The sequence below is a fragment of the Marmota monax genome, unplaced genomic scaffold (assembly GCF_021218885.2).
Source record: "Marmota monax isolate L192 unplaced genomic scaffold, Marmota_monax_Labrador192_F-V1.1 WCK01_AAM20220418_F8-fsc00147, whole genome shotgun sequence".
In the NCBI taxonomy this organism is placed as follows: Eukaryota; Metazoa; Chordata; class Mammalia; order Rodentia; family Sciuridae; genus Marmota; species Marmota monax.
The window spans coordinates 1,260,447-1,332,535 of NW_026693552.1; the positions used below are offsets into that span (position 1 = coordinate 1,260,447).

The 72,089-nt window shown below is 37.5% G+C and overlaps 1 protein-coding gene and 1 long non-coding RNA gene across 4 annotated transcripts; one reads left to right on the top strand and one right to left on the bottom strand.

Annotated features, from left to right (window-relative positions):
- The first annotated feature begins 10,879 nt into the window (after positions 1-10,879).
- Atp6v0d2 (ATPase H+ transporting V0 subunit d2) lies at positions 10,880-56,841 on the top strand. The gene is made up of 8 exons (XM_046458640.2): positions 10,880-11,205; positions 20,696-20,867; positions 44,854-45,032; positions 46,414-46,493; positions 47,845-47,922; positions 52,532-52,708; positions 54,479-54,553; positions 56,104-56,841. The coding sequence occupies exons 1-8, from the start codon at positions 11,076-11,078 to the stop codon at positions 56,263-56,265; spliced, it is 1,053 nt and encodes a 350-aa protein (XP_046314596.1). The 5' UTR covers positions 10,880-11,075; the 3' UTR covers positions 56,266-56,841.
- On the bottom strand, positions 35,166-51,977 carry LOC124102372 (uncharacterized). 3 transcript variants are annotated; one of them, XR_009228123.1, is made up of 4 exons: positions 50,849-51,977; positions 44,099-44,176; positions 42,814-42,943; positions 35,166-38,721 (listed from the first exon to the last, which is right to left on the bottom strand). It is a non-coding gene; the product is annotated as an uncharacterized LOC124102372 (long non-coding RNA). The 3 variants fall into 3 exon arrangements; XR_006854858.2 differs by having other exon boundaries at positions 35,166-37,295; positions 50,849-51,974; XR_006854859.2 differs by having other exon boundaries at positions 35,166-37,295; positions 50,954-51,971.
- Positions 56,842-72,089: the final 15,248 nt, after the last annotated feature.

Consider the following 72,089-nt stretch of genomic DNA (forward strand, 5'->3'; position numbering starts at 1 on the left):
TTTAAATGGCTAACCAGCATTCCATCATTCTATATTTAATTAAACATTCATTCATAGTAGCACAATTCACAATAGCCAAAATATGGATCCAGGATCCAGCCTAGGTGTCCATCAACAGATGAATGGATAAAGAAAATGTGAGATATATGTATCTCACACAATGTAGTTTCAAAGTTCACCCTCAAAGAAAAAGAAAATTATTTCATTTGCAGCAAAATGGATGGAACTTGAGACCATTATGTTAATGGAAATAAGCCAAGCTCAGAAGGTCAAGGGTTCTGTTTTCTCTCATATATGGAAGAAAAAGGAAAAGAAAGTGGGGGGGCGGTGTCTCATGAAAATCAAAGGGAGATCAGTAGAGGAAATGAATCAAGGGGTAGGAGGAAGTAAGGGAGGGTAGTGCTAGGGAATGATTTTGGTCAAATTATATTGTTACATTGTGTGCATGTATGAATACGTAACAACAAATCTCATCCTTATGTACAACTACAATGCACAAATTTTTAAAAGTTGAAAAAATTTTATTCATTATTGAATATTTAAGTCCATTTGTGATCAATGGACTGTGCCACTACCATTCCCATCAAGACCAAAGCACTTTTTCCTACCTCTGGAAGTTCTGCTGGAAGATACCCTATGTACAACCTTCAGCAGGGGTGCATCAGCTTTGGACCCCTGGAGTGATCATTGTTTTATTACCCCTTTCCCTCTTGACCATATATTTATTTTCCTTATAATCAATACAAGTAATAACAACTAGAAAATATACACAGACAACAAAAATTTTGTGGGATTTTGCTAATATAAAAAGGCCATTAATATAATAATACAAAAAAATGGAAAAGTAATGGATCAATACTTCTAAGTTACGCCTATATATTTTAAGAGAAGAAGAAGAAATTACTCCCATATGTTGGCCAGTTATAATACTAAATAACAACATTATAACTTCTAGTTATGAATATACTTCTGCCAATTTGTGACTGACTTCATCAAAATTGTTCTTCTTATATTAATTTTCAATAGTTTAAATAGCCAGATTTGTCAATCAATATTTCCTCATAGTTGACAAAACAACACTTTTTATTATCTTAATTTTGACTAGCTTCTTATACATGGAGCAACAGATATGTGAATAGTTAAGAAAAGTCTCAAATGTGAGGTTAAATTTTAAAGTCTTTTTATAGTAATTTTAAAGAGACTTTGGCCAACTAGATCTTTGAAAACAACCTATATCTTATAGGAATAGAACTAGTGGATTAGAATTCCAGAGAACATGTTATACTTTGCTAAGAAACAGATATTTCTAATACTTGGAAATAGCTGAAAATGTAATGATCTGACTCAGAAAGTCAAGCATTCCTTCCTATTTGCACAGTTGGTGTGACACTATATCAAATGACCTCTGAGGTTCTCTTCTACACTAAGATTTTAAGACTTTATTAGTATAAAACCTTTTCTGGTTACAAATCTTTCATCTGTGTCATTTTTCTAGCCTTATAATATAAAATAATGACCTTTCTACATATAATTCATTTTTCTTAGTTCATATTTTCTCCTAGAAATACTATTCTCAGCATAATAATGCTATTTATTATTCCCACTGGTGAATTTTCCATCATTAGTTTCATGTAATTACCATACAAGATACTACTCTAGCAAGACAGGTCCTGGGAACACTGCCATCAAAGTTTGAAAAGAAAAAAAATTTTTTTTTTAATGGAAACTACTTGGTGGGAAGAAAAAAACATTTTAGACTATTAAATTTTAAAATACATGTGAACTTTAAAATATAATTTCTCCAAGTGAAAATTAATTGAATATTTATAAAATAATAAGAGTCTTATGACACTTCTTAAAAAATTGATGTTATAAATCAGAACTCCCAAAGGATGTTCCAAAGAATACTACTTCTTTACATTTTAAAGGTGCTAATTACCTAAATAAAAAGACCTATTGCCCAATCAATTATTTGGAAATGCTGGGTTAGAATTAAGAGTTTTAATTACTGAAGGATTTCTCAAGAGACTTTACTATGTTAACATGCACATTAACTGTCTAAGATGGAATACACATTCAAATGCATTTCTCACACCAATTTATCCATGCAGCTCTCTTCCCCCACAGAAAATATCTCAGGGATCCTAAACAAGATATATCACTGTAACATAGAGAGTAAATGAAACTGGCTTGTGGAATAACCAATGAGAAGGTAGTTCCATGCCTCTTAGGAGGAAAGGGGGAGGACTTGGACCCAGTAATAGAGACATTGGTAGTCTGGGGCAAGGAGTAAAAGACAGAGGGAGCAGGATTCCTTGACACTTGTGAGATGCCTAGAGACTGTTTTAAGACAAACTGAAGGTCACTTTGTTAAAACTTCAGTGTAACACCTTTCAAATTAAAAATTTATTGGTTCCTGAGCCCAATGAAAAGACATGCTTGCTATAATGTTATGGTGACCTCTTGTGGCTCAAGACCAAAATGACCCTTGGAAAAATTAATTCTGGAACCCAGAGCAAAAACATTTTGATGATTCAGTGGCCTTTTTCAATGTCCACCCAAACTGTTTTGGGAGATTATCTTTTCAGAAAAATATTAGAGTGACTTTTATCTCATTTATTTCTGTAATGGCTCAATTTTTGCAAAACATAAATTGCTCTGGTGAGAAGAAAATAACAGAACAAAATAAGATAAAATATAGTGGAAAATGATTATCTTCCTCATTCATTTCTCTGAAAGCTAGCATATAGAGTTTGGATTAAAATACTAATAAATTCCCTTAAGAATTTGAAATTAACAGCTTATCCATAATTTTGAAGTTTTCAGCTTTGTTTTGTAGTTATACCTATGTAAATATTTTATTGCTGAGTGATGACTGATTTTTCTCTTATCAGATTAAAAATTCTTGCCACAGAACAGATTTTATAATAAGAAATGAAATAGGGTCACTGAAGAACAATGAGATATTATGAAAGAAAAGATGCACTAAAATAGGACCAGGTTTAATTAATATATAAAAGCAAAACATCATATTGTTAAAGTACAAAAGGTACAACCTTAGGGCACATACCACATTACAAATCATTGATAGGTAAGATTTAATGGCTGACCAACATCTGAAATTCTTTTAGTCTTTTCTTCAGGAGAAAGAAAATATTAAAACACCCTTAAAATTTCAAATTATTCCAAACCGATAGAGGACGAATGATTCTACTCCTAACCTCAGACATAAAGGATCTTTCTGTATGAAGTGACCCAGAAAGTCAGTGACTCTGATAAGAGTTCACAAATTTTCCTGTTTGTAAGAAGCAAGCTAAACCAGGAGTGTGCTCAGCCTTAGCAATGCCAGAGCTGTTCTGAATCGCTGTCAAGGGAGCAATCTGGATTTGCCTGCAGTGCTCCTGTAGTGAAGACAGTCACATGCTTTCTGGTTTTTGTCACTGTAATCCACTTTAATCAAGTCAGGATCCTGAAGAACATACACAGGAGTTAAGTTTATGGGGCTTTAAATTTTAATTTTCTTTTCAGCATGTTTTTCTTAAACTGACATGGGAATTTCTTTTTGTTTTGACATATTGTCATTAGAAAATCTTAGAGGATGGAAAATTAAGGAAAGGTAACCACACATGTATCTGCCCCTGGAAATCTGCCACCCTGGTGGTGACCTCAGCCTCCAGGGAGTAGCACCCTCCACTAAACTACAGGGACTTCGCCTTTTTCTGACCAAGAATTAAATGAATTAAGAGCTGCAGTGGTCTTCAGGTTTATCCATGTTGTTGCAACATAGATTTTCTTCTTTTTATGATTGAATGATATTTTACACTCACACAATTCTTTATTCTGTTCACCTATTGATACATAGTTGGGTTGGTCCATGTCTTGTGTATTGTGAATAATGGTGCAATGAATGTGGAAGTATAGAAACCTTTTTGGGATACTGATTTCATTTCCTGTGTGTGTGTGTGTTCACACACACACACACACACACACACACACACACACACATATATATATATATATATATATATATATATATATACACACATACACACACATATGTATACACATACAGTTGTGGGAATAGGAAGACAGACACCATTTGATTTCACTTAAGTGGATCTGAAGAGTTGACGTCTTAGAAACAGAATTAAAATGATAGCTGCCAGGGTAAGGTGGGGAATGGGGAGATGTTGGTCAAAAGGAACACACTTTCAGTTTGAAGATGAATCAGTTTTAGGACTCTAATGTTTAGCATGGTGACTATAGTTTATAAAAATATATACTTGAAATTAGTTGAGAGAGTTGATCTTAAATGTTCTCACCACACACATTTACATTGCTCTTAAAAGGTGATGGATTGATTAGTTAACTGATTTGTAGTAACATTTCACAATGCATACATATATCAAAATTCAAATTTTGTCAACTATATCTCAGTAGAACTGAGGGAGGGAGGAAGAACTGAAGTGTTCAAACAGAGCTTCTCAGAGAATTAGCTGGTTCTAGATCTAGGTTGTACAGAACAAGCAGGGAACATCCTGCTGTTCTAGATCAAGAAAGCTATCAAAGAATACTAGAGAGATATCAAAAGAACAGGTCAGCTGGGTGTAGTGGCATATGCCTTTAATCCCACCTACTCTAGAGGCCAAAGCAGGAAGATCATAAAACAGGTCAACTTCACAGGTCAACAAGACCCTGTCTCAGAATTAAAAATAAAAAGGACAGGGATGTAAGTCAGTGACAAAGTATACCTGGGTTTAATCCCCTGTACTGAAAATAAATACATAAATAAACAAGCAAATATGTAAAGTGTTTTTAAATATATAATTTAATATTTGTATTTATAAAAAACATATTAGTCTCTTTGGAGGATGGTAAGGAGCCCATTATATGAAAACTGGTAAATAAATGCAGAAGGTTACACATCTATTCTGCTTTTCCTACACACACTGGTAACAAAGGTAAACGCTAGTTGATGTTGAAATTTTTCTTTTTATAGAAGTACTGCAGCCAATAAAGGAAGGAGGAATAATAAAATATAATGATTTTGTTGTTCCTAATGAAATCATGGATCTAGGTGAGGATCAAAAATGGCTACTTTTACAAAAAAAAAAAAAAAAAGGTGAGAGACAGGTGTTCCTTGCATCTTGATGCAGTATTCAGTACTGCTGTGAGTGTTCTTGGAAAAAAAACTCTAACATAAAAGTGATCTATTCTCCACATCTAAGTATCAATATATAAGAATTACAGGGGACAGCCCAACAATTAAATGACACAAGATACAATCAGCTAATTTTAAACTGTGGAAAACTCTATAGGATATATGACCCAGTTTTTCAGAAGGCAGAGGTGGTGGGGGAGGAAGAGGGTACTTAAAAGAAAATGAGGAGTTATATAAACCATTTGTAGTGTCTCTTCATTCAAACAAACCAACTGCAAATAAATAAATAAACAAATATTATGGGGCAATCAAAAAAAAAGTTGAACATTGACTGGATTTTTATTATATTAGGGAAATTTTAAATATTCTTATAGAATTGTGATTACAATATAAAAGGATATTTGCCTTTTAGAGATACTGAAATATTTATAGACAAAATAATGTACTAAGGATTTACTTGAAAATAACCGAGACTGGGAGAAAATAAGCAAATTTATAGATCAGGGATTGACAAATTATGACCTTGAGGTCAAATCTGGCCACCCCGTTTTTGTAAATAAAGTTTTACTAGAAAACAATAATACCTATTCATTTATGTGTGGACTATAGCAGTTTCCCTATTACAATGCAGAGTTGAGTAGTTTTGACAAAACTATATGGTTCACAGTGCCTAAAATATTTACTATTTGATATCATACAGAAAAAAACTTGCTTATCCATAAATCAGTTCAATCAAGTTTGGCCATAAGTGATGTGGTATGTCCCCTGAAAAAGCTAATGTGTAAGCAATACAGCAACATTTAGAAATGAAAATATGGGATTATAAAAAGCTATAACCTCACCAATGGATTAATCCACTTGATGGACTAACAATTTGAATGGATCACAGGATTATACATGTAGGAAGGTGAGCATAGCTAGAAGAGGCAGATCACATGGCCTTGGACTATATCTTGTCCCTGGCTGTCACAAGCTGAGCAGCTTTTCTCTGCCACATCCTTCTACCTTAAGGTTCTGCCTTACCTCAGATCCAGAGCAACTGAGTCAGATGACCATGGATGAACTGAACCTCTGAAACTGCAAGCCCCAAATAAACTTTTCATCCTCTAAAGTTGTTTTTATAGGCATTCTGATCACAGCAACAAAATGCTGCCAACACAGTAAATAATTATTGAAGCTGAATATGGATACATGAAAGCTCATTATAGAAATGTTTCCTTTTCTATTTATCTAAAATTTTCTGTAATAAAAAAAAATTTAAATGGTGCTAATAGAGTTAGAAAAGGATTTTGACTTGGCTTTTGATTTTTTTTTTCATAATGGATTGCATTCTGGGTTGGCTCTGAGGGGTCCCTTCAAAACCTCGCTTCTAAGGATACTCTCAGGGACTATTTGAGTGTGGTCAAGTATAACTCCCTGATATCAGCTCAGAGTTCAGCCAGGCCTAGGCCTGCCTTAGCCGCATGGCAGACATCCAGAGGGTGGTGCACAGGCACCAGCCTTGATCTCCTTTGCTTCCTCACTGTGTTTTGAAAAGCTCACCACATCCAGAAAACTTTTATATCCAGAGTAACAGGCACCATACCTCTCCAAGGAACATCTTTATTCCTTAGAAGAATAATCGATCCTCTAAAACTATAAAGCTAATGACTCCTGGGAGGTCTTTAAATTGACAGAAAGTCACAATAAACACTACACAACCTTTAAGAATAGACACACAGCCACAGTTACATACTTAGGTATATTCTGCTACAAAAATCACAAAATACCCCTACCACCCAGATACAGTTACCAAGTGAAATGTTTCCTAGAGAAACATAAAATTAAAGGTTCTGTAGAAGCAATTTTCAGTCATCTTAGAAGTGTGACTCTGGTTAATAAAGCAAACAGGAATTGAATATTGCTTTCCCACAAGGCCTGCTGCTAAGCACTTGAGAGAGAAATGGACGAAGCTTTATAGAACTCAATTCAGTGTTAAGTGATTAAGATCCTGAAGGTTTGTCAGTAAATGGAGGAAGAGAAGCTGCTGCAGACGCTTCCTCTGTGAAGTACTTGGAACACATACTCACATGTGCTAAGCATTTTAAAGATTTATCTCCTTTGATCTTTACAGCTACCTAGGAGGTAAGTGGTATTCCCATTTTACTCAAAAACACCGGGCTCAGAGAGAAGTAACTTAAGCTGATGCCTGTCACACCATAACACCCACTTTCCTGAATCTCATTGGTAGTTTAAATCCTGAAATGAATGTCTTTATTTTGTGTCTATCCTAAAGACCAATGTATAAAAAATCTCCAGATCTTGTCAATGTTTGGGTTTCTTCTCATCTCTCATGAGCTTTATCCCATGTTTGACAAGTGCCTCTAGCAGGAATAAGACATTTTTGCTTCTGCCAGATTTGAATAAAAATGTAATAGGAAAGGGAAGCATTTTTCCTGCCTCATCCATCAATTTCATTAAAAGTGGATCACATAGGTGTCTTATTGTTTTAAAGAAACACTGGAACTTTTCTCTACATATAAATGTAAAATGTGACAATGAATACAAAATATAAAAGGACATTTAATCTATTAAACTTATGCTGCATTAAATAATATAGTTATATAAAATTGATATATGTGGTCGTTAATAAAAATATTAAGAGACTATTGCTAAGTTTCATGTTTCATAATGATGTTATGGTTGTGGTTTTTGAAAGAATCCTTATCTTTAGGAGACACATTGAATATTTACAGAGAGAAATATGAAGTGTGTCTGGGGCTGTGTTGTGACTCATGGGTAATGTGCTCGCCTAGTACATGAGAGGCCCTGGGGTTTGATCCCCATTGTCACATAAAAATGAATGAGTGGAGTAAATGTATTGTGTCCAACTACAACTAAAAAATAAATAATAAAAAAAGAAATATGCAGTGTCTGGTATATGCATCAAAACAATATATTACAGGAGAGGATAGAGAAGAAATAAGTTTAGTAAAAAATTCATCATTTTTGAAGGTGAATGATGGGTATTCCTCATACTAGTTTCTCTAATTATGTAAATAACAGATACTTTATATAAGATTTTTATAAGAAAAGCTTAGCCAGGTGCAGTGGCGCACAACTACCAGCTACTCAGGAGGCTAGGGCAGAAGGATCACAAGTTCAAGGCCAACCTGGGCAATTTAGCAAGATCCTGTCAAGAAAGAAAGAAAGACATGATAAAATTGAAAATGAGAGCTGATTACTATTAATTTTTCATAAATAAGTAAATAAATGAATTTTAAAATATGGAATGGGGGGGGGGCAGGGTAACCCAGAATTGAACTCAGGGGTACTCAACCACTGAGCCACATCCCCAGCCCTATTTTTGTATTTTATTTAGAGACAGGATCTCACTGAGTTGCTTAGGGCCTTGCTAAATTGCTAAGGTTGGCTTTGAACTAAGAATCATCCTGTCTCAGCCTCCTCAGCCTCCCCAGCTGCTAGGATTACAGGTATGCACCACTGCACCTGGCCTAAAAAATATGGAAAATTGAAAAGCTATTTTGCATACAAACAACAACATTCCATTGTTTTTTAAGAATGTTGACCTGTAGGACTATTTCTAGGCAAAACTGAAGGTCTATGTACTTCTTATATCTGTCTCAAAAAATATGTGTGCATGTTCATTTTAAATTTTACTGATTGATATCAAAGGATCTTTTATTACCAAATTCACAAATAACAATAAAATAATATTCTTTGTTGTAAATTCCATATAGTTGGTTTTCACAACACAATTTTACTGATTTTGTTGGTGCTGTTTAGCTCTTGAATCTGTAACCAACCAATGGCTGCAGTGGACAGATAAGTGTACTTATTATTTTTATATATGTTACAGGGTAGAATACAAAGGATATGTGAGAACTTCATTTGTTCCTCATAATGTGAGGGGCTTCTTTGATGATTCAGAGAAAAGTTTTTAAATACTGAAAGAATATTTCTTCAAATTTCTTGCAACTTACAACGTGATGGCTTATAGACATTACACATTTTTAAGTTTAATTTGCTTTATTAACATTTTCTCCATCATTCTCTTATGACTGAACAATCAATCAAACTAGAAATGAAGCCCTAGTTTTTAAAATTTGCCTATTTTCATGGTGTAAACACTCCTGCCATGATTGGCCAAGAAGAAATATACATGGTATATGGTAGCACACTGTTATATAGAATCTCAACCCAACTGGGTTGGAGTATAGTTCAGTAGTACTTTCCCAGCATATGTGAAGCCCTAGGTTCAATCCCTAGCACTACAAAAACTGCAACAGAAATATCTGCCAGCTGGGAGTGATGGCCAAACATCTATTATCCCAGAGGCTCCGGAGGCTGAGACAGGAAGATCATGAGTTCAAAGCCAGCCTCAGCAAAGGCAGGGTGCTAAGCAACTCAGTGAGACCCTGTCTCTAAATAAAATACAAAATAGGGCTGGGGATATGGCTAGGTGATTGAGTGCCCCTGAGTTCAATCTCTGGTACCTTCCCCTCCCTGCTCTGTCCCCCCCAAAATGTCTGCCATACATCTACAATAGACACAATAACCTCAAGTGCACAAATAATAGTAAAACATAATAAAAATTATTAGGAAAAGAGAAGTTTATTTCTATAATTTCATTGCAAGTTTGCCTTAATTTGAATTCTGAGAAATAGCTGATGTGTGACCATTTGCAGAACTATCAAAATAATAAACAAGCTCATATGATTCAACACAAAACATATTCAGGATGTTTGCGATGGTGGAACAGTTAAGGGAAGGAGGGATAATGATGACATATTAAGAGCCAATCCTATTTGGGGGGCACTTTCAAAGTCAGGCACTGTGGAAAGCTAAGTTTGATTCTCTGTGGTTTTCAGCAACTAAAACAGAATTACATTGGTTCTTTCCTACTTCTCCCACACAGTTTGGAAATATGGAGACAAAGTCCAGAGAATTTCTGGCACTTTAACTCCAATTAAGAATGTGAAACACTGTATATGCAAATAGTGCTTGAGTTATTTGACAAAATTTTCAATCTAAGTATACTGGGAGAATGAGTACTTCTTTTTGAAGCATTAAACACAACAATTAAGTCCCTGCTTCATTTAACACCTACTGCATTACCACCTGTGCATTTTGAGCTGCCTTCCAGCTTCTGAGAATTGATTCCTTGTTTGTGAGTTAAGTAGCAATAGTACCTGTGCAGATACTCATCTCAAAGTAATCATGCAGTTCAGATGGGAAAAAGAAAATGAAGAGTACTTTATAAACAGTCAAATTTTGCAAAGCAGTGGATTATTTATTACAGAATCAGCGGGCTCTGCCCCTAGACTGTAAGAAGCATTCATCCCTTGGCAATTTTAAACATTAGTAACATTTGTTTTACAAACCATGTTGTAGAATTAGCTTCACAAGAGTCTTCAAACAGCCTGCTCATATTTGATTGATCAATCTATGTAGTTCCTTTTTTTATTCTGAAAAAAGCCTTCTCTTGGTACATATTAATAGTTGTCAAAAAAAAAAAAGGAACAAGTGCAATTTATAATTGAAAGCTCATATGGTTATGGAAATATTTACAAAACATTCAGGTGTTTGAAGCCTTCCCGTTGCAGTCAGGGGCTGGTGCTCTGGACGGGAAGAGTGGAGCCCCTCCCCCTCCCCCATAGGTCCTAATTTCCTCCCAGTAGGATCTGCTCCCAGGGTTTACTTGGGTCATATGGCTCACTCACTGTTGCCATAAAAACAGGGCTGAGCATAGAGTATTGAAAGCCACTGAAACCGGAGGAAACTAGTCACAAACATCCCGACGACCAGCTGAGAGATTGTTTGTGCCACCAGCACTCTTTCCAGACTGGTGCAAGTGTACAGAGGCTGACCAGGCCTCGGAGCTGCTCAGCGTGATCCCCTGCGATCCTTCCCCATGCTTGAGAGCGCGGAGCTATACTTCAATGTGGACCATGGCTACCTGGAGGGCCTGGTCCGAGGATGCAAAGCCAGCCTCCTAACCCAGCAGGACTATATCAACCTGGTCCAGTGTGAGACCCTGGAAGGTACGTGTGCTCTTCTCACCCTTTAGAAAGGAAAGGTGGAAATGATGTCGCTCTCTGGAAGCAAGGAGAAGAGACCATGATCCCATTGGCCTGTGTCCTGAGGAGGTTCTTGTTTCTGGAGTCCAGATTTGGGGGTATTTATGAACTTGGAAGAGGAAAAAAAATTAGATCTCCAGTAAATCTAAGTGAAATTTAACACTTCCTTTCATCATGAACGTAGGGTACAAATCAGGGTGGTTGGTGTAAGCAGTACCTGTGGCTTTGTCACCAACAAAAATTAAATATTTTCATATCCATTTAACGTTCTTGTAGATATCTTGAAAAATCATTTTTTTTTCTCTTTGGAATCCAGAATAAAGATTACACTCATCCTTTAAGTTTGATTTTTAACATCTTATTAAAGAAGTACAATATTTATTTTTAAAAATTTGGATATCTGTATTTTAAAATATTAGTAATCCTATGTGTTTTCATTCTACATATTTATAAACAGTATTTGGAAAAGTGTTTCACCAAATTGTCAGAAGATCAATGGGGGAAAAAATGCAAAAAATCAGGTCGGTGGTGGGCACAGCCCTGGATTCAGAAGTCCTGGCTTTTACCTCTGCCATGTGTCCATGGGTGCCTCCAAGTCCCCATTTGTAACATGTGATGGCAAATGCCCATTTAGGTGAGTTACAGGGAGAAATAAACAAGATTTATGGAAATTACCTTTAAACCACATTTTTTTTTTCAAAACCTTACCAAAGATCCCATATTTGAAGTAGTATTTTCATTATTAAGAACAAGCTTCACTTGGTCATCTTGAAGCGTAATTGTAGAGTCAATAAAATGCTTTAAAACTTCCAGATTATTCTAAAGAAACCTGTAAGCACTAAGGATAAAGCCTCCCAGGAAAGGTAAAAACAAACTGAAAAGTCTTCTGAAGGTGACTTTGCAGGCTTTTCAGGTAGAGCAGAAGAGTGCTGAGGTCACTTGTTTATGGTTGTGACCAGTTAAAGCCAGAGTTAAACACCCAAAATGAGTTACACCCTGTCCTTTCCTCAGCAGTGGAAACAGCTAGAATCTTTCAGATGGTAACTAATTCTATTGGCTACAAGTAATTACAATACAATTCCAATCCTAAATCTCTTCAGCACATTAAATTAGGAGTCTGGTGACTGGAGAATGTTAATCATGTATAGAAAAATCTGCATAAATATGACAAACTTAAAGAACACCGAGCAGAATAAGTGCTTCTGAGAGAAGCCATTTAAATAAGTTCTGTTTCATTTTCACTCAAGCCTTTAAATGAGGTAAGAAATGCAAATTTAAATGTAACCAACACATAAAATATCTTTGCAATACCAAAAACAGTGTTTAGCCTGCTTACGAGAATTCAGAGAGAAACCATGGAAAATCCATATCTTAAGTCATGGAAAGAATTCTAGGAAACAAATAGGTTAAAAAAAAGATTAAAATTAGGAATTTAAAAGTCATTCCCAATGTTTTCTGCTATGGGCCCTTTTGACCAAAATATTCTGTTGAGATAGGGAGAGAATTAAGGAATGAGGTTAACAGATCTAGCATCTAAATAAGTACTCAGCTGAATTTGGAAGCTTCATTTGCAGTTTGGGAAAGAAAGAATACTTTCAGACCCTTTTGGAGACCTCAAGAATGAAGCTTCTTAGAAATAAATATATATGTGCACACATACAATTTTCCATACAATGTCAGGGGATCATGGACCCATCCTTGTACCCTGTTTAAGAAACACTGTCATATACACATTGCTTTGTCACTTTAACATCTCGTCGTTTCTACCTTCTCAGTAATATATATTTTTTCGTTTATTCATTTCGAGTCTGCATGCCAATCTACATTTGGAGGCTCCCAGAAATATTAAGTATGAATCATCAAACCACGTTTGGGTAATTATGGCTGCTGAAAAAAATAAATCTAGGGCTGGGGATGTAGCTCAGTGGCAAAGCACTTGCTTAACATGTGCGAGGCCCGGGGTTCAATCCCCAGTACTGCAAATAAACAAATAAATGAATCTAAATAAGGATTTCACACGTCCTCACTTAACAGTTGAGGACACTGAGACTTAGAATGGCTGTGATCAACCTACAAACTACAGAACTAATCTGTGTCTCTTTCCCCACCAAAATGCTACTACTCCCTGAGTATAAGTTGAAGATGCATGAATATTTGGATTGAATTGATATCAGCTCCATTTTGATAGTAGAAAATAATAAGGACTGCTTTAAATTCGATGATTTTCCAGGATGTTGGGAAATAACTGAAAAGCAGTGCATTTGTTGCATCCATAAATGTGCTTAGAGAGACCCAGCCACCTTTAGAGCTAGATTCAGAGTTGAGGATCAGTCAAGGGCATTTGGGGGGGATAGAAATTAAGGACTTAAGGATTTCTGTTGATGTTTGCAGAAAGTGTGTACTGTACAAATTATGGATAAAGAAGAGAAGGTAACTGTGTAATTACAGTACTACATGGTAAAGCAGGTGCTTTCTTTGAAAGAAAAGCTGACATGGCGAAGGTAGAATTTGCTTTTAGTCCTTTAAAGTCCTCTAATATTTAAAAGTATTCAGATAGCAACAAACTGTGTTAGCAGTACTTACAAGGAACACATAAATCTTCAGGTAAATTTAGAAGAGATAAAGATACCCCAGAAAAGCTGTGGAAAGCCTTAGTATTCATAATTGTGCTAGTTCACATGCATAAGGGAGCAAGTGTGATCAGAAATGCTCATCTATTCCAAGGCTTGTCCCTGACTAATAGGCACCTGACCCAGTCACTGGGACTCAGTCTTTCCAAAGTACAAAAAAAAAAAAAAAAGAAGTTATATTCTTTTGAAAATTAGCCTTACTATTTTTATCAGGATTTTAATTAAAAGTGTGGCTGTCATGTAAATATTCTTTCCTCTTGGAGAAAAACAAGATGGTGAAACTAGTAAAGTTTAGTAATATATGGGCTTTTTCTAAAACATATGGTAAACATGTTCACTGGCTCTCGGGATGTGGAGAGAACTGGATTGAGTTTTTATTTTGTTCCCATTTATGCATTTTTTGGAAAGGGAATGAAGAGAGCCTATTACCATCTCAATAACAATTACATTCCTTTTAAGAGATTTGACTTTTCTTCTGTCCTTCTCCAACTATGCTGTCAGGTACGAATTAATTCAGTAATCATGTATTTAGCATTTTCCAGCTAGGGCCAAGGAAGTAAAGATGAATAAGATACAGTCCTTGCCTTAAAAGTGGAGAATGAAAATATTAGAAAAATAAGAAATCCTTAAGGAGGATAGTTGGACAGTACCCACTGAAATTACAAATAAATGCACATTCGCCTCAGGAATCCCACGGCCCACAAACAGACATGCTCACGTGTGAGATGACAGCAATACCAGATCTCACTGTGGCATTGCTTGGAATAGCAGAAGATGGAAGCAAATCGAATGTCCCTCTGTAGGGAACTGATTAAAATAAGTTATGTAAGATTTATATAATGAATATTCTGCAGCAATAAAAATGGGGAAAGCATGAGGAAGCACTCTTAAGATGTTAGGAATGAAAACATTACTGGAGATATATTAAATGAGATAAGTGAGAGGAAGAACCTGGAGTGGAATGATACTCTTGAATAGAAAAGAGTGATAAATTGTAAAAATGTGTCCTATATGATTTTATAGATTCAGAGACAGTGTAAAAGTATCCAAGGGAAACAGGAAATAGTAGTTACCTGGGGCAGGCAATAAGCAGCAGCAGTGGTAGATGAGTGGATGACAAGTCTAGAACTTTCACTGTTTACCTGTGTGTTTGTGTGTGTATGCCTGCATGCATGCATGTGGTATATACCTACTACCTATTTTTAAATTAAACAATACATATAAGAAGAAGACTCTTATTTCAAAGAACCTTCTCCATGATTCCTAAGACATTATTTGTAATTATAGCACTTATTTTTTTCTGTTTTATATTAAAAATGTATATCCACAAATGGCTTCCATGAAGCAGAAGAAATGTCTCTCTTGGCTTAAAAGCCTCCAGTGGTCTGGCTGGTCTCAAGAACTTCCTCAGCACACTCTGCTTTTTCTAAAGCTATTCCTTCAATCACAAATTCCATTCTCCATGTGGTTTGCCTGAAGAACATTCACTCCCTTTAAAGTCCCCTTTCAATCCTGTTCCTCTATCAACCTTTTAATACTGCTATAACCTTGTGAGGGAGAATTGATAGTCTCTCATTTGTGCTCCAATGAAACTTGCAATGAATCTAATGCTATATAGCAATAGTGACATTTGCATAGGTGTATCACACTGGAGCAGGACACTTGTCTCTGTTGTCTTTGATGATGCAGAGACTATCCAAGTTAGACTCTTAGCTCATGAGTGAGTAAGTGCCTCTGTCTCCTACACTATAAGCCAGTTTTGTTGTCACTTTGTTTTGTTTTTTTTTTTTTTGTGGTGCTGGGGACAAGCGCTCTACCACTGAGCTACATCCCCAACCCTATCATAAGCTTTTTATGGGCAGAAAATACACCTGACACTTTTCTCTCTCCTGCCTCTTATAGCACAAGACTGTATTTTGCATAGGAAGAATCTCAAAATGAACATTAGAAATGTCTAAACATTCCCCCTCCTTCCTCTCTGTGTCTCTTCTTTCTCTCCTTACTCTCTCTCTCCCTCTTTCCTCTCCATCTCTTCTGTCTTTTCTTGCTCTCTCTCTCCTCTCCTCTCTCTATCTCTCCTATCCTAAAAAGAAAAAAAAAAGAGGAGAAGAAGAAATGTCTAAATGTTTGGTCTTATGTCAAGCTCTTCTAGCTCCTGGCTATGGGATAAGTGGGCTGTTCAACCTTTAGCATGGGTGCTTTCTTGTCTGATACTGAGATAGTATATCCCTGGCTTAACTCCCAGTTCAGGAGAGGATCAGAAATATTTGAAGATGGTTTTTAAACTGTCAATCTTAAGTATTTCTGGGAATTGGAGTGCATGTACAACAAGAATCCTTTCCTGCTAGACGCTGGAATTCCTGAAATGGTTATTTCCGTTGCATGGTCTTGGATAGTGGTATTTGGCATATGACTAGTTAATTCCATTCTCCTTCAAAGGGTACCACTTTGGAAATAGTCATTCTAGGAATAAGAATCAATTGAGTTGCAACACTGTTAATACTGAACTAATGAGGCGCTGTGTGACTGCTGGTCTACTGGTCCCAGTGTCACTGACTCAGTGAGTCCTTAAACTTGTGCAGGATAGAAATCTGATGAAGAAAGGGTTAGAAAGAATAATTTATGGCATTGATTAGTATAGCAAGGTGGCTACTTCATATACAGAGTAGCCGGGCAATAAAGTGACCACTCCACAGGCAGAGTGACAAGAAAGTCAGAGTGCAGAGCATTTATACAGTGGTGGATTAGGAATTTGGATATTTTTAGTTTGCATAGCAATAGTCATCATTATGCTGCAGTCTCTTGATGCACCTGCCTCATTTTGAATATTGTTAAAAATGTGTCTAAAATTGTGTTAGGTCCTCCCTTTGGGTGTATCTTGTAACACGGAAATGCATTTAAATGAGGGTCTCAGGTACTTTGGGTCAAGGAGTTATGGTCTGACCTGTTTGCATCCTTTGATGTTTTCTTGCTCTTTATCTTTGACAATGGAGTAATTGGAGGGGCCTTTATACCATTGATCTTAAGCATAAATCATGCAGTGCTTTTTCTTTTAATCATCTCTAATTTAAACTTTAACCCTGTATTTCTGTTCCTGCCATTTATCTGAAGCATGGAACATGTAGTCCCTATTGACTGTCACCAATTTCTCTGAACCCTATACACCTGCCTCACCAGGTTTTAATCACAAATTTTTTGAGGCACAGCTATGTGACAACAGTTTTATTAGGTGCCGTGGAGAGTGTAAAGAACAACAAGACACTATTTACTACCTAAATACTTACCAGGTTGAGAGGATGTCATCAATAATTTACCGAAAATTTTAAGAGGCTCTAAACTCCTTCTTAGACAATTAAAGGAGCAAAACAATTCTTAAGAAAGATTAAACTTGAGGCTGGAAACACGTGAGGGAAAACACGCCTAGAAAAACCTAAGAGGTAGACACAATAATCTAGGTCAGTCATTCTAAACCCGAAAATAAAGAGTAGAAGTCAGAGAAGAAATGCAAGGGATTTGGCATTTTAAAAAAAAAAAAAAAAAACACTAAAGAAGACTGAAGTTTCCACATCACATGAATGGCAATAGCTTCATAAAAGTGGAGGAACACATGTCTGGTTTTATAGATATTGATATATTTATTAAAACTCTAAGTAATTATTAGATCTGATGGTAGAATCCAATACATTGGTTGGCAAATTTCTGATTTAGAGAATAATAACCAAAGTTTTAAGCCAGTTGAATTAAAATATTTTGAAAGTGACCTCCCTATAGCAGTATTATTATTATTATTATTATTATTACTACTACTACTACTACTACTACTACTACTACTGCTACTATTATTATTATTTGGAGCTGGGGACTAAGAAAGGACTGTCTTCTTACTTATTCTAATCCGTGATATAGCCTGCAAGCATAGATTTGATACTCAGTATACTTTGTGTATATGTGGTGCTGGGGATCAAGTTGAGTATGTTAGGCAAGTATCCTACCACTGAGCTATGTCCCCAGCCCTCTATATACATTTTGTAGGTGAGGAAACAGAGTTCAGAAACATAGTGTGCAGTGGCATAGGCCTGTAATCCCAGTTACTTAGGAGCCTGAGGCAGGAGGGTGGCAAGTTCTAGGCCAATTTGTCCTATAACTTAGCAAGACCCTCTCTCATAGTAAAATATGAGATAGAGGGTCTTGGTTTGGGAGGAGGTGTTGGAGTTGTAGTTCAGTGGTAGAGCGCTTGCCTAGCACATGTGAGGCACTGGATTTGATCTCAGCACCATATAAAAATAAATAAATAAAATAAAAGTATCATGTCCACCTACAACTAAAAAAGAAAAATAAAAAAAGGCTGGGGGTACAGCTCAGTGATAGAAAAGAAAAGAAAAATGAAAGGTCAGATAAATTCCATAAGTTAAGCACCAGCAGGAGGCGAGAATGGACAGGGGGCCACTTGGTGACAACATCCTGGACAGGCACCTCTAATGTGCTTCTTTGACATAGCCTTCCTGGAGATTGGTAGGTCAAATACACACTTTTTTAGTCTCTATATGGAGTAGGACCCAGCAGGGCTCTACCACTGAGTTCTGTCACCAGCCCTTTTAAAATTTCTTTTTTTTTTTTTTTAAATTTAACTGGCTGAGTTACCCAGGCTGGTCTCAAATTTACAATTGTCCTGCCTTAGTATCCTGAATAACTGCCATTATAGGTGTTCACCACTTCCCCAGGCTGGACATTGATTTTTATACAGAGGCCCAAACAATAATATACTCTAAAAATGATCTGCCAACAAATTAATAGAAGGTGATCATGATCTCTCACTTCCCTGTCCTGACTCATTGACTAGTCAAGTGATCTCATATAGTTCCTTTAACTAGGCAACTGCAACTTTTGGAGGATACTTTTTAATATTTTACCCATGTACAAACATGCAGGCACATGTATATTTATAGTCTTTCAATTCCTGCAATAAAAAGCCTATTTATTCCAAACATAGTTGACCACAAAGTCTTATTACTGACATCCCTGCTTAGATAAGCATTTAAAGAAATGCAGGGGAAAAAATTAAGTGAACCAATTTTGAAAATTATAAATCTATGAGCACTGTTGTTTTTCTTAGTAGTAATCTACCATCATCGCAGAGCAAATATTTTACATTCTAGGGTTTCCTTAGAATCCACATGTGAGTTCCCTTGGATTACTTTGAAACTGGGAACAGGGTGTCTTGTAGTCTACCTGCCTCCCCGCTGACTCCTGATTCCACAGTTCCTACAGGGCCTGAAACACTGGAGACATTAAATTTCAGCATCTCTCTGGCAACTTCTAAGCTTAGCTTAGAAGAAACATATGTCACCGAGCAAAATATCATGGTTTTGAAAGAAATACCATTTGTGTCACTTCTGTTGGCAAATATTCCTTGGTGCTGAGAATGCAAACTGTCAAATTACTTAAAAATCTGAACTGCCAAAATAAAAGTGAAACAAGGCACATGCACACACAAAAAAAGCATAACTATTTTTAAGTGAATTCATTAATTATATAATCAAGCAAATAAAAGAGCCTTTCAATGCAGAATCTACTTGGAATGCCAAAGAAGAATGGCCCATACCCTGTATCTCAGCCACTCAAGAACTATATCTTGCCTAATGCCAGATCCACCCTCCCCCAAGGCTATCAATTCATAGACCACAGTGGCTCCCTCTTATTCCCAGGATACAGATACCAAGCCCTCCAGAATGCTCCAGTGTTTACTTCATCTTACCTCTCCTTTTCTACCACCTTTTATAAAATTTAACATTAAAAATTGTATATACTTATCTTGTATAGCATGGTTTCTTCTTTTTTATGTATAAGTATTTATTTTTAACTGATGCATCAAAATTACATATTAATGGAGATACCATTAGCCGTGGGTTCTAGCCCCAGCACTGGGTTTGAGGGGTGGAATTTTCTCAGAAGGAAATGACAACAAAAGAAGTTGGAATTTAGCTAGGTGCCATCACAGTTTGTAATCCCAGCTACTCAGGAAACTGAGGCAGGAGGATCTCTTCAAAGCCAGCCACAGCAAAAGCAAGGCACTAAGCAACTCAGTGAGACCCTGTCTTTAAATAAAATACAAAATGGGGCTGAGGATATGGCTCAGTGCTTGAGTGCCTCTGAGTTCAATCTCCAGTACCCGCTGCCCCCCCAAAAAGAAGAAGCTGGAATTTAATTCAATCATCTAATAACCCAAACCACTGACATTTAAAGAATGCATGGCATAGTCTGGTGGACATGATGTTGGATATGTTGGATTTTTAACAGAAGTATCTTCTCCTGTCCTATTTCAGCCATTATATAACTCCAGTATTTAGCCATACTGAGCTGTGGGTTCTTTATTTATAATGAAAGGAGTTGAAATGGGGCAGTGATGGCTGCCACTCCATGGGAGTGATTACTAATACATTTTTCTTTTCTGTCAATTTGGGACAGAGACTTAGTATCCACTCAACAGTTTCCCAAACAGCTACTTCAAAATGACTAAAACTGGCTCAGGTAAAACCATCTCTACTAGGTTTCTGTTGTTCATTCTTTCTAGCTCTGTGAAAAAATACCAGATTTCTGAGATAATTGGAAAATTTTTTGGTGTGCTATAATACGCATATTTACACTGAATTTTTCATGGCTTCAGAGATGAACACGCAAGTTTAAATAACATACAGACATTATATTGAAATCTAGTAAGACACTAAGTGTTTTACCTTAAAGTTACTACACGTTCAGTTAATATTGAAAAAGCTATTTATGCATGCTGAAAATTTAACTTGATTTGTGATCTCTTTTCATTTCAGATCTGAAAATTCATCTTCAAACCACTGATTATGGTAATTTCTTGGCTAATCAAACAAATCCTCTTACTGTTTCCAAAATTGACACCGAGATGAGGAAAAAGCTGTGTGGAGAATTTGACTATTTCCGGAATCATTCCTTGGAGCCTCTCAGCACGTTTTTCACCTACATGACGTAAGTGATGGCAGGAAGCTCTGATAGCCCCAGTGTGACTGTGCAGGTGCCCCTGATGGTCGCAATGGAGTGTTAGGGCTGAGGACTTAAGACTTTTCCCATTATTTGTAAATTTGAATATGTTCAAATTTTATCAGCTGATAAACTCACAGCCACATTTTCACATAAGGAAAAAAGATATCATCAATTATAAAGGTTATGTGATAGTGGCTCCATGTAAAGCAATGTTGTCATTTCAAAAATAATTAAGCGGTATCTGATGCTCAAGGTAAATTTTATGTGACCTTTTTACATCATTTGTGCAGGTAGGGTTGAGGTATCACAAAAAAAAATGGTTCTGAAGGTCAATTCTACCTCTCACAATTGCCCTTGGGACCGTGTAAGTGCCCCCTGTCAAGGTGACATGTTTGTTACCTTTATCTATTACTAGAGTTCCAATCTTTAATATAATAAACATATAATATAACATATAATATAGTAAACATCATAGTAAATTGTACTTTTATTAATCCAGTTAATAAATTATTTCCAGTTCCAAAATGAGCCTTTTCAAATGCCTCTGTACCTCTCTAGATTTCCTAGCTGATGAATGGGAACAAAGGTCTACAATAGACAAGTTGTTAATTATGTAGATAAAATTTAGATATAAGGTTAAAAAGTTAAAAACTTAGGCCCAAGTCCTACGTTGGTGCTGGGCATCCAGTCACTCAGTACATTTGTGGAAAGATATTAACAGTGAGTCAAATGCTGGATTGTATAAGCCAAATGTTGGTCAAAAGGAACAAAAGAACAATCAGGACTTTGTGTCAAACTCTGTGCTCAGAGGGAGAAAATTAGGGAAATGAATATGAATAAAAGAAACTGGGGATTGGTGTACATGCTGGGGGCTTCTCAGAGAAATTGTCCCTCAGGACAATCCAAGATGTTTAGAAGCAGGTTCCAAAAGAATAAGAGAAAGTCAGGATGAGTGAACAAGGGCAGCTTCAGCATCTGCCTGGTTGACTGGTAGCATATAAAATGAGGGTGCTGCCTTGAGGGGAAGGCAGGGGAAGAATCTGCTTATCTGACCAGGAAGACACTTCTTCTGTTCTCCTATCCCTCTTTCCATCCTTCCACTTCTTTATTATCCATTCTTCCATTTTACAAATATCAGCAGCTCTGCCCTTAAGTCCAGTGAACAAGAGAATGAAGCTAAGAATATCCTCATGTTTGTGCAGAGCTTACCCAAGCTAGATGGACTCTAATTGCTAAACGTGACTTTAGTTTGAGGGGGAAAATTAATATGCCAGTCAGCAAGATTTCTCACTGTAGCAGATACTTCTTGGAACCTAACTACAACAGCCAGAAAATACCCCATGGAAGAGAACTGCAGTCCCAGGGTTTTGACACAGAGGAAAATCAATGTAAACTTTCTATTATTCATACTGGGCAAGGCCTGTTTTTGATTGCATGTTACATTAGCTATTTGAGAATCAACTTTACTTCATGAATAGCATCTTCAAAAAACAAGGTTGGGGGGTGGTCTGGGGATGTAGCTCAGTGGTCGAGGGTCTGCCTAGCATGACAGAGGCCCCTGGTTCAATCCTGAGCCTTGCAAAAAAAAAAGCGGGGATGGGGGCGGGTGGAATCAAGGGACATAAGTATAACCTTCCAAGAGTTCAGAAAAACATAAAAATTGCTTTATTCTGTCTTTCTCCATCTAGGTCCTCCAAAACTAACCACTTGTTTCTTATATATGAAAAATACTTAAGGTTATGTGTGCCTGTGGATATACACCCCACCTCCTCACCCCACATTTCAAATGTATATAAATGACGTCATCTTCCTTATTTGCTCTTTCTCCTTTAATATTTCTAAGAAATGTCTTTGTGAATGTCATTCTTTTAAAATAACTGTAGAATTCTGTGTTTTGTATGTGTCATAACTTCATTCATCAGTCATCTATTGACAAGTAGATAACCTTTTTTTCCATTACATTTGCAGTTAGATTATTTCTGTGAAGGCCTATTTTTTTCTTTTCTCAGTACTGGGAATCAAACCAGGGCCTCATGCATGCTAGGCAAGCACTGTACCACTGAGTTACACCCCCTGCCATCTATGCAGATATTAAATTTATTTCGCAGCTCACTTTATAGCACTGGAAGTGGTGAGTCAAGGGAACATGCATATTTTATTTTGGTAAATGTTGCTAAATTTTTCTCAGCAAAAGTAGCACCAATTTACATCCCTAAAACAGTGCCTAAGAAGGCCTATGACTTTACACCATGACCACCACTGGGTACTCTCTAATTTTTACCAGTTGAATAAGTTTAAAAAATGGTATCTTTTTTCTTCAATTTATAGTGAAATTGATTTTTTTATGAATGAAATTGATTATTTCATATTTATGGTTTGTGTACTTGACTGAGTTACATTACCTAATTTTTATTGGAGTTTTCAGTACTTTTTAATTGACATGTAAGTCTTTTTATAAATTAAGGACATTAGACCTTCATAATACAAGTTTAATATGTATTATCTTGGTTTGATATAATTTAATTTTTTTCAGTATTTATTATTATCATTCTTGTGCTTGCTGTAGAAACATTGAACTTTGATGCTAGCGAACTGAACCCTTGCTCAGCAGGTGTTGTACCACTGAGTTACACTCAGGGAGCATTTTTAATTAGCTATAATGATCAATATTTTCATCTGTTGGTATCTGGTTATTTTGCCGTAAATTTCGAAAGCCCTCTTTAATTTTAAATTTGTAAATAAATTCACTTGTCTTTTTTCTTCCACTCATCTGTTGTTGATAGTTCATTTTTAACATTGATAACTTATCTTAGAATTTATTTGTTGTAAAGAATGAGCTCTCAATCTTGAATTATTTTTTCCCAGTAGCTCTCCAGTTGTTCCTACCCCATTTCTATGAATAAGCAAATAGAAGAAATGACCACAGTTTAAGGAAGGAAGTAATTGATACACTTGAGACAAGTGGTTAGTGCTAGTGGTCCTTGTTTGCCACAATCAGTCCTCCTATCAGCAGTGGGGGTAGAATTCTTTCTATTTTATTTAAAGAATCCACAAATATAGGGCTAATTAGAGATGAAGATGGGGTATGAATTTGGATCTGACTTGGTCCAGGTATTCTGGAAAGCTTTCCACAAGGTCTGACCTTGCCCCTAGAATGGGGCAAGATTTGGCAGTGTGGGAGAAAGCTCTGCATCTGGGGCTGAAGTATGCAGATGGGAAGGGTGTCACATGCATGAGTCACAGTCAAGGTGGCCAGCAGTGGAGTAAACCAAAAGAGAAGGGGAGAAATGAGGATGGGAGGCTGGAGAAGTGAACTGCAGCCAGATTTTGAAAGTCTTCAAAGCCAGGCTAAGAGAGTTGGACTTTATCACAGCAAAGTATTTTTTATGTGTGTGTTTGGGTGTATGTGTGTGCACGCGCATATGTGTTGTTTTGTTGGACCCTTCTGAAAAAAAATTTAAATCTTAAGGGAAATTTCAAAATGTAAAAGGGAAGAGGACGCCAGGTTTGCTCATAGAACACCTTTCCTCTCCTCATAATGGTTGTGTTGAGGTGGATAACACTTGGCTTTGGACTGAGTTCGATCTTGGTTCATATCTAATCTTCAGTGACTGCCTGTGAGATGTTTTGCAAGCAGCAGTGGCTCCTGCAGAAACACCTGGCACAGATGATTATAGAGACTTCAAGGATTCCCAAAACAACTAGGGACAAAAGGGCCCTAGTTGTGTGGATGTAGAAATGATAACTAAAATGCCAGCCAGCCTTTCTGAATAGCACTATGTACCAGGGGTTCTGAAAATGCTTTACAAACATCACCTCACCTAACCCTCCTGATAAGTCCTACACAATCTTATCACCATTCTAGGGATGTGGAAACTAAAATTTAAGTGCAATAACTGCAGGTCTAACAAGTGAAGGAGTCATGGTTTGAAATAAAGATCAGCAATAGGCCTCATAAAATTATTTAGCTCAGATTTTAGTAGAGTTCAGAAAATCTGACCACAATGATGCACCAGGGCAGCTCATTCAACTAGGTCAGAAAGCTGCCAGGTTTTGTAGTTTGGAATCGGAAAGCATTTCACATAAAGGAAATTTGCCCAAAATATATTAGGAAATGCTCTACTTCTAAGAATGATTGTGAGTCATTTGGTCAGTGTTCCTCTTATGTGATGAACCCAGTGAGTTATTGTTTCTTAGTCATAGAGTCTTGGTCCTGACGGTGCCTTAACATTTATTAAGCTAACATCCTCATTTCCCAACAAATGACCATGTTGAGCCTCACTTCCCCACAAACTACTATGTTAAAAATATATTATGTCCCTTAAAAACAAATTATTTGAAATTCCAAATATTTCTAGTCAATAACAGTGTTTAAAAATTGAATTTAAAAAATACAGGAGTCACAAAGTTATCTATAGAATGTGAACATAAAATTGGAATTGGAAAGATAGCTTTGGTAGTTTAATTTAGTGTCATTACCAATGGACATATTTTACTTTATGCACACTATTGGCTATATACTCTGAATTAGTTCTTTTGGTGTCTTTATCTAGAACTACTCGTATATAATGGCATTGAATATTTGTTAAATCAATATATAATCCTGTATTTAGCAGCACCTTAAACAAAACTAGAAAATTATTTCTTCAGAATTTAGCATTTTATATTTTATCTTACACTGAGGAATTGGTTATTCATTTGGTCAATACATTAGATAACAACTGGATGATATGGCTAAAGTTATGTTTTGTGATGTTAGTTCAGTGGTTTTTTTTTTTAAATTAATATATTAGGCATGAGAAAAAATGGAGGAACTTTGCGCAAGGTGGTGGGAGGTTGGGGAGGGTGCATGGGGGCAGGAAAGATGGTGGAATGAGATGCACATCATTACCCTAGATACGTGTAAGACTGCACATGAGGTGTAACACTACCTCATGTACAGCCAGAGAAATGAAAAGTTGTGCTGCAACTGTGTACAATGAATCAAAATGCATTTTGCTGTCATATATACCTAATTTAAATAAATAAATTTAGAAAAATAAAATAAAAAACACACAAAAGTGTTTGTACTCTCCCATTAGCTAATTCCTAACATTCCTTGTTATCTTTCAAGCTTCATGTTTTAGATTACTTATCAGACCCCTGAAGATATTTACTCAGACCTAGTTGTTTTTTTACCTGTCTCTTTATACAAGAACCGTGCAAAGAAAGGTTTGTATTGCCATTCTTTTAAAAACTGAGAGTCAATGAATTAGTGAATTTTCCAAAGTCACAAATTAAGGGACTTGAGACTTGAAAAGGATTCTGTTCCAGGTGCCATGGGTCTAAAAAGCCTATGTTCTTGCCGCTCTTAGAAGTTGATAACAAGGCATGCAAGTCATAAATGCATGGTCTTCAAAAAAAAAAAAAAAAATGTGCATATTCTCCTTTGGGAGATTGTGATCTTATTGGCCTTGGAGTAGGGCCCAAATGTATTTCAGGAAACTCTCAAGTTAGGCTGATGTGCACCTCTGATTTAAACTATCTCATCATGGGGCTTTGACTTCACCACTTGGAAGTGACTTTGACAAATACTTTCATGAGTTTCTCTCTAAGCTATCAACACAGAATTATCACCCTATCAAGAACCAGATAGCTCAACTGGACCAAAGCCCTGTATCTTCTGAATCTCTGTCCATGTTTTGTTCCACCATGTCATCATGTCCTGTGACTTGCCAGCCCTATTGCAGAACTTAGAGATTTATTTCAACAGCAAAGGTTGTACAAATGGAAAGGTGTCCCAAAATTTGAAATCATTTTTCTTATTTCTCTTCTTAATGTTTTTTGGTCAAGTGTTTAGCACCCATGAACTTACATCAAATAGAATTACTTCCTGTCCTATTAGGAAATACCCAAGGCAGCATTATACAAATGACTAAGTCAACCTAAGAGAAGCAGTCTAAATTTAAGTTAGTGTAATAAAAATAATCTTAAGCATTGCACATTTTATGTGATATAATTACTGTACATGAGAAACTTATTTTGAAAATCTGGAACAGATATTTTTAAATACTTAATAGCAGGAAGATCTGGAGGTTTTGTATACTATAATTACACACAGTTGTATGAAACAAAGGAATGAATCCAATAGCATTTTAATGAAGACTGTTTAATGTAGGCCCGGGTTGTTTTATTTTTCTTCCTTCCTACCCAACACTTCCAGCAGCATTTTAATTTCTCATCTCTTTTCAAATTAGCCATCTTTTAAAAATAATCTCTCAAGCATTCAGAGTATCCCACCACAGTGGCTATAAAATTTCTGAATATAAGAAGACCAAAGACAGATTTTCAGTATGGAGTACAGTCAGCCCTCCATATCTGCCAATTAAGCCAACAATGGATGAAAAATATTAGAGAAAAAATTGCATTTATACTAAATATGTAAAGACTTTTTTCCTTGTCATTATTCCCTAAATAATGCAGTGTAAACCTATTTACATAGCATTTACATTATGTTAGGCATTATAAGTAGTCTAGAGAAAATTTAAAGCATACAAGAGAATGTGTACAAGTTATATGCAATTTTATAACAGGGACTTGAACATCTGCAGATTTGGGTACCTCCAGAGAGTCCTGGAACAAGTGCCCCCCCCCCCAATAGATACTGAGAGATGACTATAATGCATCATCTTAAATTAAGAACATAAAATTCCTGAGAATTTGATGTTAAATGCCCCACACTGAAAATGTCTTTAGAGATTCGTTTATAAAGGTTGATCTGAGTTCTTGAATATCTCAGTGATACATTAGAGACCATCTATAGGCTTGCCACTGTGTGAAACATACACTTCAGGGCTCTTAGTGCTGAAATCAGGAAAGTCCTCAGCAATTCAGATGAGTTGGTCACCCTGACACCTGGTAGGCAAGAAATGAATACTGTAACCCTGGTTTACTGACAGCTTCCAATTGAGAAAAGCCAGAAGATGTGTCCAGAAATGGTGAGCAACTAAGACAGGATAATAGTGGCAGCTATCACAGAGGCCCAAGCCATCAATCAATTAGAGGATCCTAGAAAAAGTGAAGCAACTCATTCTGACTTCAAGATTTTGCGGAGAAAGCAGCATATGAACCAATATCGACAATGGGCTTAGGTTGAAGGAATAACAGGTATGAAAGGACTTTATGTTTGGATATAACTACCCATCTTAGATGTGGCTGGACCTTAGACATGAGCAAGGAGAGAGCCTGGACTGGGATGAGAGCAGAGCCTGCCTAGATTCAGAGCTTGGATTCTAAATCTCCAAGTAAAAGTCAAGAAAGGAAGACTTTGGAGAGGCACTTCTCATTCACATGCTTCTGGTGTGCTACAGTCTATACCTCTAACTTAATAGTCACCACCCTGTAGGATGAGGAATATGTTCCCCCTGGGAGGCCATAGAAAGTGGTTGAACACTTCTGCCATTTCTGGCTGGGTGGCCAAACGCAGTTTAACATTTAAGCATTAATCAATTTCTCATCTGGCCAATGGGAGAGCACTTAAAGAACCTAGGACACATGGGTACAGATGTTCTCTCCAAAGGGCTTGGGCAACCCTGTACCTCTGGCCTTGCAGGTTGTAGTGCACTTAGGCTCTCTCCACAGTCAGCAGTTTTTCTCAGCAGATAGTCTGTGTTACCAGTACCTCTTAATTTCTGATATCTCTGTGCTTCATGAATCACTCTCTCAGGGGCAACCAGCTGAGATTCCAATCCTGCTGTGCTTTTCCTGGTATCCCCAGGCTTCCTTTGAAATCAGGTGGAAGTCTCTCTGACCTAACTGGAGCATCCTGCATTCCTGCAGAACCAGTATCCCGTGGATGATACAGATAGGGGCCAGACAGATGTGAGTGGTGGGAGAACAAGAGACTATTCCTACAAAATGGGCCCACTGTGCTCACCACCCCATGCTTTTTTTTTCCAAGAACCAATTTGCCTGCCTGGCGTAATGGGTCAGGATATTTCACATTCCTCAGAAAACTACCTGTTTGTTAGCTGCAGGAGAGATAGAGGCCAGCAATAATGTTGATAACAGGAACCTATGTTACACTAAAGGAAGATTTTTATGACCCTTTTCACAGACCAGATCTCAGAATTCAGGGAGATAAGAATAATTCCTCCTAACCATAAAATCTGTGAGAATTTATGGTTAAGAATCCAATTAGAACCAGTCAGCATGGGCCAAGTGACCTAGAGTTGTCATGGCAATGGGGACTTGAAAGTGTGATGTTGTAATGCCAGATTCTTGGGACCCCAATAGATCTCCAGGAGCTGAATCTGATGCAATCACATAAGAGTCTTTATTGCAAGCTCAAGCCTGGACTCACAACCCTTCCTGATACAGCAGTCCCAGGGAGTGAGTCCCAGTCCTTTGTCCAGTGAGATTTTATAGGTTTTGGGGATACTCTGTGTGTCACAACATCACACAGCAAATCATTCCATACCTCGGGAAAATCAAACAACAACTCTTAACATTGATTAGCACATTCACTGGTGGGAACAAGTTGGGTAGGGGTGATTGGCTAGTACAAGAGGGGGATTCCTTTGAACTGATTGGTTTAAGCCACAAGGGGAGTACGTGCTAAACTACATGGTTTCCCAACATGTTATCAACCACCATAAACTACTTGGGGGGTCATCTGGCATCCCAGGTATTTTCCCTGTCTCATGCTGATTGGTGGTTTCTAGGGGGTTGCTATGGATCTTTACCTAGCCTAACTGAGTCAGGGACACCTGGCGCCACAGATCTCTCCTATTATTTGCAGACAAAGAACTCAGCAGGGTGCATATGTGCTTAGGAGTACTCTGTGGGTTTTTCCAAGGACAAGGGTCACGCCCCCTTCCTTGGACAGGCTTTGCTCTGAGGTAGAGGCTGGTTTCTCAAAAATGGAGTCACGAAGGGGAGGGCTTTACCAGGTTAAAGTCAGGAGGTTTGTCACTATTCAACATGGCTTATAAGAAATGCTGAAGGAAGTTCTTTTGAGTTAAAATGAATGGATGCTAAGCAACAAAATAAAGCATATGGAAGTATATATCTCATTGATAAAGGTAGATATATAAACAATGCAGAATAATGCAATACTGTAATGATGGTATGTAAAATCACTTTTAACCCTAACATAAAACTACAAAAATTTGTTAATGGATACACGATATTAGAAATAAAGCAACAATGACATAAAAAAAAATGGAGTCACATTAGTTTCTCAATGTCATTCTGCTGTCAGTGAAAAGTCAAAAAGTGAACCTGGATGGAGCTCTCTGGAAACTTCTCTGGGACCCAAATAAAACTGGAGTGAAGGAGAGGGACACTGTCATCTCCTCTCTGAGAGAACACACTCTCTCCCTTTCCCTTTTCCTATTGCTTTAATAAACTCATGCCTGTGACTCTGAACAACAGGTCTGAAATCTTTCTGACTTGATTGCAAGAATCAGGCCTTGAAGGGGGGGTAGTCTTCACTGCCTCAGTTCCCCAGAAGGCCTCAGCCCTGTTACAATGCCAGTGTCTGCTGTCAGCTTGGATAGTAGTTAGGTCTCCTAGAATAATGGATGAAGAAGCCTCTGAGTGCCTGGGCAGCTGAAGCGATACAGTAACTTCCTAGGCCTCCCTGTACAAGTAGGGTGCCCCCAGGATCTCTTCTCTTCTGTATATTTATGCTGAAATGGGTATAGTCTAGCAAATTCTGAGATGATGTCAGGCCATCTTTCCAATTGTCTCTGTGTAAAGTAATTAGCATCTCTTTAGTGGCTATAACCTCCGTAACAATTGCACATTCCTTGGCCTTTTTACATGGACGTTTCTAGATAAACTACAAGTTTTAAAAATCTTTCAGCTCTGCTTTCTGCACCTGATTCTCACAGTAAAGCTTGCTAAATGCTGCCAGTGAGATCCATGCCACTGACTGAATGTTCTGCTGCCTTGAAATCTCCAGCATCAGATTAGTCCATTGCCTTAAAATTCAGCCTCATAAAAGGTCTCAGAATGTGGGCAAAATATAGCCAAGTTCTTTGCCAGAATGTAACATGAATGGCCTCTAATCCAATTCTCAATAGAGTTCTCATTTCCCTCTGAAAGCTTATGAGCACAATCCATATTCCTGGTTTTCTGAACTCCCATCAGAATTGTGCCCATTAAGCTCCACTTACATTTTAAGGCTTTTTGCAGCCTGCAAATATTTATAAACTCCTCCCACAAATCGGCTCCAGAGGCTTCTGAACCACATGGTTAGGTTAGTCATAACAATGACCCCACTTCTCTACCAGTTTCTGGGTTAAGTCAGTTTTTCATCATTGTGACCAAAATATACCTGACAAGGATAACTTAGAGGTGGAGACATGTATTTTGACTCATGGTTCAGAAGTTTAGTCCATGGAGGGCCAACTCTATTACTCTGGGCCCACGTGGAGGCAGCCTTCATGATAGAAGGGTGTGGTGAAAGAACAGTGCATGGTCCAGGGCTGGCAAGAAGCAGAGGGAAGAATGAAGAGAACACAAGGGAAATGAAATGAAGCCTTCCAGGGCATACCACCAGTGCCCTACCTCCTCCATCTATACCCCACCAGCTACAGTGACCACCCAATCCACTTAAACTAGGATGGACTGATTATATTACAGCTCTCACAATTCAATCATTTCATCTGTCAACATTCCTGCATTAACACAGGAACTTTTGGGGGAGACCTCATATCCAAATCATAACAATCAGCATAACATTTATTAAGTGACTGCTGTGAATAAAGGTTTATATAGATTCTAACATTAGAAATGAATTCAATATAGACTTTATTTTCTAACCAGTGGAAAAATTACTTACAGAGTGGATTCTAAGACTGTACTTCCAAAGATTATGATTTAATAGGCCCTAGAATGTGGTCTGTGATATGCATGTTTGAAGGTTTTCCAGGTGATACCTATACAGATGAGAAACTCTGCAACCAGTAAATAGACTCTAACAGGGGCCTACGGTGTGCCAGCTGTGGGGCCTCAATAAAAGTTCATTGATCACTCAAAGCCTTAGTTTCCTCCTCTTTTCTAATGGACAAATGTAGTTACATACAATGTGGAGTTATGAGTTTAATTTAAAAATGAGCTAGCTGTGTGTTTTGTGGAACCAACTGAAAATGAAAGTACAGGGCCTTTTGCTTTAAAATGTTTAATAATTTCAAGAGAACAGTAAATAATTAAATAAAATGTGGGGCTCAGTATGATTATGTGGTTTGCACACAAATGAAATGAACTGATTAAACTAGATATATGTTTACTGTATATTATATCCATTATACATATACTATATACAAATGTATAATATACATAGGGTTCATTTTCCTTATGGTTCATGGCAAATCTAGCAGAAAGAACAGAAAACACAGGTTTACTTAGTCCTGCCATTGGATTGTTGATACAAACAATGTCAGAAAAATTACTGTCTTAATATAAGAATTTTAAGGTAATGAATGTGAAAGAGCTTAGGAAGTCATTGCTGCAACAGTTCTTATTGGGATACAAATCAGGGGCAAGATTTCATTTGGGCTTTGTCAACTTTCTGGCTAGCCATTTACCAACCACCAGGGGGCAAGACTGATCCCAACAACCTGCTTTCCAAAGTGTTACTCCTTCGCCAAGAATTGCTTAGTTTAAGAGATTTGAGGCTGTGCTGTAGCCTTAGTTTTCAGAATGGGGACTGAAATGTAGCCTGGTACTAATCTGGTACATGTTGCTGTACTTTTATTTTATCTTGTTTTTTTTTTTTAATTGAAAATAAGCACCTGTGTATTTTCTTAAAGGAGATTTTTTAATTAAAATTTAACGCCCACCATATGCCAGTAATTTTATAATTACTTTACATATATTAGATTCATTTAATTCTCACAACAACCTTGCTGGGTAATACTACCAGTGGTCGCCATTCATAAGTTTAATGAATATCTTTTGAATTACTTCCTATATGAAAAAAATTAGATATGTGCATATATATGTATATGCACATATATACATGTATTGTCTATAATTTATCTTTTTAAAAGTAATCTACTATGAATTTTCCATGTAAGTATCTATAGGTCTATCTTATATAATGAATGTAGTATATCACATTTTTTGTGTGTGTTTGGTATGTCATAATCGATTTAATCATTCCCCTTTTGTCTAACTAGGTTGTTTCATTTCTTTGTTGGGTCAAGTAATGTGGTAATAATAATAATAATGATAAAAAAGTCATGTTTAACCCACATCACTGTACATACACTTTGCTTTCTTATGGCAGAACTTCTCTAGAATCTAGTCCCAGAAGTGAAATTGCTTTGTTAAAGGTTATGTAGATTTTAGGTTTTGATAGATATTAGCAAATTACTCTCTAATACTCCACAGTGTTTGGAAATCTTGCTTCTCTTTTATCCTCTCAGCTGCAGTGATTGGTGTTTTTCCCCATGTTAGAAAAACATGAAATTATCCAAAATGTGTTCTGACTGGTATTTTAAGCATAATAAAGATGAGATCCACAAGCCATTGTTCTTGACCATGTCGAAAAGACTGTGATGTGCACTCATAGCATGCCTAGCCAAACTGACAAGAAGCACTCCATTGTTTTTGTTCGGAGTGACCACAGTATTCCATGCATGGCTAGAAAAGAAACAACTCTGGAGCAATCTTTTTTTTTTTTTTTTTGAACCAGGAATTGAACTCAGGCACACTCAACCACTGAGCCACATCCCCAGCCCTATTTTGTATTTTAGTTAGAGACAGAGTCTCACTGAGTTGCTTAGCGCCTTGCCATTGCTGAGGCTGTCTTTAAACTCGTGATCCTCCTGTCTCAGCCTCCTGAGCTGCTGGGATTACAGGCATGCGCCACTGCACCCAGCTAGAGCAGTCTTTTTAATATTATGAAGATTCTCCTGGGAGGATACATTACAGAAAATTCAAGGAACAGGCAGCTATGGCTCCTATTAAAGAAACTCAGGACTAAGATTCCAAGTAACCAGATATTTCCTTTATTTTTGTTCACCATGAGTTAACATACTTTTGTGAACATAGAGAGATATTTATTCATCAATTAAAAAAGTGACAATTATATCTCTGTTCTGTGCAAGGAAGAATTCATGCCCCTGTGAGATCACAAGAAATATATTCAATAAAATCTCCACATTATAGATATTATAGTTAATAAATATGGGTAAGAATTAGCTACAAACAACTATATTTAAGATGAATATATAAAACAACTTAACCATGGGGAGAGGAGGGCAAGGGTTGGATACAATCAAAGTGTGTTATATACATATACAAATATGCCACAATGAAATCTATTATTATATATAATTAAAATGCACTAGCAAAAAATAAACAAAATAACTTACCCAAGAGAACACAGTTGAGTAGTGGCAGAATTAGTACTGGAATCCAGGTCTTATGTCATACTAAATATGCAATAAATGCTTGTGAATGAGCATGCTAACTATTCCTCATGTTCATCACTGGCACTGCCAATGTGTGTTGAAAATTAATTTTACCCCAGGATAAATATAAACACAAAGATTTACAGAGAGAGGAAAAAATATCACTCTTACTGGAGACATTTTAAAAGCTTAAGGAAAAATGTGATGTTTGAATGTAGCTCTAAAGAATGGGAAGGATTTCAACTTTTAGCAACTTTATACATCTAGAGATGAGTAGGACCCAAGACACCAGTGTAGAAAAGGACACACAAGTTTGAAGAATTTTTAGTCCAAACGGATGGTTTAGATCAACATTGTAAAGAATCTTAAATGCTAAAGAATTTAAAGATTCCACAACTACAGAGGATTTGGGAAAGGCAGAGTGATCAGCATTCTTGCTCTGAAATATGCTATAATAGGCCTTGCTGACTTCTGAATAATTTTTCAGTGTTTTTTTTTTTGCTAGAAAGAAAAATGAATGCGACAGCAAAATTGTTTTTTAAAATACATTTTCACTTCCTCTATTTAAAAGAGAGAGAGAGAGAGAGAGAGAAGCATCAGAGTAAATGTTACCAAAAATGCAAGAGGGAGCAGAATGTTTATGGGGATATTCTAAATCTCAGCAGATTATTTACCAAATCAGGCAAAATGGCTGGGCTTCCCCATGTGAGCATCCTTATGTGCTTAACTCTGGATTAAGCGTACCCAGGGTTTAATGTAATGTTTACCAATGTAATCAAGGAAAACTTTCATTTAAAAAAAATTAACACATTGGGAAATACTTCCCATATAACATAGCCTTTGTTATCCTTATAACAATAAGTATGGGTAGAACTGATAAGAATGAATCAGCACCATTTATTGAGGAGATTCACTGAGGAATAAAATAACTTACAAAACATACACAAAGTTACACACACACACACCAGTTCTTTCCATGAACAATTACCTCTGAGAATTTATTTTATATCCCTATCTTGGATTATTCTTCTGTACAAGTGTGACTTAGTCAACATATCACATAGTTTTGGTCACCTTAAACAGTATCATTGTCATTAAGAATACAATATATTATGTTTTGCAGGTAAAAAAAAAAAAAAAAGAATTATGACCAGACCTGTTAGGTAGAAAGGAACCTGTATCAAACAAGGCCTAATATAAGGAGGTGACTCCCATGTCTAAGACAATGTTTTCAGACAATGAATCTGTTGCAATCACCAAGTAATTTACTATTCATTTGGGACCAAAGGAAGTGTTCAGACTGAGTTCTGAAGTGCCTCCATCTATCAAAAAGGTTTGGGCCTTTTTACATATTAAAGTGATTATCATTTATAACAACCTATTAGCAAACTTCTTTTTGAAATCAATGATTATATTCCCAAAGAGGTAATATTGGGTCTTTTGAACTCCAGATATCTTTTACAAAGCATTATATTTTTTAGAAAACCTATCACAAAAAGGCAACTCGAGGTTTTGAAGGTGCAGAACAGAATGGTAATAGGCTTTTCACAATAAGTATAAATAAAATAGAGCTAAGGACTAACATCTGAACAGGTAACATGATTTATGGTCTTGTCGTGTTCCAGTCTTCCACAGAACTATACCACTCGGCTCCTTGTCTCTACACCACACAGGCTTGATACACTCCCATTGTCTAAGAGCAATAGGCAACTTTAGAAAGAATTCTGGGGATTGAATCCAGGGCCTGCTGCGTGCTATACAAGTGTTCAATCGAGCTATACCTCCATCCATTTTTTCATTTTATTTGAGACAGGACCTCACTAAGTTGCCAAGTCTGGCCCAGAACTTGCCATCCTCCTGCCTTAGCCTCATAAATAACTGGAATTGTAGGCATTCACTGATGAGTGCCACCAGAAAGGATTCCTTTAGCTGGAACTAAATGTAAGACTTCAGAGATGCAGAAATCTCAGGCTTAAAAATGAGTAAAAACCTTATTTTTTTTTCACATTAAAGATTACATGGTTTATATTTTCTACTCCCATCCTGCACAAATCTATTTATAGGAAAATCTCTCTCTTATTCGGGGCAGCCCTCTGCCAGTACTTTCATAAGTATTTACAAGTCCTGATGCCAACCATTCAAAATTGAACAAATATTTTCATTTTAAACTGAGGAAATGGAATACTTGTTAAATTGGTTTTTAAGTGACAGAACCGATCTTAAAATCAGGATTATCTGTTCCAAATTCCAGACTTCTTCTGTGACAACTTCTTTTGATTTACAAGCTGCTATTTTGTTGTTGTTGTTGTTGTTGTTGAAAACAAGGTCTTGATAAATTGTCCAGTCTGACCTTGAATTTGCAATCCTCCTTCTTCAGCATCCTGAATAGTTGGGATCAGAGGTGTGTACCACCATACCCCATAGACAGACTGTCTTTATATGTGTGTTTTGATATAATTTGCTCAGTGACCCTGTGAAGTCTTCTTCTCCCATGAGGGCAAGTTTGTGAAAAGATTAATCGGCCTTCTATTTTCTGTTTACTCATCCACTTCAGTCTTGTTTCCTCTCCCATCATGTCACCAAAACCTTGCTAGTTGCTAAGCCCAAGGATGCTTTTCAGCCCCTTCCCAACTCACCATGGCACTTAACGGGTTGTTGACGTCCTGTCTCAGTCATTTTGTGATGACACTTTTTCTTTTCACTCCTTTGACCATTCTAACTCCTTTCCATTCTATCTTTCAAAAATCTCCTTTCTGCCCCTTAAGAACTTTCAGAGGTCTGTCCTGTGCTCTCTTCTAAAATGTATACTTCGTTTTTAATGATTTTTATCCACATCATAGCTGGAGAAGAAATCACAGACCAATTAATAGAGGACCTTATATACAAGGATGAAAAACTTGTGCTTTATTCTGATCACTGATAAAGAGAGAAGGAGAAACAGATTCAGTGCCTTCAGGTTTTAAGATCACATGATTTAGGGGCCTGTGGGGAAATCAGGCAGTCATATCTGCAAAAAGAAAGGACAAGAATATGGGTCAGGGCTGGGGCTGGGGCTCAGTGGGAGAGTGCCTGCCTAGCATGAGTGAGCCCCTGGGTTTTATCACAACACCACAAAAAAATATATGTAAAGAGAGAGGGAGGGGAATATGGATTTAAGGTTGGGCAGAGAGATTTTGATTAGAGTTGAAGATTTGCAAGAAGTCTGCTTCTACATGATAGAGAGAAAAGTGTGGCCATGGGTGAGAACTTTGAGTGGAACATACTGAAAGAGAATAATGTCAAAAATAGCATCCTTGGTTAATTATACACATAAATATTTCTTTGCTCTGCTGGCTAAGAGGACTTAAAAGGAACAACAACCTAGTAATAAGCTCAGCTCATGCCTAGATCTTGATTTCTAATGCCCTTCTCCCAGACAAGGAACCAGATGTCCTTGGAGAAATAATCGATTCTAGGACTGAGGCAGGAAGTATTCAAGATGAGCCTGGACTTCCTTGTAGTGCTATAAAGTAAGAAAATGCTAGAGATAAGTACAAACACACACCATGATGTCACGGGTACATCAGAGGAGCCACTTGAAGGAGCTTGAAGTGGCCAACGTCTGGAACACTTGAAGCAACAAAATAGAGGAAGTAGCATTGAATCATCACCCCAGGTATAAAATAAATATCCGCAAATCTGTATTGGTATAAGTAAATGGTTAAACAAATTAATAAATAAAGGTGAAGGGACAAAACTCCCTTGGTGAAGAATTCCAAATGATCTACGTAGATACTTTGTGCTCGGAGATGAGAACCACAAATCTTTCTTCTATCCTTTTTTTGTTTTTAATTTAATTAATTTTATTTATTTATTTCCTTTTGAATTGAGGTCTTACTATGTTATCTAGGCTGGTCTTGAACTTCTGGGTTCAAGTGGTTCTTCTGCCTCAGCCTCCTGAGTAGATGGGACTACAGGCTTGTGCCACTGAACCCAACTTTTTTGTTTAGTTAATTTTTTTTAAGAGATTGGTATCTGGCTATTTCTCCGTTCAGCATCCCTAATTCTTAAGTATCCTGAACACAGAGACATGGAAGTTTCCTTCCAAAAAAATGAAATATGGAAAAGGATGGAGGAGTACTTTTACTTTGGAGACACCTGACAGATACTACTTAAGCCAGTTGATCGAGGTCAACATTGACAGTCACAAATAATGGTAATACTAATCCATACCTTTGATATGATGTGATAAAATAGCACTCTACCTATGTGGTCACAGCCCAAGCCTTATAATAAAACACACAACTCCCAGTAATGAGGCATCCTATAAAATCTCTGACCAGTACTCCTCAAAATTACCAGGATTGTCAAAAACAAGTCTGAGAAACTGCCACAACCCAGAGAGGCCTGAAAAGATGTGGCAATTAATGCAATGTGGTGTCCCGGATGAGATCCTAGAACAGAAAAAGACATTAAGTTAAAACTAAATAAGTTTGAATGAACTATGGACTTGAGTCAAAAATAATATGCATAGGGCTGGGGTTGTGGCTCAGTGGTAGAGTGTTCATCTAGCATGTGAGAGGCCCTGGATTCAATCCTCAGCACCACATAAAAATAAATAAATAGAATAAGGGTATTGTGTCCAACTACAACTAAAAAATAATAATATGTCTATATGGATTCATTAATTATAACAAATATGCCATACTAATTTAAGATGTTCACGATGGGATAGTTAAGCACAGTGGTACATGCCAGTAATCCCAGCTACTTGGGATGCTGAAGCAAGAGGCTCTACAAGGAAACCTTGGAATACTTCCATGGGCCATAATGAACCCCCTCCACATTTTTTCCCTTTGATTTCATTTTAAAAGCCTGAATTTACCTCTGTCTCTGCTCACTCTGATTCAGTGCTCATTAGCGCACCGGCAATCTAACTCTCCAATAAGAGTCTCTTGGATTTTATCTGAGGGACAAATGACATTGTGACTAATAACTCTTCACTGTGTAGTGTCCAATGTCTTTTCTGTCTTCTTAGATCAGTGATCACCATCCTTTGATACACCCCAGTAATTTAAAAATGCACAAAAATTCTTCTAATATGTGCATTTTAGAACACTAAAATTAAAAAAAAAAAAAGAAATTAAGTCAGTGCAGTGGCACATCCTTATACTCCCAGCTACTTGGGAGCCAGAAGCAGGAGGATCACAAGTTTCAGGCTAGCCTGGGCAACTTAGCAAGACCCTGCTCCAAAATAAAAAGAGCTGAGAATGTAGCTCAGATGTAGAATACCCTTGGGTTCAATCTCAGTAGTGCAAGAAAAGAAAAATGAAATTAAAAGTCATCCTAGTGAAAAAATTTTGAATGCCCTCTAGGATAGCAATTTTTCAACTGTGTTACATGTCCCCCTAAGTGTGGGGGGTAACTTTCCAAGTGTTATGAACATGGGAATAATGGCAAGGTAACCATCTTCTAGATCCTGAATGCCTATACACACTAGAACTGCCTAAGAGAACTTACAGGAAGGCCATCATGCTGGGTCCCTTCCACCTCCTTTTCACAACTGTCATTCTCCCCAAGTGCTTTTTCCCACTTTTCTCTCTAAACCACACCATGATGCACAGCCCTGAGGTCTGGAAGGTTTTAGGGCACAAAACAAACTATGGGACCGCTCCCTGTACTGGCATGGCACAGCACACTGGAGATCTTCACTGGACTCTGTTTCTTCTCTCATGCCAGGGTGCTCAGCCAAGGACAGCCATTTCCCAGCTTTTGCTAAGACACTGAAGTACTAAAATTTTACCCATAGAAGAAAGTTCCTCTAATTCAGCAATACATATAATGCCTGTCACATAGAAAAATAAATAAATAAACATTTTTTAAAATAAATAAATAAAAAGACTTAGAATTTTTAAAAAATATTTTTTAGTTGTCAATGGACCTTTATTTTATTTCTTTATATGCAGTGCTGAGAATCGAACCCAGTGCCTTACACATGCCAGGCAAGTGCTCTACCACTGAGCCACAACCCCAGCCCCAAGATGTAGAATTTTAAAAATATATTTTTATAACCTAACATTTTTAAAATTGAGTAATTTAATTAGTCTATCACAGTTTTAGATGAGTTCGTGGTTTTCACAGGTGCTTATATCAGAGTTACAGAATAAAATACTTAAAAAGGCTGGAAATAAGGATTTTTGTATAGACCATGAATAAGAGAAAAATTAATCTGACTGATTAGGCACTGCCCCTGGCTCTGTCATTACTTATGAACAGAATTATCTGAAATATGTGGGTTTGAACTAGATGAATAACTGGATGTCTTAAAGATCAAAAATTGCTCAGCAATTATTTTATTCTTGCCAGTGGAGGCATGGCCCTGGAGGTCTATAAAGACTACAGTCTAGAGCGGAATGAACTGTCTTGGGCAGGTTACCTTCCACCCCAACAGCCAGTAATAATGATATTTGATGCAGATATCTGATGGGGAGAAGAAAGGGGACAGGAAAGAGACCTCTGCCCCCAGCATGAGCCAAGCCCTGGATTTGGCCTTAATTTCCCGAACACCACAATAACTGGTATTACTGTCCCATTTTAGAAACAAAGTCACTCAAATAAGGAGTGGAAATAAAATTGAATTCAATCTATAAAACTCTTACTGACTGTAAGACAGGACCTAGCCACTCTATTAATATAATAATAACAATAACAACAACAACAAGCATACTCAACACACACACATGCACACATGCTATATAGTCACAGACTTGTTTGTTACATGAGGGTGAAATCCTGCTTATAGCATTGACATTTGTCACCCATCAACATCAGTCTCCTAGTCCTCTGCAGATTGGGCATGTTAACAGCTCATATGCTTTTACATTACAGGGATGCTGTGGGGAACAATTAAATGTCTAGAGCCAGCTAAGGATTATTAAGAGCTAGCAATTCCCTTCTCAGGTAATTGCTTTTGAGCCATAAAGGGACAGTTAAATAAGCGCTTCCATTTTAATATCATTTTCAAGAGATAAAAAGGATTCTAAAATTCCATAATGTCTAAATTTGGTACTGCTGTTTGGGAGGTGAAGAAACTGTATAGTCATGTGCTTTTTATAAAGGGATAATTGCCTACTTCAAAAACTTCTTTAGTTAGAATTTTTATTGGGGTAAACTGTAGAAGTTCCACAGAGAAGGAGCCTTACTTTTCAGAAATCAATTCTTGTGCAGGAAGTCTGCAACTCATGAAGCCATTCTGCAGACAGTGCTTCTAAGTGTCCAGGTTAATTTTAATCCATTGCAAGGTGTCATTTTTCAAGTCTATCTTGTGACAGTTCAGCCCTGTCACTGTCAAACCTTGAGAACCTCAGCTCATATGGGGACTGTCCCTTCCCTCTTCAGCTGTCTGCACATTCACCTTCTCCACTGCCTCATTCCCATTTAGCACTTAAACATCTTTGTTTCTCTCCCACCTTTTAAAAAAAATACTAAAACTCAAAGCTAAAACTCATTTGGTCCCTATATTTTCATGTAGCTCTTTCCCTTTACTTTCCATTCAACTCTTGATAGGAACTCTCTCTTTAGCCTCCTTACTTCCCATTTATTCAAAGACACAGTGGTCAGGCTTCTACTTTCTTCTCTCTCCCACAAACACACTCCCCTGAAAGTGTTTTTGTTTTTTTTTTTTAATTTTTTAATTTATTTTTGTAGTTGTAGAATGCCTTTATTTTATTTGTTTATTTTTATGTGGTGCTGAGGATCGAACCCAGGGCCTCATGCATGCTAGGCAAGCGCTCTGCCACTGAGCTACAGCCCCAACCCCCTGAAAGTGTTTTCATCGAGTTCACAGATGACCTTTTAGCTGTCATATCTATGGATGTCTATTTTCATTGACATATCTGGCCCTTTGACACTCTGTCACTTCTTTCTAGAGCTCTCTAGTATTCACACCTCAGTTCTCCTCCCATCTGATCATCTTTTTCAGTTTTCTTCAAGGTCTTTAAATATTGGAACTCCCCAGAGTTATCAGGAAAGAACACTTTACATTCCTTCTGGGATATGATCTTAGATATTCCCAAGACTTTGGCTTCCACCTTTAAATGACTCCCTCCTTGCTGAGCACAGTGGTACACACCTGTAATTTCAGCAACTCAGAAGGATCACAGGTTTGAAGTCAGCCTGGATAACTTAATGAAACCCTGTCTAAAAATTTTAAAGGTGAGGGGAAAGGGGTTGGGGATGTAGCTCAGTGGTAGAGCACCCTTAGGTTCAATCCCCAGTACTGCAAAGATAGATAGATAGAAAGATAGATAGATAGAAAGAATGAATCAATCCCTCCCTCCAGATCCTCCCAAATGCCTCTAGTCTACCACTGTTTCCAGGATTCAGACTTCTGAGGCTTCCCTAGCACCTCCTCTTGGATATCTCCTGGGCACCTTAAACTCATTACACTCAAAATATCTGTACTCACTGCAACCTCCTCTTCCTCCAATGCACTCATCTCATTAAGTAGCCTCCAAATCTAACTTCTAGAAACCTATGCATCATACCTGATGATTAAAAGCAGCATGGATAAGGGTTATGAATAGGGTCTCAGCTGAGTTCGATTCTCAGTTGCCCACTTGGTAGCTGTATGTGTTACGGGCTTGGTTTGTGTCTCTCTGGGTCTTGGTTCCTCACCTGTAAAATGGAAATAAGAATAGACTCTACCTTACAGTGTTCTTATCAAGATTAAATAAGGTAAGTTTTACAAAGCCCTCATACTATATGTGTGTATTTACCTCTTCTCCTGTTCTAATATTTAATACATAGATGATAACACTCCCTTCCACTTAAAGGTATTCAGTATCCTTCATTACCTTCAACATCCAAATTCCTTATCTGGTCTACCATGACTGTGCATGCTTGCCTCAGCCCCATCTCATGTCTCAATACCAGGCCAAAAAAAAAAAAAAATTCTGAATATTCTGTGCTGTCATGGTCGGGGCTTTTCAAATGTTCTTCCTTCCTCCTTGACATACTTCCCCCCAGCTTCTGGCCCCTTGTGCCTGCAAAGCTCCTCCTTGTTTTTCAGGTATCAACTGAAATGTTACTTCCATAGGAAGTCTGATTCCAACTGTAGTGGCACCCCCCTTTCTCCACAGAAAAGACTTAACTGGGCTGCTCCAGAAATCTTCACCATAGCTGATTTTAGGACTGCCAGCAAGAGTCTCTACAAAAGAGTTTAATGTAGATAAACTTCCTATTTTCGTGTTGCTCTATCTTATTTGGACACTGGCCAGGAAGAAATCAGCACTCCAGGTTCTGTACACCCCTTACTAGTTTTTCACAAACGTATCCAGTATAGTAATTTGTAGAAATGTACAAACAAGGCCTCTGGCCTTGAGCTGGGCTTCACAGAGATGTCTACATTTCTAAGGTAAGAGAAGTTACCAATTGGGCTCCATGGTAACAGCTGGCAGGGGGAGGAAAGAAAGAGGAGAAGAAGCTCTCCCCTTTTCAAGTGCTATCCTTGAAGAGTGCACTTGCCCAAAACAGTGAAAGAAAAAGCTGCTTTTATGTTAACTTCTGAGCCCCTCCCCTTACACACTGGATATAAAACTCTGAAACTACCTGAACTCGGGGTTTAGGGGATTGATTGATTACAGCAAAAGCTGTGCCCTCTGAACCTGGCTGCAGCCCAATAAAACTGTTTCCTGCTATCTTCGGTGCCTTGCCTCATCTATCCCTACAATACAACTACAATCACCACACCACCCTTTGTTTCTTTTGTATAGCATGTGTACGCTTCATTATTGTTTACTGTAAATGATTCTTTGTTCAGTTAGATCCTACCTTGAACTGTATTCCATGTGAAGCAAGGGACTGGGTCTCCTTTACTCCCCAATCTGATTTCTTGGAATATCTTAGGTGCTGGAAACATGAGCAAACAAACACATTCACCCAGTTTTGAAGGCACAATTTATATCAAGTAAAGAAATCACAAAAAGTATAAACCTATGGGCTCTTGAGGACATGGGTTGAGTGGCTAGAAAATTCACTACCTGGTCTCATAGGAGGAAAGAACACAGAATATTTTTAGCATGAATTTTGAATTTTCTGTGATAGGCTTCACTGTTGATTTGAATAGTCAATTTTTAAAGTAGAATGAGGTGCTCTAGGTCTGTCAGGACTGGAGTCCATTTTGATAAATCAAACACTTCACACCCTCACTTCTGTTCCACCACATCTGATGATTATTGCACAATGGCCATCTTTTGCATATTCCTACCAGCCGAGGTTTTGTTGTTGTTGTTGTTTTTAGTTCTGGATATTGAACCCAGGGCTTCACATATGTAGGCAAATGCCTTCCCTCTAAGCTACATCCCCAACCCCACCAGTTAAAGTTTGTTAATTAGTTGATTGTGGTTTTTCAAACTATGACTGATATTTTTATCCACTATATCTCCTAAACCTCAGAGTTTAAAATTTTTAAAATGTTCCCTTTTTAAACGAAAGAGATTATGGCTGAACTGTATTTTTTTACTTATGGGATGCTGCTTTTCTTTATGCAGTTGGTTCTCTAATATTTGAGTCTTCTCCTAAACCAGGTGCAGTTACATGATAGACAATGTGATTCTACTGATGAATGGTGCATTGCAGAAAAAATCCGTGAAAGAGATTCTGGCCAAGTGCCACCCATTGGGCCGTTTCACAGAAATGGAAGCTGTCAACATTGCAGAGACCACTTCAGATCTCTTTAATGCTGTTCTGGTTGAAACACCATTAGGTATGCATGCATAAGCTGCCCATGTATGCTATCCCAGTCAGTAGAAAATGTGCTTTCAGTTCATAATTTTTTCTAACATGATTGTGTTTTTATACAATACAGATTTGCTGCAGTTGGGGGGGGGGGCATTTAAAGATTCTTCTAATCTTTTTTTTTTTTTTTTTTTGAGGGGGGAGTACCAGGAATTGAACTCAGGGGCACTCAACCACTGAGCCTTATCCCCAACCCTATTTTGTATTTTATTTAGAGACAGGGTCTCACTGAGTTGCTTAGCACCTCGCCATTGCTGAGGGTGGCTTTGAATTCACAATCCTCCTGCCTTAGTCTCCCAAACTGCTGGGATTATAGGAGTGTGCCTTTGTGCCCAGCAGATTCTTCTAATCTTGATCCATCATTTTTCAGGCTAAGGTAAATGAATCAACCTGCTTAGGGTCACATGTGAACCATTCATAGTGGAGAAGAAGCTGGGGATCATCTTCCAACTTGCAAACCCTGTACTATGAATGTTCATTTATTATTATTATTATTATTATTTAATAATGCAATCTTATTCTTTAACAATGCTAAAGGAATAACTTTATGAGTATTATTTATCTATTATTGTCAGGAAATCTGGATAGTAGCATTTCATTGTTAATCATTTGTCAAAATAGATGCCTTTTATTTTAACTTGCTGGGGATTAAACCCAAGGCCTCCTGTGTAATAAGAATGTACTCTACCACTAAGCTGCACCCCTAGCCAAAATGATTGCCATTTAAGACAGAAATTTAAAAAGGCAAAAAAAAGAAAAAACTTTGTGTCACCCTTTTGTGTCCAAGGCTAAGGCAACATAGCCTATGGAAAAGGGGTGAGTCTAGAATCAGATATGAGCTGAAGTCAGGCTCTGCCTGGTCTCACCAAGGTGACTTGGGAATACTCAATTTATCCCAGTTTCTTCATTTTGGAAATAATCATATCTTGTGGTAACAGAGTTTTGCAAACTAACTGTGACATAATTTTTATCCATAACAGCATAAATTAGGTTGCAAATGATAAATATTACTACTAGATAAGCAGCCATGTGTTGGGGATATAAAGGAGGGATTTCAAAAAGTGAGCCTTCAGTGAATAGTTCCAAGGTGCTGAGAAGATTAAAATAAACCAAAATGAATTCAGTGTTTAGTACAGTGAGCAGTGTCCAGGCCTCATTCATAGTAAATGCTCTATAAATAATAACTTCTATCATCCTAGTTCCTGCTAGCCTTATTGAGTCTGTAGATTGCAACTCCATAGTGTTCTCATTAGGCGTGAACAGAGAGTCGTGTGTTCAGGAAATGTTATCTACACTTTATAATCTTGCCTTTGATTTATTTATTTTTTGTGATAAATTTCTGTTTTCAGCTCCATTCTTTCAAGACTGTATGTCTGAAAATACCCTAGATGAGCTGAATATTGAATTGCTGCGCAATAAACTGTATAAGGTAATGGTTTTCCTGAATATTATATTTTTCTTGATTATGCAATGTATCATAACCAGAGTTCTTTATCAACAAAAGTTACTTTGCCCATCAGCCAACTTCTATAATAATGAAGCTATGCAGATTTGGAATGTAGTTCTTTTTTGTCTGTCTTCCCATTGCATTCATGCATGTCAGCTTCCCTCAGCCAACAAGATTTTTGAAAGGAAATAGCATTACCCGTACTTCTGTATTCCTAGCTCCATGCACAGTTCCCAGAATATAAAAGGTGTTGTTTGGATGGTGGTAGGTGGATGGATAAAAGAGTGGGGTGAACCATATCAATCCATTTAAAGTAACCAGCATGCATAGTAAACCTTCTGCTATATAGTGTCCCTCACTGTCGTTGATCCTGTTATAGAGTCCCCACATCTCATAGTTAACCTGCCCACACAATTTTAAAGTACAGTGTGCAGCAGTCACCAAAATTAAAAACATACACCACTTTGCACAATCCAACTGTATGGACTGTGTTGCCACCATTAGAGTAGCCCTGTGTATGAGCTGAGCAAATCTGCCCTTTTTCATTCCAACCTTTGTAGCATCTTTGGATACTCCCACAGGATAAATTAATATATAGTGTCATTTATGTATAGCATGCTTAGCTTAAACACATGGTCCTCTCAAAAGTATTGTACTACAAGCAATTTTTCTTTTTATAAAAAGACTTGTGGGCTTTAAGGAGATGTCCCTGAGATATAACTAACAGAAGGCACCACTCTAAGCCATTTGTAGGCCTTAACTTACTTCATCTAACAGCCAAACTGGGATTTCTACCATACCCATTCCTCAGGTGAAAAAACTGAGACATGGAGATATAGGGTTTCCTTGGTAGATGTTAGTTAGCTAGTAAGCATGAGAATTGGGATTCACACATGGGCAGTCTGACCCTGCAACCTAGTCTGTCTTTCCAATATATCCTCACACTCAAGTCATCCCAAATATGTTTCTGAGAGATTAAATGTCAGCACAGGGCCGCTAAAATCACTTGCTAGGCTCAGAAAAGAACTTGGCACTCTTGTTAGAATAGCCAGAATTAACCATGTGAAATAATTCAAGAACCATGCAAAAAAAATGCATAATTATAAGTTATGATAAGTGCCATTTTGTTCTTTTATGGAGTTCTTTTTTAGTCTGTGCAACATGCCACAACATGAAAGTGTCTACCAAATTTATTATAAAATGTCTCCCTATTGGAAAAAAAATAATTCAATTGCCATAAAAGCATTTAATACTCCATAAAAAAACTGATCTAGAAATTTCCAAAAGGAAAACATATTCATTTTATTGTTTTATGATCTTTCTTCTTTTTCAGTCTTACCTTGAGGCATTCTATAAATTTTGTGAGAATCATGGTGATGTCACAGCAGAAATTATGTGTCCCATTCTTGAGGTAAGAAAGAGCCCCTGAATATTTTATGCCAAATAATGTGTTTACATACTTTTTCTTGTTTTGACCCTGCTTATATTTTTTTTATCTTAGAAGCCATGTAAAAAATAAGCAGACACTTGATTATATATGTCATTTGATGTCTTAAATTAAGAGTAGTATTTGCTTGGGACCCAGGGGCATAGCTCAGTGGTGGAGTGCTGGTTTGTCTACTTCTGCAGCAGATATTATACTCTTTTTAATTCCTCTTTATCACCATGATTCTATCTATGCTTAGAGGGCCTCTTGCATGAAGGTGGATTTACAAATGCATGCATGATCAGGGCAGGGAAGTTTTGTCCTCTGAAACTAAGTTTTATGTAAAGAATATTTTTAATCATAGGTTATCTGTTATGTTGACTTCACAGGTGGATAGATATTGAGATAACCCAAAGACTTCTGATTTCAAGAAAAATCTAAGCAACATAAGAAAAAAGCAGCAACAACTGAACATCATTTGCATGTATTTTAATCTAATGTTCTGTTACTGCATATATGAAATTAGTTTTCCTCATATATCTAATCATTAAAATTTTACAGTTAAAAATATGTAGGTATCCCCTGTTGAAATTCTTAAAACCATTGCACTGCTTGAAGTAAAGATCAACAAAAAGTAAAGAACTCCAAAACTATGTTTATCCTTATCCATGTTATACAAGAAGAAGGTATCAAATAAATAAATAACTTTTTTTTTTTTCATGACAAACTTAAAATCAGAAAGTGAGCTAGTCTCTTTCATGCTGGTCATATAATATGAGTAACCTAGTGACCTTATGAAACTGCCCTCTTTCTTTTCATAATTTTAGCCACACAGTAAGTCTTATTTATTATAAAAATGTCTCCCTATTGGAAAAAGTCTTATTATTTATCGTTCACAACTAGTTTTTAGTTGGCATCATTTCTATGGTTTAGAAATGGTTTTGTATATCTTAAACCTAGAAATATGTGAAATAAAAGTTTTGTTAAAACTTATAACTTTACAAAAGGTATAAAATGGCGCTATTCATAGCCAACATTTACTATGCGATAGTCTATCCTGTGTGCTTTATATTCATGAATTCACATGGACTTCAGAAGTGCACAACAAAATGGGCATTTTAGTATTTGGTTTTCAGAAAGCACAACTGAGGCACAGAGAAGGGTAGTGACTTACCTATTGTTATAACTCTAGTAAGTGGTAGTGTCAGGATCTGAACCAGGCAGCCTGGCTCCTGGTTGTCAGCTGTGCCCTATGCCTCTGTATGAACTTCACCATTCACAGTTGTTCTGTATAAAGTACTAATTCATAAGCAAGATCCTACTGTATGGCCTAAAAATTCAGAAATCAGTAAGAATTATGTTTTTGTAATCCTCACTAGTGTAAAAAGACACAATAGTGTTAGAAAAATGTTTGCCGCTGAAAGAATTTGACCAAATAACTATAAGCCCAGTGTTCTCATTTTTTCTTTCCTATCTTCAAAATACTATCAAATTAGAATAATTTTTTTAACTATTAAAAATGAAAATTCAGCTACCACTATACAGCTGTACATGGCATGCTGGACAACATTATAACCTTTCTAATAATATGTTCAGAGAAGATCTGTTCATTTTACATACATATTTTTCATCATGTAATTACCTTCCTTTCATTTGTGCAGTTAGAGATAAATTTATAAAGTTTCATATACATGCTCATTTAATCTCACTTGATGGTTTCTTCAAAAGACTTAAGATGATAGAAGAGAGCATAAATCTAGACTTGCATGTGAAAATTTGGCCTCATTATAAGATTGTACCTCCATATGAAGAAAAGAAATTGATTAAAATTCAAAACAAATACATTGCAGTATACTATCACCTTTTGTTCCTGATCTTCCATCTACTGTAAATGGTTAATGATACAGTACACAGGCAATAAGGTTGGGCTGGATTCCAGTTCACCTCACCCTTCCATTGCCATGGACACCTCTGCTCTCTGAACCCCACCAGGTGTATCCTTTTTCCTTTAAGGAACTGGCAATGTGTGACCTGATCAGTTCAACTCTATGATATACAACTGATAATTACTGAATAAGTCAACAGTATGTTTTTTTCTTAACAACAATAAAAATAAGTTATGATTTGAAAATGAATATTTCTAGAGTGGTAAGGGCATGCAACATACACTGTGCCACATAGGAACCCAGTTCCCTGCAAAGAAAACAGGAGCTAAATCAAACCAGTAACACCCCATTTGATTTCCTGTAGTCAGATGTTGTCAAACTTCACTTAGGGATGATCAAAGAATAGTCTTTTCATAATTCTAAAATTATAGTTCTTTTCACTGAGAGGATTCACACACACACACACACACACACACACACACAGCCTCTACAGTAGAAGAATAAGGTGGATATTCACATAGTTATACTTGAGGGAAATGAAAGTATAATAGGGGTTCAAAGGAAATCATGTCCACTTAGGGAAGAAATAGAAGGGCTTATTGTGAAAAATGGCATTTGATGGGGCCCTCAAATACAGGGAATTCAACATGCAGAGGTATGGTACAGGGTCTATGTGTTGCAGGCTAGGGGAAGAAGTAGTAATAAGGACAAGGAATTGGCAAGTGTACAGAATGTTCCCGTAACTATTGTGTCTGTTGAAGTCCTCTGTTCTTGACAGGGCATGTTAAGCCCTTCATGTTCTCTCCCCAGTTACCAGTCCACCCACCTCTCTAATTGCTTCCCCGATGTTTGAATTACAATCATTCCTCCAAAATGTCATGCCCTCCTTCACTCAGGCTCCTCCTCTGGCATGGCCTCTGCTGTCTTGCATATCTGCAGTGCTGCCTACCTTGCCCTAATTCTCGCCTCAAAATCCTAACATCTTAGAACTAGAAAACACATAAAAGAACATCTGGGACAATCACCTCCATTGTTGCTCCTCCTGCCCTAATTTTTATTTTAAGGTTTCTTGTTGCTGTGAATCTCCCTCTTGGCATTTCTTCTTTTGTCCCTTCAAGGTCTAAACTTACTGACAGGTCTGGTGCTCTTCAGTAGCCAGAGGCAGCTGCTTTTGCTTCCCAGTAGGTCCACTCCCAGCTCCTGGCCCACCCATAATTTCCATGAGAGCAATCAAATGGATCAGACAAAACTCTCACTCTCCTTCTGATAGGAAACACCTGTTCTAACAAAAGAATTCCAGTAAAATCTGTTGCAAGTCTGGTTTTGTCACTGGTTAATTATCAGAAGTAATGATTAAAGGATAGCACAGAAAAATTCTTTTCAGCTTCTGTAGGCACATGAATAACCTTGGAATCTTGTTAAAAAGCAGATTCTGGTTCAGTAGGTCCGGACTGTGGCCTGAGACTCTGCATTTCCCTCGGGCTTCCTAGTGACAAACTCCTACTGAGTTGTGAAATACTGAGTAACAACATTGTAGAAAATATTAGAGAACTTGGAAAGTAATAACACCACAGACTGTTCTATTGGATTCAGTAAACAGTTAAGATGTTCCTGTGTGTTGGGCACTAGTTATTCAAAAATGAACAAGGAAGAAGAGATTTGATCCCTCAAAGATCTAAGAGTGCAGTGAGCATAAAACACAGGCACAGATTTCAAACTAATGTGTAAGTATAGGGCACTTCAAGTTTCTGAGGCCAGTGACCATGGCAAATACCAGGGTAGGTGGGAGAGGAATCCTGGAAGGATAGAATAAGATGGAATGGTCAGAATAGGTAGAAGGAGAACCAAGAGATAGTAAAAACATGGACAGCAAATGAAAAGAAGGAAGTCTCTAGAATGAGTGATTGGATGAACTAGGTTTTACATGAGGATGGGAGCTAGTGGCTTTATATTGACTTACCTTGAGGATCATGTAGCCAACCCCATCCTCTTACGAATAAGGAAGCATAGGCCCTGAGAGGAAGATAACTCACCCAAGCCATAGAATTCTTAGGTACAGAGTTGGATTTTCTTTTATATCTAATCAAGGATACTAAAAAAGAAAATCCAAACCATGAAAATAGAAACAAATGGTTAAAATTATGAGCTAGGGATATCACTTAGTGGTAGAGCACCTGCCTAGCTTGCATGAGGGCCTGGAATCAATCCCCAGCCCTGCATGTATGTGCAGGCGTGTGCTCATACCCACACCCACAATTATACTGACAACATTTAGAAAGAGATGTTAACTTGTATGAAATGCACTCCCCCCCCCCCCAAAACTGTGCTAGGCACTTCCACTTATATGGTCTTATTCTGTCCCTGACTGCACTATAATGCATCGTATTCCCATTTTTATGGTACTAGTCTCCATTTTTTATGTGACTGTAGTAGCCCACATGACAGAGATGCAGGGTGTCTGGGAAATAAAACTTGGTGGGGTTTCAAGGGTCGCAGGTCATCACCTCACTGTAGATCCTGCTCTGGGAAGCAAAGTTACTCCTTTCCAAAAAGAGACTAAGGGAACATTAATAATATGTCTGCATTCAAATTAGACAGAGGTCAGAAAAAGAAAGCAAATCACTTCAGAAATGAATGCCTGCTTAGGGTTTTGTTTAGACCATTTTGTAGATTATTAGATTTTACTGATTTTTGTCTTGCAAATTCAGTTTGAGGCTGACAGACGAGCTTTTATCATCACTCTTAACTCCTTTGGCACTGAATTGAGCAAGGAAGACCGGGAGACCCTCTATCCGACCTGTGGAAAGCTCCATCCAGAGGGGTTGCGCTTGCTGGCTCAAGTGGAAGACTTCGACCAGATGAAGAGAGTAGCAGATCATTATGGAGTATGTGATTACCCCAGGTGCCCCAAGCACCTTGTGACCTTGTGTGATTTCTTCTTTTTCTTCTTTTTTTTTTTTTTAAGGTACCAGGGATTGAACTCAGGGACACTTGACCCCTGAGCTACATCCCCAGCCCTATTTTGTATTTTTTTAGAGACAGGGTTTCACTGAATTGCTTAGCACCGCACAGTTGCTGAGGCTGGCTTTGAAGTCTCAATCCTCCGGTGCTGCTGGGATTACTAGTGTGCGCCACCACACCCTGCTACCTTGTGCAATTTCTTCACATATGCTTTAGAAGCCCACACATCCAATTTATACTTCCTGTCAATAGAAGTTATAGTTTATTAGGTAACAAAGAATCATCCCTCCCAAAGACATACTTCAAGTTTCTGGTCCAAGTGTGTTTTTTTAAGGTTTTTGACAAGCAAGTATTTGTTTAAATCTCTAAGGAGTGGCCATCTGAGCACTCCTTTGAAGAGCTTGATAAACCAAGTTACCCAAGAGACTGATGTGGTGTTCTAGAAATGTGAGCTCATGTCAAAGTTATGTGCAATACCCTGACCTAGTGGTCTTTTCAAGTACTCATTGAGGTAGATATTTGGCAAGGGGCCAAATAACTACCTCAACTACAGGACAGGAATGGAGATATGCATGCATTTTTCCACTCCCTTTGCTGAATAGCAGAAATCAGGAGAGGCTGGATGTGGTGGTGCACACCTGTAATACTAGTGACTCAGGAGGCTGAGGCAGGAGGATTAAAAGTTCAAGCCCAGCCTCAGCAATTTAGGGAGGCCCTAAGCAACTTAGCAAGACCCTGTCTCAAAATTTAAAAAGGGCTGGGGATGTGGCTCATTGATAAAGCACAACTAGGTTCAATCCCCAGAATGTGGTGGGAGGGGAGAAAAAGAAAGATAAGAAACTGGGAGAGGAAAGAGAACTACTGGGATTCTTCCCCTCTGCTAGCATTGAGCTACTCTAAAATAGCCTGAAGCTTCTCAGCTCAAGGTTACATATCTCATCCCAGATTCTATTCCCTCTGACTTCTGACAGTTGCATACCCTCCAGGTAACTTTTACCTGGACTAGAATGACACTCATCTTTTCCTATGGAATTTTTTCTTTCTTTCTTTCTTTTTCTTTTTTTTTTTTTTTGTTTGTTTGTGATGCTGGGGATTAAACCCAGGGCCTTGAGAATGCAAGGCAAGCACTCTGCCAACTGAGCTATATCCCCAGCCCTTCCTGTGGATTTTTGAAGCCCTCTAGTAAACAGAAAAGTCAGCAAATGATACATGGACCTTCATAGCATCTCACCAATAATTACATGAGACTATGCAACACAGTATTAAAGGAGCTTTCCCCCCAATTCCCATCCCTTCCACATTTGAAATTTCATGTGAATTTTATCAGTTGTCATCTCCCCTCATGAACCCATATTGATCAAACTATAAGCGTTCACTGAGTCCAAAGAACTGGAGTGTGTAATTAGTTCTGACAGTGTATGTTGAGACTACAATGTCAGCTTTTGCCTCTTGCCTTGTATCCCTGAATAAGTGAAGAGGTTAGAATTTCATCCACACTCTTATTATTTGGATTATTTTTCTCTTTTGTCCAGACCAGAGGCCAAAGATCCCACATAAAATATTCAGGGCTTCTGGTATAGATTTTTTTTTAAAAAAATAAACGCACAGTTTCTATATTTCTAGAAAAATATATTCACATACATTTATAATAAGTGAAGATTTCTTAAAAATTAATCTTTGTCTTTGTTTTTAAGGTATACAAGCCTTTGTTTGAGGCTGTAGGTGGCAATGGGGGAAAGACATTGGAAGATGTGTTTTATGAGCATGAGGTATGATATAAATAAAAAAGGCTATCAGTTAACATACTTTTACTGTGGGTTTTAAATATGCTCTAGTTTGGGTATTCTTTTTTGTAGTTGAGCAGGCCAATCAATGCGTGTCAGTTAATAGCATATTAATGGCTGACTTGGAGTGCCAAGGTTCTACGGCTTACACATGATAGCTTCATATGGAATTGTCCTGGACAAACAGATGTGCAACCCTGGATGCTCTGGAGGAAAGCAGCTATTCCATAATTAACTAGAGAAGCCAGTTAGTACCTCCTCACCATCAAATATTGACAATACTTACTGTTTGGTACATCTCGTTCTAATCCATTTTCCCTTCAGGAAGGGTTTTCCTGTGGTTAAAACACATGGACACAATTTTAAATCTTAGGAATTATTTATATGGAAATCCATTTGGAGATTCTAGACTCTTCTCTTTCCCTAAAAAAGGCAGAGGAGTACTTAACTCATGTATAGTCAATTAGTGGACTACTGGACTGTTTTAACAAAAGTGTTTCCCCCCAACCAGGTAAATTCCCCCCAAATCTAGAGAATGTTTCTCATGTATTCATTTCTCTGAAATCATTGGTCCTTCCATCTCAATCTGACCGAAACTAATAATAGGGTTGGATTGGCTCCTGAAAGCCGTTTGGAAACTTTCTTGTACCTACCCTTTAGCCATTTTCTGAGAGTTCTCATGTCTGTCATAGAAAAAAGCAACAACAATGCAAATTACCCAATATATTAGGGTTCTTTCTAAATTCCACATTATTGTGCTACTGCTGCAAAAGGGACTATTAAAGAAGCTGCCCTTGGCAGGGATAAGTATCTGTTGCTGAGAACAGAGGCAGCCTCCGCTTCCTGACTGTTTTGTGCAGTGTTTTCAGAGCTACACGAGGAACTAAATACTTCTCCTCCTTTTTTCCATCCTAAATGTCAAAATGGAAACAAAGGAAGGAATTTCCAACTTTATTCCAGTTAAATAATTATTTTTGACAATTTTTGTTTGCTCACTTAGCTTTTACAGAATAAAACAACTGTATGGAAAATTGCTGCCAAGTATCTTTTAAAAGCTCATAATATCACTCAATCTAAATTCCAGGAGCCTGTGACATTGCCCCAGAGGGGAGTTAGACACCCTAAATACCTTTTTCAATTTTTAAAAGTTGTGGCCAAGAGTACCTAAATGAGACAAGTTCACTAGGTGGAAGCCAGACAAATATTAGTACAAAGTTAGACACACATTCCAAAATACACCTAGAAATCTTTACCCTAGCAGCAGTGCTGCTAAAATTTGGAGTTTGTATTATGAGTCTATACACTTGGTTTTTTAAAGTGCTGCTTTCTGCATTGGTCAAAGTTCTAATGCTCCCTTTAGAACTTACTGAATTGCTACTGTTTTCTTCTTCCATTTGGCCCAACTTGGATATTGTCTTTTTAAATTCAAATAAGCACTGATTGAACAGAAGCCAGTCTGTAGCTTAATATTATTTCATAAGTGCAGTATGTTCCAGAGAAGTTGATCACCCGTGTTGTTTTTTTTCCTTCCTCAGGTACAAATGAATGTGCTGGCATTCAACAGGCAGTTCCACTACGGTGTGTTTTATGCATATGTAAAGCTGAAGGAACAAGAAATGAGAAATGTTGTGTGGATAGCAGAATGCATTTCCCAGAGACATCGAACTAAAATCAACAGTTACATTCCCATTTTATAAGCCAGTATGGAGGCTTCAAATGCAGACAATCATGAAAGTTAAAAGTTACTGAGGAAAACAAAAAGAATTATGCTACATTATCTAAATTATACAAAAATAAGCCACACTGTACTTTTGTGAATTGTAGATCCACTGCAAACCCAATCAACCAACCTGAAACAAAGCATTTCTTTTGTTAAGCAGCCTTAAATTTTGTTTCCAAATTTATGTTTCATTCTTCAATTAGACACTAGTTTTAATTAACCCTACAGTACTTTTCTTATTCTTACTTGGTCATGTTAAAAATCAGATCTAATGAAAATATTATATTCTTTCTTTTCTATGCTCCTCCAAATACTGAAATACTGAAAATCTCCTTTACTTTTTAACTGCCTTTTCTCCTCGACATCCATAAAAATCAAAAGCTGGATATAGCCAACTTAGACCACATTTAATGAGAAATGTTACATTTCTTTTCTAAGACATTTTGCCTTGGTAGAATTGAGAATGCTACACAATTCCCTTGATGCAAGTAGTGTTAAATTTGTTAATGAGTTACTTTCTCACAACTTTCTTTAAATAAAAAGGAAAACTGTCTTTTTTTTTTTTTTGTGGTTCCTTCATACTTTACCAGAGAAGAAAAATAACCTCACTAATTGTTTTTTGTTTTTTGATTCAGAAGCAAAAATCACAGATATTGTTTGTACAGTATGGGATTCTCCACAAAACCTCAGTAAAAGTGGTGTATAATGCTACCCTGTAAGAGTAAAAGCAACAAAACTCTGCTCAAGTCCTATATCCTAAATCTAAAATCTGTGTTTGCTATGCTTTAAAAATTAAATGCATACAGGGCTGGGGGTGTAGCTGTGGTAAAGTACTTCTCTGGCATGCACAAGGCCTTGGGTTTCATCCCCAACACCACCACCACTACCATCACCATCAACAACAAAATGTAGCTATTTGAGAATTCTTTAAGTAAGAATATAGAGATCATATATACACAAATATCTAGAATTAGATGCATAAATCCAAAATTTTTAGTAAAATAGTTTAGTAATGGGGATTTTTTAAACGTAAAAATAGTGACACATAAGACCAAGAAAGCCAAGTGCCTAATGACTTTCCTTAGACATTTAATTAACCCTGCAGTACTTTTCCTATTCTTACTTGGTCGTGTTAAAAATCAGACCTAATGAAAAGTTCAAATGGGTTGGGGCTATAGCTCAGTGGCAGAGCACTTGCCCAGCATGTATGAGGCACTGGGTTCAATCCTCAGCACCACATATAAATAAATAAAATAAAGGTCCATCAACAACTTATATATATATATATATATATATATATATATATATATATATATATATGAAAAGAAAAATTCAAGGCCAACCGCAGCAACTTAGACACCATTCCAAAATAAAAAGGGTTGAGAATATAGCTCAGTGTAAAGCACCCCATGCAGGAGTCCCAGCCTACACCCAAGTTTAGATGGTAGCTGTGCAGGGCCAAAGTGCAGACCCATCAGCTAAAGCCAAAGCACCTGTTGACCAAATGGCCCTTGAGATGGAAAGTATCTTCCCTCTCTTGCTCAGGCCACTGTCCTTCATAGTAGGACTTGCATTGGGAGACTTGTTTTCCATTTTAGACTGTGGAGATTTTCAGTCTCAGGGTATCTGTAAAGGTTGGAAGTCCAAATTGATAGGAAAGTCCAAATTGATAGGGCATGGAAATGCTTCTCAAAATGTCTCCTCCCTACCCCCTCTGCAAGTTATAACTAGGACCCTTCGTGGGCCACAGGTTGCAAGCTGAAGTTATGCTCGCTTTCAGAGAACATGAAGACTCAAAACCCTTAGCCTTTCAAGAGTCCAGCTGTTGTGAGAATCTACAATCCCTTGAGGCAAATATAATGTGCCCAATCATTGAAAAGGATACACATAGTTGCAATTTGAAAACCTTACCCTGAAGTTTCAGAGCTTACAAGTGAGTGAGCTGGGATCTGACTTTTCCATCAGGTATCATGGAACTGGATTACTATGAAGAACGTAGACCTCTGAAAAACACTTTATCATATAAGGCCAAAAAGTAAGGTCTATAGAACGCTGGGAAACAATGAGGCAAAATTTATTTCTGATTCTAAGTGACAAAGCTGATGCTCCTCACCATTTCTTCCCTGCCCTGCTCCCAGCCTTTCTTCAACTTCTCAAATTTCTACTTCTCTTGTCTGGTGCATTTGGTCTGGGAACATTGTATTCCAATGACGGCACACCCAGAATTCTTGCAGGCTGCAGCCAGTCCTGCCTGTTCTTTCCTAGAGTCTTCCAACCATTCTGCATTCTCTCCCTCCCTGCTCCCTTCAGCATTGCTTTCATGGTTTTGCCAAGTCTTTTTTTCAGCCTCTCTGTGGGCAGGAACTTGTTAGACCTTGAAGGAGGTTTTGCATTCAGGAGATTGGTAGTGCTCTATGGGCTCCAAAGGTAAGAGTTGCAATTCTCAGGATGTTTGGAGAATATCTAAGATGAAATATAGTCATTTCATTTGTTCTGATGCTCCAGGAAAAAGGAACACTGACGGAAAAAGGACCTGGCCATTCTGCATCTGGATGCATTTTGACCCAAGGCTAAATATTTTTAGACCAAGAAGGTACTCTGTCAACGAGTCTGAAGTGCCTCTTCTCCCTCTGCCCAGCATGGCAGCAATATAGTATGACATTGAGAAGATTAAGGAATCTTTGTACAGTGTAGAAAGACTCCGTGATCATCAAATCTGAGGAGCTTGTTAATCATAACTCTTAAGTTCACCACTTAGAAACGCTGTTAGTAGTGTCTTAAATCCAGTTAAGACAAAGAAAGGAGACAATTATAATTTCACTCTGTTTTGTCCTAGTGATTCAGGACCAAAATTCTCCCTATTGTATGATTCATTTTGAGTCATTTTTTCTCTACTTCAGTAAATGGAAGCATTAAAAACTTCATATGTGTGTGTGTGTGTGTGTGTGTGTGACATATATGGGGAGAGAGAATGACTAAGAATAGCTAGGAAATATATGTGACATTATCAAAGGGCATCATTCTTAGTGATTTCATCCCTTATGTCTCTCAGTCGCTGAGCCCAGAAGTTTTGATGTCATTTTGGATGACTGCATAGCCATAAAAGGTGTACATTTTATATATTTGTATACAAAAATAAAGTGTAGAAACTATAATAAGGCCCAAATCTCCTTCCTTAAGTAATTTATCCCCTCTTATATCTTCATCATTGCATCTGGCCTTCCATCAATGACCTTTCCACTTGCTCTCCCTTTCCCCTCGGTCATATTGTGGTACAGTTTTCAGTGTCTGCCACTAACTGAAGGCTTGATCCTCGGCTGAGTACAGCATTGCTCAACAAGGATGATCCCTGGCTGCTTATATCAGGGAAGGCAAGTTGGAATTATCTTTGGAAAGGAAGGAGAATAAGTAAATAAGATACATGTATAGATCAGTATGACTATAAATATAACAGAAAGGAGATGTTTCCAGAGAATGATCACTCTATCCAGATCCACAAATGCCATTTAAAAGCCAGGACCATCAACAAATGTATGAATACATCAGGAACTTGACTTGAGGCACTCAAATACTGGTGATGCTTACTAGCTGGTGGCCACAGTCTGGCTGGGCACAAATCACCGAGCTGCGACAAAGCACTTGTATATTCAAACAGGAAACTTTATTGCCTGAACTCCAACAGCACTCCACGCACACTCCCTGGGAACTCTCCCTAACGCCACCCACGTGGCTCCTCTCCGGCAGACCACACCAACCGGAACTGCCTCCACCGGAACTTCCCCAACCAAGGAGAACTCCAAAGTAGTGGGCGCCCAAGGCGGACAGCAGGGGTCTATATACAATTGAATCAATCCAGCATCATCTTAATGGCTCGCCTCTCAACCATTACTTCTGGCAAAATGCCAGGGGCCATTCCGACTAGGCTGTGGCTCTCAACAGCTGGTGAGTTTCTCTTACTGACAGCAACACCAAGTTGGTTAGTAGCACCAACTTCACTGACATGAACTCACCTGGTAGTCTGATGGCCATTGTGTATGCTGAGTAAATCCTTCAGAACCTCAAAAGGCTTTCAGCAAAAGGATCATAGGAAAGATCTGCAAGATCTGTATATACAAATAAATGAACATACATTATATTCTAGGGATTAACATTCCACCACTTAACTGTGCCCTATGTAATTCCATAAAATATCAGATTATTTTAGCTATAAAACTTAACATGAATCCTAACAGTGACTTTAATCATTTAGGTTCACATGCCTGTTAAGAATCTGATGAACACTAAGACATATTTCCTCAGAATGTTAGACACCTGCACATCCACATGCAATTTTGCATAATATATGAAAGGAATATGCACCCTCTAAAATCCATTCATGGGCAACCTAGAGGTTTATAGACTCCAGGCTGGAAATCTCCACTGCAGAGCCTGAAGAATAGAAGAAAATCACAATTTAAAAATTAATGGATGGGAAAGGATTTTAATTTGAGAAATAAAATATAAGTGCTCATGTATCTTCCCTATCTTACAAGTACATTGTGTTGAGCCAAACAACCTGAACAAGCTTCAGGACATGGGTACCTGCTTTGGTGGGGAAGGATTACCCACCTGGACAACAGCCAGTCATGTCAATCATGGGGAGGACACGGGGCCAAGGTCACAACCAGTTTACTCTCATACTAAATTGAAATTATAATCCAAAACATCCATACTTAACTTCCTAAAATAATTGATGTTCCCGGCCATCAAATGCATTACCCGGCATTACTGGCTTTTGCAAAAAGATAGGTGAAAACTTTATGGATTGGTTAAAAAATAAAGTCGACCAGGTGATATTTCCTGAAGCATATATCCAGAATTGAGTAATCAAATGGGACAAATTACTTTTAAGGTTTCATCTCCAGTGAAATAGATAAAAATTGTGCTCTCACATCCCTCATGGCACCTGGAAATGAATCATTTCTATCTTTTTGGTCATCTTTTATTACTTAAAGCCAAATAAAAGTAAATCAAATGGAAGAGTAAAGAGTGAGCAGACAGATGCATAATCTCCTCAGTAAATACCGTAGATCCAGGAAGAGCAGGTGGAAATTTAAGTCAGTATATTTCCCAGAAGGAAGCATATATCTTTATGTTCAAGGAATAGCTTATACTATCCTGCGCTATAAAGCCATTTCCAGGCAAAATCAGAAATGTGAATCAAAAACAGCTGGGCACACTGCTGACCCCTCCTGAGCCACATGGAAGGTATAACCTAACTTAAGACAGGAGGAATTTGCAAACATGAAAGGCAGCAGCAAGGAGAAAAGAGATGCTTCGGTAAAAAGAAAGTAGAAACCAGCAGGCAGTTCAGAGGGAACTTCAACAGAGCAGATGATTTTTTTTTCACCCCTCAAATTAACTCTAGGTTGGAGCCATGAGAACTGCCCACTTTGAGAGATAACTTAGGAAAAGTAAACCAAAGCAAATCTTGCTGAGGTTAATGAGAGCATACACCCTTTGTAAGTCATGCTAATGCCTTAACATTCTCCCCATTTTCTTTCTTTTCATTTTTAGGGTTTTTGCTGTGTATTTTCCCAGTAGAATATAACTATTGTAGTATAAATGTTAAATTTAATTAGGATAGAATAGACTCAGAATGAGAAAATAAATGCCTTAAATATAATTCCTAGGCTTTATGGAAGCCACAAAATGTAATATCTCAGAGACAAGGGAAAGCAATGTTGTAGCTTTTGCTAAATGTCCACAGGACCCACTAGAGCAGCTATTTAGGTGTTCTTTATCTCAAATTCAACAGTTAATAGAAAATAATCTCCAAACTCTGAAATTCTATGAATGTAGTTGCAGGTACAAAAGAACAGCTCTTTTTATTAAAATAGAAATTGTAAGAGTTTACTTATCATTTAAGCTGATGTAAATTGAGAGTCTATCTTTTCAGGCTTATGAAAGTGCTAACAGCCCTATTACACTGTTTTAGGGACCAAATGATACTGCTAACTAATGTAAGCCAGAATTTAATAAAGAGAGTTTTTGAGCATTCTTTTGAAAAAAGCTAATGGGGACAGATATGTCATATTTACTTTTGACACCACAGTTTCTCAGCTGTGCCTCATGCAGATCACAGGGATGTACAGATGTCAGTCCCCCAGCCTGAGGATTCCCGTGGCTTCTAGTCTTCTGGAGATAACCCAGGTTATCTTTTCTCCCAAGCTCCCAGGTGCCACTCAATGTTATCATTTTATGATTATGAAATGGTGTGGAAAATAGGGAAGCAGTTTTAGCTAAGCAAGATAGCAGATGAATAACCATGGTTTCTCCAAAGAGATATTAGCCACGATCAGTAGAACCCATTTTTATATTTTTATGATACTCTTATGGACCTCAAAACACCTGTTCTGCATGCTCTATATTCTCTGTAGCAAGGCCTTTGTCTTACGATGAAAATTCAAATTAAATATCTACAAAATATCTATGAATAAATCGATGTACAAGAAGTGACCTCTCTTAATTTTTATACTGTAAACAATTTGCTTTCTTGGTCATATCTTTGATCTAACAATATCAGTACTTTACACTAATATCCTTTGTTTCCTTATTCAAAGTTGACTTCTAAGAAACAGATCTTCATTTCTTCCTTGCTATACCTTTCCTAAAGAGAACAAGAAACAAGATGTATGATGTTAATAATGTATGAAATATAGGCATTAAACACATGCTGAAAAATACAGTCACCAACTTAATGATGCTTGAATTACAATTTTTGACTCTACCAAACTGCAAGTGATATATGTCATTTTGTAAGTCATGCTAATGCCTTAACATTCTCCCCATTTTCTTTCTTTTCATTTGTAGGGTTTTTGCTGTGTATTTTCATCGTAAGACAGTGCAAAAATTGGAAAATGAAAAGAAAATCATATTTAGAATTTTGATTTTTTTCCCCCTGCAGTATAATACTCGCTCATAAAGCTAAGAAGGTCAAGATAGTTTAGCCACACTATCACCAGGTAAATACCAACACTCTACAGTGGATTATGTTGCTAAGCCATGATGTTTGGCAGGTCAAGTGTATTAAATGCATTTTTGATTTACAGTATTTCCAACCTTCTATAGGTTTATTGAGATGTAACCCCACTGTAAGTCAAGGTGTATCTGTATAGAATTTCAGAGCTAGAATGGACATGAGTCTTCCAAATAAGAAAATTAAAATCAGTCAAAAGAGTCAAAACTAGAGGTATGTGTCCTGATTTTTATATATATACATATATGATTTTCTCAGTGTTACCTTCATTTTTACAAGTCATACCACCAGTTTAAGACTAAATAAAGTGTTTAGTGGGCCAGAATATGATCTATGAAAAATAAGAGGAATTGTATCAAACTAGCTTAAAATTCAAAAAGGAAATTTTATTTTTGCATGTCATGGGAAAAAGAAGAGCTCATGGGATTGGACCCAGAGCTTTAAACTTTTCATTAAAAATTGTCTCTCTCTGCTTTCCCCGTGTAATGTCAGGGAGATCAGCAGCAGCCCTGGCTCACAGACTGCCAGTACCCATCCCAGCAAGTAGAAAGAGTACCTCTTGTCCAATAGCAATAAAACGTTCTGGGTTTGCCAGTAACTGGCCTGCCAAGATATTTCAGGTAAACCTTTCCAATTATAATATTTATTATTCCACTAATATTTGAGAAGTTAGGACAAATTATAAAAAATAATATGTTGTTAACTTATTTCTATAAATTATTGGAATAGTAGAAGTACCACCTACTTTAATTATCCATTTAATATATTTTTGAGCATTTACTAAGTACCAGAACAAATCACACTCAGTATAATTTGTGATTTCTAGTTGGAAGTGGTGTTGTCATTGTTCAACCTTAATATTAGTTATCAAATAGTTGGTTTATTCAGATTTTAAATTTATAATGTTAATAGTTAAGGTTTTTTGTTTTGTTTTGTTTTGTTTTGTACCAGGGATTGAACCCAGGGGCACTTAATCACTAAGTCACATTCCCAGCCCTTTTTTATACTTTATTTTGAGTCAGGGTCTCACCTAGTTGCTTAAGGCCTCGATAAGTTGCTGAGGCTGCCTTTGAACTCACAATCCTCCTGCCTCAGCCTCCCAAACTTCTGGGATTAGAGGCATGCAATAATTAAATTTTATTGTGCCATTAGGTCTCTTTCTCCCATCATATACAACTCATCAATAAGTTCCCCCAATTCTACTAACAAAAATATTAATATAAATCATACCAGAAATCAATCTTTTTTCATCTTAGAAATCTAGATTAGTGCTATAGACCTCTAACTGTAATCTAATCTTTTTTCAATCTATTATCCTCTGTAACTGAGAGTGTTTTAAAGACCATGTCACCCCCTTATTTCAAACTCTTCTGTGACTTCCCCTTGTATTTGAAGTAAAATCAAAACATCTACCATGACTGAAATGCCCAGGAATGGTTAGGTTTTTGCCTACCTTTTCATTCTTTTCTCCAATTGGCTCCTCCTGCCCTCCATCCACTACCCCCCCCCCACTCACTGGCCTTTAATTTTTATTTATTAAAAATGTAGCTACTTTTTCATTTGTTTATTTGTCCACTTTTGTGCTGGAGATCTAACCCAGAGACTCTCAAATAATAGGCAAGCACTCTCTCCCACAGAGCTATACCCCTGGCCTCTGGAAGTTTCCAATCCTCCAAGTTCTAATATTCATTTTGGAACCATTACACATATTCTTCTCTCTACATGGAATCTTTTTCTGCTGGATTTTCAGACGACTGCCTCTTTCTCCCTCTCAGATTTTAATGTCTCCTCATTGTCATGTTGCCCAACTCCAGTAGGTATCTTTCATATCTTTGGAATTTTGCAAACCACTAGTACATGAAAATATGGCATACCACCCTCAAAGAGGTCCTCCAGTCTTAAGGAGGTACCTTGTATGTTGGTCTCTCACACATTGTCTTTTGCTTCGTAATTCTAAGCACAGTTTGCAACAATAAATGCATTTTTTTGGCTTTACTTGTTTTGCAATTTCAGTCTTCCCCATCCAACTATCCTATTAGAGTAGGAATTTTATTTATTTATTCCTTTATTCATTTATTTATTTATTTATTTTAGTACTGTGGATTGAACCCAGGAGCGCTTAATCACTGAGCCATATCTCAAGCCCTTTTTTTAAAAAAAAAAAAATTATTTTGAGACAGGGTCTCACTAAATTACTCAGGGCTTCATTAAGTTGCTGAGGCTGGCTTTGAACTCACAATCCTCCTGACTCAGCCTCCCGAGCCACTGGGATTGCAGGCATGTGCAACCATGCCTAGCAAATTTATCTTTTTGATCTTTTGATTACTGCCTTCTACCCACAGCCTGGCATGTGGCAGCATTTAACATACATTTGTTTAATGAATTAATGAACAAGTTCTTCCACCTGTGAAATTTAATTTTTCTTTCAAACCTCAGGCCTCACTCCTGCTAGTTAAGTGATCTACCACTGAGCTATATCCCCAGTTCTTGTAAAGTTTAATTTCCGGGTTGAGGTTGTGGCTCAGCGGTAGGGCGCTTGCCTAGCCTGTGTGTGGCACAGGGTTTGATTCTCAGAACAAATAAATTTTTTAAAAAATGTCCATTGACAACTAAACATATAAAAAAAACAAAAAAACAAAGTTTAATTTCAATCACAGAAGAGTCAGAAAAAACTCAGCAAATGAATGAATTCATATATTTCTATTGAGGCACAGATATTTTGGTACCCAGGAATGGAGAAGGCAAAGCAATTGAAACTGAAAGGTTCCCACAGCCTCACTCAGAAAACACAGATACACATTCAACCACAGAGACCCTGTTGTCTCCCTCTCTGATGAAACCCTGAATCACAGTGCAATGCTCAGCGCAAAGTAGACACAACACATATTTGCTGCATGAATAATCCATATCTGGTACAACTGCTGCATCAGCACCACATCTGAATCCTGAAATAAACAAGGGAAAGAGTAAAAGGGGACCTTCCCCCAGTACAGCGTTCCCTGAGAGAAGGGAACAACCAGACCATTGTTGTTTGCTTGCAGTGATATTTTGGCACTGCTCTGTCACTCAGAAGCCAAGCCAGTTCCATCACAGAAATATCCATCAGCCCCAAACTACTTAATTAAATAAAGTCTTCCTTCCATGAGCTACAGATAAATGTGCTCCCGGAAGACAAACTCAAAAGATAGGTAAATACACTGAGATTGCTCCATGATACCCACCAAACATCAAGACAATCTTGGGATATGACTCACAGCCCAATTTTGCCTATCTGCTCAAATGTTTAAGATTCTACTTTAAACTTCATAGGAACCTAAAATACATGAAGAACTGGTTATTTTCTTCATTTGTGGCATGTATTAAAAGAGAAAAAAATCAGAATAAATTATCAAGTGAGATTTACTCTGCCACGAACTGTTTGTTTATTCAGCTAATTTTATTATCTCTCCTTCAAAGTGCTCCAGGCACATAGGTCAAAACAGAAGCACAGAATATTCCATTTCAGTGATGAAAATTAATGAGACATTAAAGGGGAAAAAAGATAAATGATGTAAGAAAAAGGAAGAGAGAAATTATTTCTAACATTTGCAAATGGCACTTAAGGTTAAGTCTCTGGCATTACTGAACCCAGTGTTCAAACACCGGGCACCAAGCCACAAAGTGTTCATCCCATCAAGAACAGAAAGGCACATAGACTACTCTTAAGCTAGAGGAATAGGTATCAAGACTTTCTGAAATAATTGTTTTGGGGAGTCCTGCACTTATTACGTATTCATTGCATGCTCTCCTGACTCTTAGGGAGCACTTAACCATCTATCCCATTGAGCAACCTTTTTCACTTAATGAGAGAGGGACATTCCATAATGGACTCCTTCAGGTGTCGGTGAAGATTAAGAAGCAAACAATGTTCAAACACAGACCGCCAGCCACATGAACATACCATCTCATAAACCCTCTGAGGTTGTGCAATTCTCTCCGGAGCTGAGGAATGCTGAAAATGTCCTTGCTAAGCACCACAAGCATGTCCTCAGTGACAGCTTCTCCAAAGCACTTAAACATTAAACCTAACCTCAGCAAGTGTTTCTCACACGCACCATTTCAAGTCAGATCTTCAAGGAGGCATTTTCCAAATAAATCTATTCAATGGTCCTAATACTGCCATATGCATAAACTGAACAATACCTGTGAAACATGGGCCCAGGTTAAGGAAGGTGATAAAAGATGAAGGTATTTGGACATACTGGTCATTATTTGTTGTTCTTCTGCCATAGATACTTAAATCTTCACTGGAACCTACTTCACAGTCAAGGGGAGGTATTCCAAAAACAGGACAACATCAGACACTTTGCTTTGGTAGTCCATAGAAAAGATCAAAGAGCTAAACGATGTGGAATAATAATAATAATAATAATAATAATATCCAATTCCCAAGGAGATATCCCCCTTTCAATCTCTTATTGGTCCAAATGGGTTGCCTTCATTCTGCTTGCAGAGCTCAGCTGATAAAAGCCTAATAAATAAGTGCTTCAAACCTCATCAGTCAAGAAACAAACAAAATTGGACTCTAAGAAATTAACTGATTAAAGCCCAAAAGGAAATGACTCCACAAGTTAGAGAGATTTGAATCTATCTGCTCTAATTTCCAGAACTATGAAATACTAGGCAAGTTAATGGACTTTTCAGTTTCCCCATCTGTGACAATGACGTGAGTTTATCTACTTCTTCAGATTTCTATAAAAGTTAAATAATATGTTTTAGTGCTTAGTGTACAGCATGACATAAAGTGTGTGCTCAATAAATAAATTCATACCTCCTTTGTATTAGGATGACTTGTGTGACTACCCCAATCACCAGACTGAACACACATGGAAAATAAGCACCATCTCTTATTTATCTGTGTTTCCGTTAGTTCACAGCATAATATTTGCTCAAAATAAATCATATCTCCTTTTAAAATAAGACCAAAATTTTGGTATTGGAAATAGATAGATGGAGAGATAGATAGACAGATTGACTGAATGATTGATTTAGACTAAAATAATTTTACATTACAGCTGGTTGCATATTAATTCTAATCAATGAGGACTCTCACCCTCTATATCCACCAACATTGTACTGCAAGGTTTCCTTGGTATGGTTATTTCTCCTGTAACCAACCCAAGACCTCCCTTCCCCAACCCCTAGAGCAGTTCATGTGCTTCTTTTGCAATTTCAGTTACTCCCCTTCCTCTTTGCCCTCCTAAATCCTTCATAGTACTTACTGTCTGCCACAATGACAGCTGAGCCCTTAGTCACTTCTGTTTCCTAGGACTCTTACCTTTCTTCATTCATTCCTTTTCCATTCCCCATGCCTCAACTCCATCTTATAATAAATTCCTATAGGAAATTTAGATAAATGTGTCTTGCCTTTTTAAACAGTGGTCTTCACTTAGAGTATAAACTCTTCTTAACAGCTTGGGATGCTCCTCCACCCTGAATAATAATAGACATTTATTTCAAGAAAAAAATAAGCCCAGTAGACCTATGTGTTCTTCTTTGAAAAACCTCCAAATGAGTACATGTTCTGTAGTTTTATGTGTGCTTTTTCTATAAATCATTTTCTTTCCCCTCTCTAAGTGTTAGTAAAATAGGCCAGGCATGGTGGTGCATACCTGTAATCAGAAACTTAGGAGACTGAGGCAGGAGGATAGCAAGTTGGAGGCCAGTCTCAGGAGTTTAGCAGATACTCAGCAACTTAGTGTTACCCTGTCTCAAAATAAAAAAATAAAAAGGACTGGAGTTCAGTGGTTAAGTACCCTGGGTTCAACCACCAGTACAAAAAAAAAAAAGTTACTTTTAGTTACTTTTTAGAACTTTTCTCTAGCCTCCTTGTATTTCACTTGATTTGGGACTTATTTACATGAAGCCATAGACTAAAATTTTATACCAGTTAAAATTAGGTCTAAAATTAGAGAACATACAAGCTTTAGCACCTGGACTTTTGTGACGCCGCTTTGAATATTTGGTAAACTATTCAGCTTGATAGATTATCCTCTATTTCCTGAGAGTTTAGATTGCTTTCTTAAACAACTGCTGAGTACGTGAGGCTTTTTGTATTAACATTGTTGTTGACAGGAAGTGGGGCTGACTCAGCAGACTGATATGTCCCCTAAATCAGTATTAAGTAATGTCTTGTGAGATATGTAAAGACCTTGGGTTCTGGAGATGCCAGTTGCCAGTTGCCAAACTACATTAGAAAAATCAAGCTTTTAATTCTTTCTGATTATTAAGTATTCCTCTGAATATGTGTGTGATAACAAAACAGTACAGGAAGGATATTTTCTTCCCAGTGTTCTGCCAAATCTCAGCTTGAATTTAACGCTTTGGCTGAGTACATTTCCCCTTTCTATTTCATCTGGATGAATTTTGCTTTTTTGGCTTCCTGTCATATAAGGTTATGTTTACAAAAAGGCCATATCTCATAACCTCTCATCTTTGGGTAGAAGGAATTTTTGCAGTGTACTGTCAGGCTAATTAGTGAGTAAAGCTGCTTACTGCTAGCTGCTATGGAAACATCAGGTGCTTACAGACGTCAGACTGTGTCATTTTAATTGGCACTGAGGGAAAGTGGGCCTGATATCCAGGAACAATGGAAGCCAAATCCTTTACCAACTTAACATGTCATTTAAAATTTGAAGTGGAAAGTCTACTTCTTGAGAGGAAAAACATATTCTTTTTAAAAATAAGAAGAAGAAGAAAAAAGGACAGTCCAAAAGAAAAACACTATTCAAATTGAATACACGTGGATCGTAGGAAAGACTATTGTCAATTGATGGTCTACTTTTTTTTTTTCCTGCAACATCTAATCTCTCAGAAGAGCTTTAGTGTGTGGGTTTATGAGAAGTGAAGTGCCAATCTGCAGAACAGAGAATCAGCCAATAATGTAGTAGCTTTATAATAGTTAAGAGTCTTTTATTTGCAAGCAAAAGAAACAGACTTTAACTCAACCTAGTGAAATGGGTGTGAGTCTGTGTGTGTGTGTGTGTTTGTGTGTGTGTGTTTTAAAAGGGCTGCTCACAGCATCAATGGAAGAGCAGGATACAAGAAAACCCTTGAAGAGAAGAGAAATAGCAGTAGATCTGGAAAAATGACCAGGGTTGATGCTCATGAAACTTCTCTGCAGGATGCACACATCAGATCTGGGAAACTTCAGTTTCTGTACATCTCAATTCATTTCCAAATGCTTGGCACAGCCAGACCTCATTTCTCTGCCACTGATATGGGATAGAGCATCAAGGGAAGGCAATACTCACAGGTTCACTGTGTACTGAGCAGCAACCCTGTTGCAGAGCAAGACTAACCAACAATCACGGAGGTTCTCGGCCTTCGGTTCTTTGGGATCTCACCAGAAGGATTTCAGAGAAGTCACTCAGAGTATCGGGAATGAGTTTATTAGAAGGAAAAGTGGAGCACTCTTAAGGGAGAAAAACAGAGAAAGGGTTCTCTCAGAGTGAAGAGGAATAGTGTGTCCCTTGCCCTCCTTCCCTATCCTGGGGAAGTTTCCATAGAGTTCCACTCAAATCCACTTCTTGACTTTTGATCTGCAGCAGGATTGCTTCAGACTTTCAAGTCCCCACTGTGCATGGCATTACCCCTTGGAGGGGAGATTTTATTATTATAATGACATGCTAAAGATCCAAGGCAGCCCTGGGTCACCTTGGCCCACACTGACCAGTTCTAATTGGAATTTGCTTTTATAGATTTTATAGTTGGAGGAGGCTTTGCTTTTAGTTATCCTGTCTCCCTGAGTCCTGGGATCTGTCTGTGTACAGGTCAAAAGAGTTACCCCTCCAGGTTAATTTCTGTTCTTATCGGCAGGGATATCCTATTGACTTAAGTCAGGCAGGGCCAGAGTAGCCTGGTAAATTGCCCTTGAAAAGAAAGCATGTTAGAGACACCACAGTAGTCCCAGTCCACAGAACCATCCCCACAACCTCATGTCCTCACTGCTCATGTCTGTCTGCACCTATCAACCCCACTTTGCATTTATTACTATTGGGGAGCACATATCCAGGCTCTAGATTCATGTAGCTATTAGCTGAACTTTGTTTTTTCACGTTTTTAATTAAATTAATAATTTCAACATTTTATGAAGTACTTACAGCATACCAGGAAGAAGACAACATGCCACCTATAAGAAGATAATCTCTCACTCAAGTAAAGAAAGATGCAAAAGTATAAAGAGATTAGCATCAGAGTGAATAACAAGGCTTGTGCATACGTAGGGGGCTATTAGAAAGCTTTGAAGAAAAGTGTCAGTGTACATATGCCTGAAGAGATTTTTAGAGAAAACCTCTCAGAGGAAAGACTATTTGGATTGAGCTTAAGTGTGGTTTTGCTATGAAACAGAAAAAAAGACATACCCTATAGAAAAGGTACCTTTCAAAGCATATAAGGACAACAAAAAAAGAGCAAGACTCCTTTAAGAGCTGCAAATAGTTGAGTACTGTTGGAAATTTAGAATCTGAAGATGATACTGAAAATCAGCCTAGAAAAAGAAGTGGGTCCCTGAAGTTTCTATTATAAAACATCAAGGTGAATGGACTTGAAGCTTTAAACAATGGAGAGTTGTTGAAGGATTTATGATTTGTGGAATTGATATGATAAAGGTTGGTTTTAGAAAAATCTACTTTGGCAGCAGTGTGGAGGACAGTTTGAATAAAAGATGATCCGATATAAGATAACTGCAATGGAGCAGAAAAGAGACATCTAGGGAAATTTAGTTTTCTTTCATAGACAGCAGA

What these genes read in the sequence shown, in the direction of transcription:
- Atp6v0d2 (XM_046458640.2), top strand. Translation starts at nt 11,076, where the DNA reads ATGCTTGAGAGCGCGGAGCTATACTTCAATGTGGACCATGGCTACCTG. An exon ending in CCAGTGTGAGACCCTGGAAG is followed by an intron (nt 11,206 to 20,695) that starts GTACGTGTGCTC and finishes TTTTCATTTCAG; the next exon opens with ATCTGAAAATTCATCTTCAA. An exon ending in TGCGCAATAAACTGTATAAG is followed by an intron (nt 46,494 to 47,844) that starts GTAATGGTTTTC and finishes CTTCTTTTTCAG; the next exon opens with TCTTACCTTGAGGCATTCTA.